This window comes from Macaca thibetana, chromosome 14, assembly GCF_024542745.1.
Source record: "Macaca thibetana thibetana isolate TM-01 chromosome 14, ASM2454274v1, whole genome shotgun sequence".
In the NCBI taxonomy this organism is placed as follows: domain Eukaryota; kingdom Metazoa; phylum Chordata; class Mammalia; order Primates; family Cercopithecidae; genus Macaca; species Macaca thibetana.
Window position 1 is genome coordinate 60,813,556 of NC_065591.1, and position 72,089 is coordinate 60,885,644.

Sequence of the window (72,089 nt, forward strand, 5' to 3'; positions counted from 1 at the left end):
TAAAAAGAAGAATCACAAAAATTCTTATTGTTAAAAGAATTGATTATTTGAGAAAATGAAGAAATTTTGTTCTGTAGTCTCAGTGGAGAAGGAAACAGATTTTAAAATAAATTTCCGGTGCCTTTTAATGAAGTTACATACATGTCTCAGTTCCCATCTCAAAGGAATCAGGGTTTTAATAAATACATAAATACATTCTCCTTAGCAAATTAAATTGTACACACTCGAACAGATGCATGGGGCATTTCAAAATGCTGCTTCTTAGAGATTTAGAGATCAAGGTTCAGGTGCAAAGTACATTAGGAGGGATGGAGAAAGGCTCTATCAAACATGTAAGGAGAGACAGAGGACATAGTACAAAGAGAGAATGCACAATCATACTCATGACGTCCCAAGACTACAGGTATTTGCCTACATACATATGTATGTGACCACACAAAATTTCACACAAAAAACCACCAGACTACAAAGCCAGCAAGGAAGGTGATGTGGTGCTGATATCCTGTATCAGTTTAGCTATTACTGTTTCTGACAACATATGTAGGTACCCACATGTTGTAGGAAGAAGGTAAGAACTCCCTTTCAGTGTTTTTATTGAATAGTATTAGATATAGTAAAGGTGATCAATAAATATATTTTGAAGGAATGCAATCCTGAAGAAATGAATTATAAAGCATTGTCCTGAGGGATAGAGTTTTGTTTTTTTTTTTTTTAAATAAGATCCAGAGTTAAGATGATGAAGAAGCTGATAAAGGAAATGAGGTTTGTTGCTGGAGCGAATGCCATCAGACTGGAAAACTAAGCAGATATAAAATGAGAACACATGCATTATCCCTTCTGCTTGCCCTCATCTGACATCAGGCATGGAATGAGGTGTGTATGTAGGTTGTGGTGGAAGTGATTGGATTATGGCAAAGTAAAATGATTAAAGGTTGAGGAATTGGCTGCTGGATATAATTTTCTGTACGGTCATTGTTTTAGGAGCTTAAAAAAGAGGAGGTTGTCTGGGACCTAGTTTTATTTCTGAACCCAACATGGATTGAGGAGTATACAAATGTTGTTGCAATAATAGGTCAGTACACTGTTGTGGAATGATTAAGTGACTAGATTCCTTGAGAAATGTTGCCAGAGCCAGAAATGATATTTCTCAAAAAGAAGTTCCAGTTTTAAAACATTTTTGGAAAATCCACAGTGTGATAAATTGATTTTCATGATATAAGCCTTATTTAATGTTTATGAGTTTCTATGTACTCCTAAGAGTGACTGAGGTACCAGATATATTTTTGTCAACTTTTGTTTTAGAATCAGGGGGTGCATGAACAGATTGTGTCAACTTTTGTTTTAGAATCAGGGGGTGCATGAATAGGTTGCCACAAATGTATATATTACATGAATCTGAGGTTTGGAGTACAAATGAATCCCTCACCAGGTATTGAGTAGTGAGCATAGTACTCAATAGGTAGTTTCTCAACCTTTTCCCCCTTCTACTTTTCTCCCGTCTACAAGTCTCCAGTGTCTATTGTTCCCAGCTCTGTCTATGTGTACCCAATCTTTAACTCCCACTTATAAGTGAGAACATGTAGCATTTGTTTTTCTGTTTTACATTAGTTTGTTTAGTATAATGGCCTCCAGCTACATATATTTTGATCCAAAGAAAATTATTTAATTCTTTTTGCTTGGCTGTGTAGTATTCTACAGATATTTCCTAAGACTTAAAAGGCCATAGATACTAGAGTTTAGTGGACATTTTAGTGAATCACTGTAAAAGGTAATGCAGAGGACCAAGATTCCAGGATTTTGTCCTGGAGAACAATATGCTATTTTTTCCCCCTACTTTCTCCTAGTTATTTTCTATATAGGGAGTAAAAATTTTTTCTTATTTTTTGGAAGAAATGCTCTGTAAGTCATTCTGGTTTTTGTTGTTGTTGTTGTTGTTGTTGTTTTGTTTTGTTTTGTTTTTTCCAAGATGGAGTCTCGCTGTGTTGCCAGGGTGGAGTGTAGTGGCGTGATCTCGGCTCACTGCAACCTCCGCCTCCTGGGTTCAAGCAATTCTCCTGCTTCAGCCTCCCAAGCAGCTGGGACTACAGACGCGTGCCACGAAGCCCAGCTAATTTTTGTATTTTTAGTAGAGACAGGGTTTCACCACATTGGCCAGGATGGTCTCGATCTCTTGACCTCATGATCCGCCCGCCTTGGTCTCCCAAAGTGCTGGGATTACAGGCATGAGCCATCGCGCCTGGCCAAACTGTAAGTCATTCTTAAAGCCTAACTTTCTCCATGGAATTTCCATTGCCCCATCGTTACACCTACAACACTTGTGTGTTTCTTTCACAGCACTTGCAATGCAGCTTTCAAACTTCTTCTTTGGAATTATATCTCTTTCTACATTGTGGTCTTTTTGAGAGTGTTTAACAGTTATTATTCAAATGAATGCTGGCAAATATAAGACCTCTTAGATATCTGATGTAATAAATTGTGAAGCATACCCTTCCACATCCCTTATGTATTATTCGCTAATTAAAGAAAGAATTGTGTCTTTATCTTTGGCTTTCTCATTAGAGATCTGAGAATTTTAAAAATATTCTACCCAACTTCAATAACGTAGCCTCAAAAATCCAAGTTTACACAATTTGAGAGAATTTCCCTAATTTTCTCCCATTTCTGCTAGCCATCATTAACTTCAAATGGGTAAGTTGTTTTTCAGACACTTGCCTTGTCATGGGTTTAAAGTAAAATGTAGTGACTTTTTTTTTTTTTTTTTTTTTGTCATAGCACAATTCTTTACGAAATGTTTGTGATGATGCCGATGTAAACAAACATACTGCACTGCCAGTCCTATTAAACTATAGCCCCTATAAGGAAGTGTACTACATAATATTTGATAATGATAATAAATATGTCTTGGGTTTATGTATTTACTATACTATACCATGCTTTTTATCTTTACTTTAGATTATATTCCTTCTAGTTACATACAAAGAAAAATTAACCAAAAAACAGCCTCAGGTGCGTCCTTCAAGAGCTATTCCAGAAGAAGGCAGGGTTATAGATGATGACAGCTCCATGTGTGTTATCGCACCTAAAGGCCTTCCAGTGGAACAAGATGTGGAGGTAGAAGACAGGGATATTGGTAGGCCTAGACTAATGTGTATGTCTGTGTCTTAGTTTTTAGCAAAAACTTTTATAAAGTAAAGTTTATAAAGTAAAAATAATAATAATAGGCCAGATGCAGAGGCTCACTCCTGTAATCCCAGCACTTTGGGAGGCTGAGGCGGGTGGATCACGAGATCAGGAGTTTGAGACCAACCTGGCCAATATGGTGACACCTCGTTTCTACTAAAAATACAAACATTAGCCAGGCGTGGTGGTACGTGCCTCTAGTCCCAGCTACTTGGGAGGCTGAGGCAGGAGAATCGCCTGAACCCAGGAGATGGAGGTTGCAGTGAACTGAGATCATGCTACTGCACTCCTCCAGCTTGGGTGACAGAGCAAGACTTCGTCTCAAAATAATAAATAATAAAATAAAATAATAGAAAAAAACTTACAGACTAAGGATCTAAAATAGAAAATATTTTTTACAGTTGTACAATGTTTCTGTTTTAAACTATTATTATAAAAGAGACAAAAAGTTAAAAATATTTAATAGTTTATAAAGTAAAAATGTTACAGTAAGTTAAGCTTAATTTATTATTGAGGTACAAAAATATTTTGTATAAAGTTGGTGTACTCTAAGCATACTGTGTTTAAAAAGCCTACAGCAGTGGACAGTAATGTCCTAGGTGTTCACATTCACTCACCACTCACTCCCTGATTCACTCAGAACAACTTTCACTTCTGCAAGCTCTTTTATAGTAAGCACCCTATACAGGTATGCCTTTTAAAATCTTATATATATTATTTTTATTGTAGTTTTTCTATGTTTAGGTATGTTTTTGTATACTCTGGTGTAGAGCTAATCCAGCAACAGCGGCGGTGGAAGCAATTGCTACAAGTCCTATCACCGTGGTCATGATGATTCCAACCATCCTCCGACTGTGGTGGACAAGATTTTGCACTACTTTGTAAATTTGAGTGACCCCAGCAGATTCACTCTAGGCACGTGTTAAGTTCTCAGGTAGTCAGGTTTCTTTTCTGGCTCTTAGTATATATAAATCGGAATGAGACTCATTCCAATTATTATTCCACCAAGTAGTATTTATACAACTTAAGAATGTACAATTGTCCATACAGTTAACTACCCCAGTATAATTATCCCATTTAAAAATTCCTGTTAACAACAAATAAGGTTTTCTTACACATACAATAACATATCTAGAACTATTTCAATGCAAAGATATGTGGAAAGGGTTAGCAATATTAGTAGTAAGATTTAAGGACAGGGTTTCCAGTGAAAGTGAACATTGGTTTACCAGCAGCTAGCAACTTCCAAATATGACTTTGTATTTGTGAGGTATTAGCCAAATGTGGCATAGGGGGTGATAAACCACCATCATGCCAAATAATAGTTTCATTGCCATCTGCAGCGATGCTGTGATTACCTTTATGCCAATGCAGGTTGACATGGCTGAATTTAGTTTGAAAATCTCCGTGTACACTCCAATCTGTAACAAGGTATTTACGACTCTTCCCTTTTACTTCTAACAACAATCATGGCCCACTACTTCTACATCTAGTCCACTCTAGTTGGGAAACACTTCCGGACACATCAGGGATAGGGCATAAAGATAATGTACTTGGCAGAGTTTCATTACGTACTGTAGTATGATTATACTTAAAACTTTGAACCACAATAATCATAGTAAAGACAGAGATATGACTATGGTTATAGCGAACAGCCCAAGCCTCATGAGAAAGATGCAGACAATGTGGACTACTCCCAAGATATATAGGTAATCCTTCAACCCCAAATTGATATGAACTATTTACTGTGCCAGTGTCTAATTCAGGATCCTGGTTTAAAAAAGGTGATGACATCCAAGCAGTATCATTAGTAAATACTGGGACTTTTCTTTCTCCCCAGACCACACCTTAATATAAGGGTGGAAAAGGAATATAAGCCCAGTATGTAAATTCTCCAGTCATTAGCTGACAATTTACTGTGGCCAGCATAGCCAGGAATAAAGTCAGTGGGGTTTTGGGCTGCACAGCTTGTTGAACAACCCCTTCAGCTTTCTGAGTAAGCTTCTTCAGTTGATTCCATGTTGGGGGCTCCGCACGTCGAGTCCCGAAGGTGAGTGTTCTCTGAGCGCTTAGACTCAGCTCCTGAAATTCCTTGAGGAATTCTTCGGATCGGCTCCTCTTCACCATGGCACTGTTTCAACCATCGAGATGGAAACCACTCATCTCCGGCATCTGTACGGACAAGAGCATAGCCTCGGCCCCATTGTAAAGCTTTTCCTTTTAAATATTTCCCTTGTAAGGAAGGATAATACACCCACAGATTACTGTTTTGTGGCTTTTCTAAAGGCTGTTGAAAATGTTTCACCGCTGCAGACTGCTGTAATTGGCACCAAAGGTTGAGAAAATTTAAAGTAAAAAGGGCTTTGAGAATTTGATGTTTTGGGGAATCTCGCCCATCTGCCCCTTTTTGTTTTAAAAGTTGTAATTTTAAGGTAGCATTGGCTCTTTCAATGATTGCTTGACCTTGACTGTTAAATGGAATACCAGTGGAATGACAAATATGGTATAAAGAAAGAAAGGCAGCCAATTTATGAGAGCAATAAGCAGGGGCATTATCAGTTTTTAGTTCAGCAGGAACTCCCATAACCACAAAGCAAGTAAGTAAATGAGTAATAACAGAGTCAGCCTTTTCAGAAGGCAATGGTGTAGCCCATTGGAAATGTGACCAGGTGTCAATTGTATGATGAACATATTTTAAACTATCAAAAGAAGGAACATAAGTTACATCTATTTGCCAAATGTGATTTTGTTGAGTGCCTCGAGGATTAATACCTGGACTTAAAAAAGGTGCAATAATAGGAGCACAAGATGGGCAGGCTCCGACAATAGCTCGGGCTTGACGGCGTGTTATAGAAAATCGTCGTTGTAGTCCTAAACTATTAGCATGATGTACTTGGTGCTCATCCTGAGCCCGTTGGACACTTCTAATAAGTAAGGAATCAATCTGGTTATTCCCAAAAGTTAAAGGTCCTGGCAACGCCGAATTGGAGCGAATATGAGTGATGACTGATTCAAATGGGTAGTGAGAAATTTTGAGTTATCTGATGTCCAGTATCCAGCTTTTCCAGTACTACCGAAACCTCCTTGACAAGACACATCTCTAGATAAGAAAGGAAAAAAAAGGCAATAAAAGCAATTGTGCAATACGTTCCCCTGCCGCTAGGCACATAAATTATGAGACTTGTACCATAATAAGGTATTGTGGTAGGCCTGCACTGTAATTGTTGGGGCCCCAAGCCTGCAGGCCCCAGTTCCCATTTCCTGGGAGGGGTGACAATAAATTTCCACTCATCAGTTTTTGAACGACATTCATTCGTCCAATGTCAACTTTTTTCACATCGTTTGCACTCCCCAGAAGGTAACTTTTTCTCTTTAGTAGTTGGGAAGCCCGGTTTTTTTTTTTTTTTTTTTTTTTTTTTTTTTTTTTTTTGCATTCTTTCTTAAAATGACAGGGTTTCCAACACTGAAAACATACACCTGTTTAGAATTACTCTTTAAGGCCTTAGAAAGTGCTCCGGTGAACAATTGAGCTTTGTAAATAGCTCCTCCAATGCCTTCACAAGCCCGAATATACTCATCTAAATTAGCTCCACTGGCCTTTAAAGGTCTTAATAATTTTTGTTGCAGCTTTCATTTCTTTCAAAAATTTAAATTGTAGGGCTGTAAAAGTCATATTCTGGCCACCGTTTGGGAACTGAGCATTGGGGCCGAAAGCAGCCCGTGTTATTGGGAATAGATTTAATTCCTCGAAATCATCCTTTTCCTTTGATTCCTTCTTTTCTCCTACAGGAGGAAAAGGCAGAGAGAAAACCTGACCTGACATAGGAAAAGAGGTTGGAGGTGGAGGCAAAGGGAAATCTTTTTCCAAAGGAGCAGAAGGGAAGGTAACAGGGAAGGCTCGTGGTAGAGAGATAGGAGAAACAGGAGCAGCAGCACCTTGCAATTTTAACAACTGTTGTAACATCTCTAAAATACGCTGCGAATCAGAATTTCCTTCAGATGAAGGAGGCATTAGCTCTTTTTCCAATTCCTTGTCCTCAGCAACCAGGGCGTAAATATGTTTCTCTCTAGGATCATTCCTCTCTAAAGCTTTAGATGCCTCACCTCCTGTGGCAGTATTGCCATGCTCTGAGTCAGTTTCAAGTAACTCTAATGCCTGAGTAATGGAACTACACAAAGTCCACAAAGTCAGAGGTATCGTTTGCCCTCGCTGATGAGCTCGACGCAGGACTTTAACCACTTGTAACCATTCCTTTCAATTTAACTGCACCTTGGTTTGATATTGAAACCAATAACAATGTTGTCCAACATGGGCAAACAATCGCTTCAAAGTCTTTTCTTTTACTTCTACTCCTATAGACATCAACCGTCTCTGGAGTAACCACAAATATTCAGAGGCCAGAGAGGTGGAATTCCCCCTAATTTTCCCGTGGGTCCCCCTTTCTTTATTTACCTGCCCGGGGTGTTCCCCCTCCAGTTCCTTGCTCTCATGGAGCCATGGACCCTGCTCGCTGCACCAGATGTTGGGGTCCACGTGTTTCCTAAACAAAGGAATGAACACACAAGACAACACAGGATGAGACAAACATGGCGGCCACTCCGAACGACATGCTCTGCTTTATTTTATACAGTCATTTGTGGAATGTTGCCAAGTCACAAGACACATTGTTGTTTCTCTGACCGTTCCCTGACTTTCTGGATTTTCAAAATGTTTACACATAAATCAGCCCCCAGGGTCTGCTGTTTGCAGCTGGCTCCTTTGTCCTCCCTGTTTGCCGGGAAGGAACACCCTGCTTCATTTGCAAGAGCAGGACTTATCGGGAACATCTCATTTATGAGTACATAGTCCTCTACACCAGGGCCTGTCATGGGGTGGGGGGCTGGGGGAGGGATAGCATTAGGAGAAATACCTAATGTAAATGGCGAGTTGGTGGGTGCAGCAAACCAACATGGCACATGTATACCTACCTATGTAACAAACCTGCACGCTGTGCCCATGTGCCCTAGAACTTAGAGTATAATTTTTAAAAAAGGGGGGCATGTAAGGTAAAAAAGAAAAAAAAGAGAGAATCTGGGGAACAAAAATCAGTGATAAAGACTTTATAAACTTCTCTGGGCTTTTTTTTTTTTTAATTAGTGGAGATATTATCTTTTTAAAAATAGTTAAAATGTAGTTAAAGAATAGAAAACAATGTATTAGCTATCTTTTATTGAATAACAATCACCCCAGAATTAATCCATTTAAAACAAGAGATTTTATCATCTCACACATTTTATGAGAGTCAGGAATCTGGTAAAGGTTTAACTAAGGAGGTGTAGCTCAGGGTTTCTTGAAAAGTTACAACTAGTTGTTGGACCTGCCTGAAGTGTCTGAAGACTTGATCAGGGCTGGAGGGTCTTCCTCAAAGCTCATTCATATGGCTCTTGGGAGGAAGCTTCACTTCATTATCTGGTGAGCCTCTCCTTAGATCTGGACATAACACAGCTTCTCCAAAAGTGAGTGAGCTGTGGGGCTGGAGGAAAGGGGGAAGAAAGAGAGAAAGAGAGGTGAAATATATAGTATCTGCTATAATCTAATCTCAGAAATGACATACCAACAGTTAGTTTAATTTTCTTTTGTTCCAGGGTTATTGAGGTATGATTGACAAATGAAAATTGCATATATTTAATACATACAATGTAATGTTTAATATAGGCATATACTGAAAAATGAATACCACAGTCAAGCTAATTAATATATCCATCACCTCACATATTTACCTTCGAGTGTATATGTGTGTGTTTCTGTTTGAAGGGAACACTTAAGATCTACTCTCAGCAGATTTCAAATATACAATAGATTATTCTTAACTATAGTTACCAAGCTATACATTAGATCTCCAGAATTTATTCATCTATAGATGAAAGTCTGTACACCCTCAACAACATCTCCCTATTTCCCCCACTATCCAAGAGGTCCACCTCTTTCTTATCCCACTCAAAATAATGAGGGGCTTAGCATGGCTGAGTGGCTGGGGAAGGCTAGGAGCAAGGAAGAAAGGCAGCGACACCCAGCAACTAGTGTTCTATACAGGTCAGGAAGCCAGGTGGTCATTCACTACACACTCACTTCCCCCCATGAGAGGAATTGTTTGCCAAAGGAGCTTTCTTGGCATTGAACTATGCTGCCTTAGGAAAAGGGTATCACTGCTAAAGGAAAAATGTTTCATTTTACTCTCTTCAATGCACCTACTTTCAGATTTTTTACTCCAACAATGTGCTAGAAATTTTTCACTGAACTCCCAGACTCACACAAGGGTTCTCTTGCTCATGACTTGTTGTCAAAATCAATGCTGGTAGGCAGATGACAATAGAAAACTCTAATTCCATCATCTTGCTGACATAACTCCCCAACACTTCTGCCATGTTTTGTTGGTCACACAGAGCAGCCCTGGTACGATTGTGGGAGGGAATTATGTGAGGGTGTGAATATTGAGAAGGAGGGTGTCTTTAGGGCCATCTTGAGACCTGTTATCATAAACTTCTAAAATAGTTTGAAATAAAAATAGATTAAAATATTATTTTAAAAGGTGTACAAGGAAACTTCTGAAAGTCATGACTGTGTTCATTAACTTAATTGTGGTGATGCTTTCATGCCTGTAAATGTATCTTAAGCTTATCAATTTACATTTAATATATAAATCTTATTGTGCATCAATTCCTCAAAAAATATGACAAAATAATAACGAGAGTGCTCCATTACTTTTATTTGGGAAGGAGGACATGTGAAGAATATCTAGAGAAAAGTGGTAATACCGGATGCCATGCTGCTTCAAATCACACTTATAATTCCTAATCCAACAGGAATGTATCAAGTGCCAACATTATGTCAGTTGTTATTCTAGACAATAGTGATATAGATATAAGATATAGCCCATATAAATTGACAGTCTGGAACAGGGAAGGAAATATAGAAATAAAACGTCTTTCTAAGTTCCCTTGTTTTACTTTTGGCAAGAGAAAATGTGAATCTTACATTTCCCAAGTGCTTAGCAACACTTAATTTGGCTTCTCATTATCTTCAGTATAGAATCCAAAATCTTAGTCTGGCATGCAGCTCCTATATGATCTGACTCTATCTTACTTCTTTATCATTCACTGAAACACTATCCACATTCTATATCTTAGTAGCAACGAATTGCTTGCATTTTAAAAATGCATTATGTTCAGGCCGGGCGCGGTGGCTCAAGCCTGTAATCCCAGCACTTTGGGAGGCCGAGACGGGCGGATCACAAGGTCAGGAGATCGAGACCATCCTGGCTAACATGGTGAAACCCCGTGTCTACTAAAAATACCAAAAATTAGCCGGGCGAGGTGGCGGGCGCCTGTAGTCCCAGCTACTCGGGAGGCTGAGGCAGGAGAATGGCGTAAACCCGGGAGGCGGAGCTTGCAGTGAGCTGAGATCCGGCCACTGCACTCCAGCCTGGGCGACAGAGCGAGACTCCATCTCAAAAAAAAAAAAAAAAAAAAAAGCATTATGTTCTCTCTCACCACTATAAATTTTCGCATGCTATTCCATCTGGTTCAAATGACATGAACCCTCTATTTTCCTTCATCATATTATATTTTCCTAAATAATTCTTAAAGAGAGATATCATTGAGTCCAGCCTAGGCAACATGGCAAAACCCCATCTTTGCTAAAAATACAAAAAATAAGGCATGGTAGTGCACACTTATAGTCCCAGCTTTCTCCCACTTCCCCGAATAGCATTATGAAATTATGTTGTTGCAGATGACAGAATTCTCTTCTTTTTTAAGGCAGAATAGTATTCTATTGTGTATGCATCCCACATTTTCTTTATTCATTCATCTGTTGATGGACACCTATGTTGATTCTATAAAGTGGCTAATATGAATAGTGCTGCAGGAGACACGGGAATTCACACATATCTTTGACAAACTGATTTCAAACCTTTTGGGTCAATACCTATATGTTGGATCATATGGTAATTCTATTTTTAGTTTTTTGAGGAGCCACTGTAAAATTTTCCATAAGGGCAGTACTAATTTACGTTTCTACCAGCAGCGTACAAAGGTCTACTGCTGCAGGATCTGTGAGACAGCCAAAAAACTCTGAGTGCCAGAAGTGCAAGGGGGAATGTCTGCCCACAAACACACATCCTCACTGGGGAAACTGAAGGTCCAGTTCATGGCAGAAGGATTTGACCTTAACTGGAGCTGAAATACATTTAGAGAGCTGAGTGAAATAGAGGGGTAGAGGAATCAGCCAAAAGAGCCGTGTGGGCACTCTCAGTCCCCGGGAAAGCCATTCCTGACTGTCAGTGGAATTGGGGAAAGACCACAGGGAGAAGGAAACTTTCAGTTTAACTTTGTAACAATTTCAACCAAATGCAAAGTTTCTTGGACAGAATCTGGGGGAGGAGACAAACAGGGAGTGCAGATATGAGGACAGAAACTGCAGCAGAGAGGGAGGCATGAAACCTGAAAGTCATGCTTGCTTTCTCAGAGGGGAGGCTTGTAGCCTGGGACAAGCTCTCAGCCCTGCTCACTCACTGCCTGGAAATAAACTCAGTGCTGTTAGGGGTGAATGGTGGAAGCTGGACTGGCCTTTCAAGCTGTGTGGGAGGTGGGTAAGGCCTGTCTTTGCCAGCTTTCTCCCACTTCCCTGGCAACCTGTAAGACACAGCAGAGGCAGCCATAATCCCCCTGGGAACATAACCCCAGTGGCCTGAGAACCTCCCCTTCCCCCACAGGGGCCACAGCAAGCCCCGCCCAAGGAGAGGCTTATATCCTCCCTATACTGCCACAGCTTGTATCCTCCCTTCCTCCCTATACATCAGCTTGTGTCCTCCCTATACTACCACAGCTGATGTTCTTTTGAAAGTGCCCCCTCCTGGCTGGAGGCCAACTAACAACAACAACAAAAAAAAACAGCACACTAAACCAAACTGTAAACAAGGACCCTCACAGAGTACACTTCACTCCACTACTACCTCCATTGGAGCAGTTGCTAGTATCCACAGCTGAGAGACCTGAAGATGGATCACATCACAGGACTCTTTGCAGACCACTCGGGAGTCCAGTAGCCCTGCTGGGTGGCTGCGCAGAACAGAAATAACAATCTCTGTAGTTCGGCTCTCAAGAAGCCCAATCCCTAGGGAAAGAGGGAAAGTACCACATGAAAGGAGCACCCCATGAGACAAAAGAATTTAAGGAGCAGCCCTTGAGCCGCAGATCTTCCCTCTTACCCCAGATCTTCCCTCATTACCCAAATGAGAAGGAACCAGAGGAACAATTCTGGTAATATGACAAAACACTGTTTCATAACACCCCAAAAGATCACAATAACTCACCAGCAATAAATGTAAACCAAGAAGAAATCTCTGAATTGCCAGAAAAAGAATTCAGAAGGTCAATTATTAAACTACTTAAGGAGGCACCAGAGAAAGGTGAATACCAAGCTGCACAGCAGGTGGTGAATGGTTAGAGAGCATTACCGCCTGGGTTCTGCCTTCTGTAAGATCAGCCGGCCATTAGATTCTCACAGGAGTACGAACCCTATTGTGAATTACACATGTGAGGAGGATCTAGGTTGCGGGCTCCTTATCAGAACCTAACTAGTGCCTTATGTTCTGAGATGGGACAGTTTCATCCCGAAACCAACCGCAGCCTCTGCTCCCCTATCCCTGGAAAAACTGTCCTCCATAAATAAATTCCCTGGTGCCAAAAAGATTGGAGATCATTGCAATAAATAACTACTTTTCAAGTTCATCCTGCTTTCTTTTTGCTGGTTGGGTTGGTAATTGTGTTGGGGATGGGGCATGGCGGGTAGAATCTAAAACATGTTGAATTACTTCTTTTAACAAGACATGCCACTTACCCTCGCTTACCTTAAAAGTGTCCTTCCCAATTACTTCTGTGGATGTAATGCTGAACACTTGCTTAATCACTTATTTGCTACTCTGATACTTGATTTCTCTTTTCAGTCTCTGGGATGCTTTTTCTTAATTTTTGAGGTCTAATTTTTCTCTCCACTTTGAACACCAGTGGGCAGATTATTTGTATTCCCCAACGCACTGCAGGGCACTCTGCTTTATCTGGCTATTCCTCAGAAAAGAACAACAAAACAATTCCTGTCTTTTCCAGGAGAGGTAGCACGTCTTGCTAAGTGCTGTGTTTCTCACAGGACCTGACACTATGTGTCTACATCATGGGAAAGCACCCTACAGCTGCTAAAAATTCTATCATTTGGAATGGCCTTGAATTTCTTTAATAGAACTTCTTTTTGTCTTAATATTGTAGTAGGTCCAAAATATTCCCAGAAAATGATTCTCAAACTTCCTCTGAGAAATGTATGGATTTTAAAATCTATGTTGGTGTCTTACAATCTTTACTCAGAAATTATCTTATTTTTTAATTTTAATTCTTCTTATTTAAATTTTTTTTCTTCTTATGTCTTTAGGATTTTGACAACATACATTTATTGTTCTTCATACAATGTCTTTTTCAGGCTTGAAGTTTATTTTCTAAAACATTCATTACATTCTACAATCAGTGATTACAAATACTTGTATGTTAAGTGTGTCTTTAAAGAATTATCATTTAAAATAAAAATTGTACAATATAGCCCTTAGACTCAAATGTCTTACAATCTACTTCTCTTTCGTATTAGCAAAATCTTCATATTTTATAAATACAGAAGAACTCACATTCAGAATTCATGAAACAGTAAGCAAAACTTGAGTCCAAACAGGTTTTTTCAGTACAACACAGCTCCTAATATTGGTGAGACTATCTAGTAAGGGCTAAGATCACAGTCTTCAACACCATAGGGTCCCTGAACTTGACTTTATTTCTTGGTCTTGTTATCATCTCAAATCTGGAATAGCTGCCCCAAAATTGCAAATGGCTGAATGACCACTAACATCTCTACTGAATTTTTCCTGTACAGAGGTTAATTCCTGAAACTTTTTCCCCTTCTCTAATTTTATCCAATGAATAGCTCCTACAAGGTGTTTGAAAAACTCTAGATTGAGTCAAAATTTGTAAAACAGAAACTGTTTCATCATGAAAATGACATAGTTATTTTCTGAGTACGACATCTCACACAGCAAAATCAGGAACGAAAACTTCTTGACTTCACATTTTTTAAAAGGACAAAGAGAACAAGTGCTGATGAGGCTATGAAGAAACATAAACTCTGGTACATTGCTGATGAAAGTGTAAATTAGTATAGCCATTATGGAAAAAAAAGTATGAAGGTTCCTCAAAATATCAAAAATAGAATACCATAAGATCCAGCAATCCCACTTCTGGGATTATATCAAAAGGAAATGAAATCAGTATGCCAAAAAGATGTCTACACAACCATATTCATAGCTACATTATTCACAATATCCAAGAGGTGGAAACAATACAGGTGTCCATTGACAGATTAATAGATAAAGAAAATGTGGTACATACACACAAATACTACTCAGCCCTAAAAATGAAGGAAATCCTGTTATTTTTGACAATATGAGTGAACTTAGAGGACATTATGCTTAAATGAAAAAAGGCACAGAAAGACAACTACTGTATACTCTCATTTATATGTGAAATCTAAAAAAAAAGTTCATAATATATTATAAAATAAAATGAGTGCTATAAAAATTACTTACAATATAATTGCACTTTTAAAAACATATCATATGAAGATATTTATTCCCTTTGCCTAGTTGGCTCTTCCTCTACTTTCAAGAGGCAATTTGAATGTTCTTTTCTCAGTAATGAATTTTCTACTCACCTTGTCTAAGTTAGCACCCTTGTGATAGGCTTTCATTGCTTCTACCACATAGCAGGCAATCATCCTGGTTTTTGAGACACATCGGTACACAAATCTGGTAAAGATCCCTGACTTTGTGGTGCTAGGTGCTAACAATCTTTTTTTATTTTTTTTCCTTTTTTGGGGGGTGGCAAGGTGTGAGACAGTCTCACAGTCTCACTCTGTTGCCTAAGCTGGAGTGCAGTGGCACAGTCTTGGGTCACTGCAACCTCAGCCTCCCAAGTTCAAGCAATTCTCATGCCTCAGTCTCCCAAGTAGCTGGGTGTATTAGTCCATTTTCATACTGCTGACAAAGATATACTGAAACTGGGTAATTTATGAAAGAAAGAGGTTTAATGGACTTACAGTTCCACGTGACTGGGGAGGCCTCACAGTCATGGCAGAAGGTGAAAGTCATGTCTCATATGGTGGCAGACAAGAGAAGAGAGCTTGTGCAGGGAAACTCCCATTTTAAAAACCGTCTGATCTCCTTAGACTTATTCACTATCATGAGAACTGCATAGGAAAGACCAGCCCCTATGATTCAATAACCTTCCACCAGGTTCTTCCCATGTGGGAATTGTGGACGTTATAATTCATGATGAGATTTGAGTGAGGACACAGCCAAGCCATATCATTCTGCCCCTGACCGCTCCTAAATCTCATGTCCTCACATTTCAAAACCAATCATACCTTCCCAACAGTCCCCCAAAGTCTTAACTCATTTCAGCATTAACTTAGAAGTCCACAGTCCAAAGTATCATCTGAGACAAGGCAAGTCCCTTCCACCTATGAGCCAATAAAATCAAAAGCAAGTTAGTTACTTCCTACATACAATGGGGGTACAGGCATTGAGTAAAGAGAGCCATTCCAAATGGGAGAAACTGGCCAAAACAAAGGGGCTACAGGTTCCATGTAAGTCCAAAAACCAGCAGGGCAGTCAAATCTTAAAGTTCCAAAAAGATCTCCTTTGACTCCTTGTCTCACATTCAGGTCAAACTGATGCAAGAGGTGGATTCCCATGGTCTTGGGCAGCTCTGCCTCTGTGGCTTTGCAGGGTATAGGCACCCTCCTGACTGCTTTCATGGGCCAGCATTGAGTGTCTTCAGCTTTTCCAGGTGCACAGTGCAAGCTGTTGGTGGATCTACCATTCCGGGGTCTGGAGGACTGTGGCTCTCTTCTCACAGCTCCAATAGGTGATGCCTCAGTAGGGACTCTGTGTGGGTCTCCGGCCCCATATTTCCCTTCCACACTGCCTGCCATAGCAGAGCTTCTCCAAGAGGACCCCACCCCTGCAGCAAATTTCTGCCTGGGATTTCAGGCATCCTCTGAAATCTAGGTGGAGGTTCCCAAACCTCAGTTCTTGACTTCTGTACACCCACAGGCTCAACACCATGTGGAAGCTGCCAAGGCTTGGGGATTCCAACCTCTGAAGAAACAGCCCAAGCTGTGCCTTGGTCCCTTTTAGTCTGAGTGGAGCAGCTGGGATAGACGGCACCAAATCCCTTGACTGCACACAGCAAAGAGACCCTGGGCCTGGCCCATGAAACCATTTTGTCTTCCTAAACCTGCCAGCCTGTGATGGCAGGGGCTGCTTCAAAGGTCTCTGACATGCCCTGGAGACATTTTCCCCATTGTCTTGGTGATTAACATTTGGCTCCTCATTACTCAGGTAAATTTCTGCAGCCAGCTTGAATTTCTCCTCAGAAAATGGGTTTTTCTTTTTTACCTCATTATCAGGCTACAAATTTTCTGAACTTTTATGCTCTGCTTCCTTTTTAAAATGGAATGTGTTTAATAGCACCTAAGTCACATCTCGAAACCTTTGCTGCTTAGAAATTTCTTCGGCCAGATACCCTAAATCATCTCTCTCAAGTTCAAAGTTTTACAGATCTCTATCAGGCAAGAGCCAAATGCTGCATCTCTTTGCTAAAACATAACAAGAGTCACTTTTGCTCCACTTTCCAACAAGTTTCTCATCTCCATCTGATAGCCCCTCAACCTGAATTTCACTGTCCATATCATTATCAGCATTTTGGTCAAAGCCATGCAACAAACCTCTGGGGAGTTCCAAATTTCCCACATTTTTCTGTCTTTTTCTGAGCCCTTCAAACTGTTCCAACCTCTGCCCGATACCCAGTTCCAAAGTCGATTCTATATTTTTCAGTATCTTTTCAGCAACACCCCACTGTTCTGGCACCAATTTACTCTATTAGTCTGTTTTCATACTGCTGATAAAGACATACTTGAGACTGGGTAATTTACAAAAGAAAGAGGTTTAATGGACTCACAGTTCCACGTGGCTGGAGAGGCCTCACAAACATGGCGGAAGGTGAAACGCGTGTCTCACATGGTGGCAGACAAGAGAAGAGATCTTGTGTAGGGCAACTCCCATTTTTACAACCATCAAATCTCCTGAGACTTACTGACTATCATAAGAACAGCATACGAAAGATCCACTTCCGTGATTCAAGTACCTCTCACCAGGTTCCTCCCATGACATGTGAGAATTGTGGAAGTTACAATTCAAGATGAGATTTCGTGGGGGACACAGTGAAACCATATCACTGGAATTAGAGGTATGTGCCACCATGCCCAGCTAATTTTTGTATTTTTAGCAAAGACAGGGTTTCGCCATGTTGGCCAGGCTGGTCTTGAACTCTGGCCTCAAGTGATCCACCCACTTCAACCTCCCAAAGTGCTGAGATTGCAGGCAAGAGCCACTGAACCAGGCCTTGTGGTGCTAATAATCTAATAAGAGCATGATTCGAGAGGGCATCCAATAACAGTTAACATAATAAATATGTAAATTTTATTATGACTTAGAAAGGAATGTACTCTATAAAAATATGAGAGTAAGAAAAAGTTGGGAGTACTAGGTGCACTTTTAAATATGATGGTCAAGGTAGAAATCTTTGATGTGGTCACCACTGAGCAAGAAAGTATGCTTCTGTTAGTAGTGGGAAGAAACTCAGAGGTTGGAATATAAAGTATTTATCTCCTCCAATTTATTTTCATGGCTTTTGTAGAAGTCATTTGTTAGGGTGAGTTAGAAAATGCAGAAATGTTGTTTAGTCCTGTGACTATGTACGTGTGTGTAATACCATGCGACACCTTGAAGAATTTGATGTTAACAGTGGAGGGTGGCCACGTTCTTGGCGTCTTGAACAAAGGATTGGACAAAACGCACAAAGAAAGGAAGGAAGGCATGAAGGGATTTATTGAAAATGAAAGTACACTCCACAGTGTGGAAGCAGCCTGAACATAGAGGCTCAAAGGCCCTGTAACAGAGTTTTTATGAGTTTAAATACCTACTACTTGGGGTATGCTGTATGTAAATGAAGAGGATCAAGTAAAGTTACAAAGTTGTTTACTCGGTGTATGCCTTATGGAGAGGGTATTTATTTCCTCTCATAGCTGAAATGTGGATCAGCCTTATGTTCCCTGCCTCCAGACCCTATTTTCCTGCCTCAATGGCAGCCCTTCATATTTTAATAAGCCATTTTCTGAAAAAAATCCCATCACCTTGTCCAGTGCAGGTACATCACTGGAGGACTTTACAGCATCCCAATCAGAAGGAGCATGCTATAAATTCTTTAATTTTTTAAATTCCTTGTAGAAACGGTACAGCGTATTATAGTCATTAAAATTAAAGACACTGGAACCAGACTGCCTGGGTTTAAATTCAAGACCTGCCATTTGCTGGCTATATGACTTTCATTAACTTATTAACCTCTCTGTGGCTCAAAGAGGTTATTTTATCTGTAAGTCTGCTTATCTGTAAACTGGGCATAAAATGGTACCATCCTGACAGCGGTTTTAGGATTAAATGAGAATGCAATACAGTAATACGTTTCTGGAAAATAAATGCTACGTACTTTTTGTTGTTTCTATTATCTTGAAACCATTTGTGTGTGTGTGTGTGTGTGTGTGTGTCTGTGTGTGTACAGTCAACACTCTGAAATTAAGTAACTGTGGAGGAAGACATAAGGGATCTCTACACAGGAATGCCTTGATTTCTGAAAAGAACCTGGGTTGGTGCATGAAAAAGTGCGTAAAAACTGAGAAAATGAGTTTTAGTGGAAGAAAGAAGTTGGAGAGGAAAAAACAGGAGACAGGGCTTAAGAGGCAGTGGTTATGGCGGAGATGTGAGCAGTCCAGAAGGGTAACGAATGGGGAACAGCTGCTTAAAGGTGAAGGGTGATTCTAATATACTTAGTATCTCACAAATGAAGAACAATGTGGGGCATGCCTGAAGTTCTGATAAGACTCATAAAGCACTTCCTGATAGGACCTCTGTCTACCTTTCTAGTCACATTTTTTTACTCCTCACCCTTTCTCTTTTACCTCTGAATATACAAAAACCTTTGTGAACCTAGACTTGCTATTCTTTGTTCAGCCTTAATATTAGAGCTAGGTTGTTTATTTTTTTCCAAATAATTTCCATCTGCTCTTTCTTGTAGAACACTCATACATGTAATTCGAGATTGACTTTATATACTATTTCCCTGTAAAATCTTTACTTGCTACCTCCAATAGATATTGATGATCATGCTCTCAGGTTTCATGAGTTTTGTGAACATCTGTGAGGTACAATGACCTTGTTATCATTTTATAATAATGATTCCATAGCATTTTATATCCTCTACTAGACAAGGAATTAACTAGTGTTTTTGTTTTCATTTACATTTCTCAGCGTATAACATGGAGTCAGGCAAAACTTGACCCAGAAAAACTTGTTGGCTGACACTGACAGTATGTTCATCAGAACTCAATGAAAACTTGCCTATGGCCAGGCATGGCGGCTCACACCAGTAATCCCAGCACTTTGCGGGGCCAAGGCAGGTGGATCTCCTGAGCTCAGGAATTTGAGACCAGCCTGAGCAACAGAGAGAAACCCTGTTTCTACTAAAAATACAAAAAATTAGCTGGCCACGGTGGGGTATGCCTGTGTCACAACTACTCAGGAGGCTGAGGTGGGAGGATTGCTTAAGCCCAGGAGGCAGAGGTTGCAGTGAGCCGAGATGATGCCACTGCAGTCCAACATGAGTGACAGAGTGAGACCCCATCTCAAAAAAAACAAGGGAAAAGAAAAGAAAGCTTGCCCACACAAAATTGATACTGCACTGTGCACTGCCTGTACAACTGGAAAGATTTATCATCAAACTATAATTTTCATAATGAATCAGAGTTGAAACTAATAGCTCATAAAAATAACTAAAATTTATTGAATGGTTAGTATACATCAGAGACTGTGCTACATGCTTTTTTTTTTGCATCAGAGCATTTAATCAGAAGAAACATCTCTATGATACATTTTCTTTTTCACATTTGGAAGAAAATATGGAAGTCAAAATTTAGAGAGATTATGTAGCCTGCTCAACTCTTAATTTCTAGTGGCTAGAAGTTAAAAGACAGAGGACTTAAAACTTGAGATGAATTGAATCCGAAACCGATGTTGTATTTCCCCCAATTCTTTCCTACTAACTTTTTACGCCCTTCACACTGCATTTATTTTTTCTCTCTCCCCTTTCTTTCATATGTATGTCTTCTCACATATCCCTGGCTACAGTCCAGATTCTGAGTATCTTGAATCCAGGAACTGTATCATCTGCCTCCCTCTCAATAAATCTAAGGTATGACTAATAATATTGCTTAAATTAGTGTGTCAAAAAATGAATTAATGAGTGAATGAATAAATACATTACATACTAATAACATAATGTTTTGCCTGCTCAGTTAATAATATAACAATTATATTTTCAGATCAATTTTATAATTTATTTATTTATTTTATTTTTACTTTAGATTCAGAGCGTACATGTGCAGGTTTGCTGCAAAGTTACATTGCATGATGCTGAGGTTTGGGCTTCTGCAGACTTTTTCACCCAGATAGTGAATGTAGTATCCAACAGAAAGCTTTTCAGCATTTATTCTTCTCACTCCTTTTGAAGACCCTGGAGTCTATTGTTCCCATTTAGATCTATTTTAAATGGAGACGCTAAACTGATGACATCAGAAAAATAGAATCCCTGGACATTCTTCTATGAATTATACAGTACTTTAACACTTATTTTGCCAACAATTAAAATTGGGAGATTTCATAGAACATATAAATCTAGCTTGTCTTAAAAAAATACTGAAAAATATTGAACACTGGACCCATGTTTCCCTATGTCTCTATAGCCTCCCCTTCTTACACACAATGCATAGAATGTCACCAGGTCTACTGTCCTCATTTTATTACCTTTCTGGTCTCACAGACATGTGAGTCTATAAATGCTTAGGAAACTCAACTCTTTAAATAATGGGTATATTACTTCTTTATTCTGCATTCTCTGCTTTGGAAGATCCTTGTCTCCACTAGCAACACACACAAATTCATGTGCCTGCAAAGACTTCAGAAAATTGTCATATTATTGTGACTTATGAATTTATGTCTTTATTTTGATTTTTTATTTCTATTTTTATTTTAGGTTTAAGGGGTACACATGCAAGTTTGTTACATGGGTAAATTGCAGGCTGTGATTTTAATACCATTTTATTCACATCTTTTATGAAATTTTTGTCTCCATTATTTTCTCACCACCTCAAACAACATGTCTATTCTATGTTTCATTTGTCACAGGTAAAGTTAACCTTGTCTCCAAGTAAAAATTTAATCATACTTTCCCGAATATGCTTAGTCTTGACTCCATAAACAACTGGGTTCATGGTAGGAGGCAGTAGCAGATAAAAGTTGGCCACGATGATGTGTATGTGGTTTGGGATATTGTGTCCTCCAAAATGATGAGTGAAAAAAGTGACAAAAGCGGAACATAGGTGATCACAATGGCACACATGTGAGATGTGCCGGTACTGAAGGCTTTGCGACGAGCATCTGCTGATGACAGGCTCATAACAGCCTGAAAAATCATAGTGTAAGATACACGAGATACAGCAGATGTCAAACACACCAATCAGGAGAGCAACCATCAGACCATAAATAGCATTGACCTTGAAATTGCCACAGGATACCGTGGCCACAGACATGTGGTCACAGTAGATGTGGGGGATGAAGTTCCCCCAGCAATAGGGCAGGCACTTGGTGAGGAAAGTGAATGGGATGATGAGCATCACACTCCTCAAGAAGGTAACAAGACCAGCCTTGGTGATGACAGGGTTGGTAAGGATGGTGGCATAGCATAAGGGATAGCAGATGGCCACATAGCCGTCCAGGGCCATGAGTATGAGCACCCCAGACTCCATCCCTGTCATCATATCAACAGAAAACATCTGGGACAGGCAAGCATTAAAGTCAATCTCCTTGAGGCTCAACCAGAATATGCACAGAATATTAGGTACCGTGGTGGTGCACCAGGTGACATCAGTGAAGGAGAGCAGGGCCAGGAAATAGTACATGGGCTGATGCAGGGCTTCCTCATGGCTGATGAGGCAGATGAGCCCACAGTTCCCCACGACAGCAATGATGTGCATAAAGCAGAATGGCAGGGAGATCCAGATGTATGTGGCTTCCAGCCCAGGAATGCCATTCAAGATAAAGAATCCTGGGGTCAGGCTGGAGCTATTGACCCCAGACATGATGGCTGACAGGAGAAGAGCATTTTACACTCTTTAGCAGTGGCAGTTTCTTAGACCAGAAATGAAATCAGTGCTGAGTAGAGGGCTTAGAAATAATGCAAGAATACAGTGACTTCTCTAAGATGTCTAAAATGAGAAGAGGTGATTAAATCCCTCCGAATTTAGACTGCCTAACTTCACATTCCACTTCCTGTTCTTCCTGGTGTATGATACTGGTGAGTCATTTTACCATTTTATGCCTCAGTTTCCTCAATCTAAAATGAGATAATAATTCCTAAAATCAGAACATTGTCAAGATTATTCAATAAGATAATTTATGTAATGTGCTAAAACTGTACATAGTATATAGTGAATACTCAACAAATATTATCAGTAATCACTACCATTATTGTTATTTCTTTTCCCAATATAAAGCATTCTATGTGAAAAAACTTACCATAATAAATACTTATGAATTCAGCCCTGATCCAACTCGAATGTCATCTTGTACTTTAGCACGGGAAAGACAGCATGAGATTCTGAAAACTTCAACTGTATTGAGAGATTGTGAGGGAACTTTAGAAGGTAAGTGCTAGCACAGGATAGTTACTATGGACTTCAAGAGATTAAAATATGTTCTCATGTTTTAGATGAAAAAATACATAAATGTCTCTTAAATCAAGAATAAAATCCAGGGGAATTTTATCCAGCTAAATTCTTGCAAGTCTCCTGCTAACTCTAGGTTACTACGCAAGTGGACATTGGAACTTCTGCAAAGAGAACTGATCTGTGTGGAATGATGCCTTGGATATTTTTGCTCCTTCTGAGGTAGCCAGAGGGCACCAGAGCCACAAAACCAGAAGGAAAAAAATAAGGACAGTAGGATATCAGGAGAAGTAGGAATTTCTGGCTCTGCACAGCCATCTTGTAAACTAAAACTGATCACCCATCACAGAAAATTATCATATCCTTCCAAGCATCAACATCATGTAAGTAAACAGTCAATCTCTGCTTATTAAATACCAACTGGCAGACAGACAACTCAGAGCCAGTTCTTTCTTCCCTCACCTTAGAAAAAAACTCCTGCTTCCAGATGATTCTCAGCCATGCACATAAGCATTCCTGAGCCAAGCAACCCAGACACAAAACCCAGACACACTGATGTAAGTGCTGTATTCTAATTGTAAATTAGAATATATTTAAAAGAAGACAACTAAGTGTCCACTGCCTAAAAATATAAGGAGAGCAGAGTTTTATTGCATTTTTACTATAGAGACACGGCCATTCAGAATCAATCAGTTAAATCTTGCTCCCAACACTAACTGGATAGACTTGAGTAAGTCCTAAAACCTTTCTTCATACAATTGTTATAACTTTAAAAAGGGAATGATAATACTATGTTTACAAACCATGGAGGTGTTAAAATGGTTAAATTAGAATTAATCTTCCCATTGGTGCCCGGCATCTAATAAGTAAACAATGCATATTATCTATTATAATAATTGTCATATTATGTACAAAATACAGTTTAACATACATTTATTGATTGTCTTGGCCAGGATCATTTTAGTTTCTAGAAATACATTAGTGAACCAGATAGATAGCATCCTCTCCACTTATGAAGCTAATATTTCAATAGGGGTTGATTACTGTATTTAAACTTACAATAGCAATGTGGGTATATGTTATTACCTTAATTTTATATATGAGCAAATGGAGGTACCAGATTACTCAATAAAATGCCTAATGCCACAAAAATTGAAAACTAGTAGAGCTTTGTTTGTTTGACTTCAAAGTTTGTTTGACTTTGAAGCCATGTGTTTAATCAATCTATAACTATTGTCCTAACTTACTGATTTTAACCCTGAAAACTAGTCCCATAAACTAAGCATAACCAGTTTAAACAAGTCATGGGGACACAGTTAAACAAGTTAAACAAGCACAACCAGTTAAATTGTGGAGACATGGGAAGAAGCTAATTTTCAAGTAGGAGAACAAGAAAGCTTATTTTTAATTGTAATTTAGGGAAGAGAGAACAAAGGTGTAGATTTACAGAAAATTAGTAATAGCTCAGGAAGCTCTCTATATAAGAGAACATATCTGTAGGGTAGCTGGATTCTTATCCCTGGACTTGTTCACACAAATGCTGGATTGCTCCTGGTAGAAGTATTGCATAGGAGAATTTCTGTAGGGAAGTTTCTTCCAGCAATTCCTCTCAACAACTTCTAGGATTCGAGTCTAGTCTTGAGTTATTTTCTATTTGTTCATAAAGACCATTTCCACTGGAAGCAATTCTGTCTATAGGTATCTATTAATTAAGGCAAAAACTTTTGTTTTCCTCTCATTGGAAGTCACTACTAGCTGAACTTCTCTGTCTCCAATGAATTATGAGGTAGTTTTGAATTTACTTCACAATGAAGTTTTCCCTCTTACTCCCCAAATAAATGATACTTCTTTCTTGTACTGAATACTTTGCAGTGTAGAAAAATATGAGTCTTTGGGAATTTCCCGAACTCACCTTAGTAAAGACCAGATTAGTATTCATGACTGAGAGTCCTGAGCATCAAGAGTTCTATAGCAACCACATTCCACCTCTTCACAGCATTTCTGTGCCATTTGAGAATTCTCTAGACTGAAGTGTGTACACTTGATTGAGTCTCCATAGTTTGGTGTCTCGGAGGGCTCTGGTTAGAAGGAAAAGATCCTTTGGGAATGTTGACATTATTTCTATATTTACCAACTCTTTATGCAGGGGTAAAACTATAAAAATAAATAATAACAAACTTAAATGTCTCTCTCAGGTATGGATTCTGATGAATAGTTCTGATAGTAATAAGAATGATTTGTTTTCATTTATGCTGATCACAGTATCCATCTCACAATCTTGTTATCCATGTATAATGTGTGTTTATATCTATGTACATATAGATACACATACACTATGTACATAACTATATGTGTAAAGTTTTATAAAAAATAGAGGAAGCAAGCAGGATGGAGAAAGACACAGAGACAGACAGACAAATAATTCTATATATCACAAAAGAATAATAGAATTGTTCTATGCCTAGTTTGTGATTTGTCTTGAGTTTACTGGATAAATAAATGGATACATAAACACACATATGTGTGTACACACACTTACATTTTCATTGTTTTGGAAGATTATGGCAAAACAGTTTTACATGTATTTTATACATACTTTACCATTTGACTTTTCCTCTATTTTGTTTTGAATCAGTTTTATCATGAATGTACTGTAAAACACATTTAAATGATTTTTATCATTTCAGATGCTGAAAGTATGAAGATTTCTAATGTTGTCATTGAAAATGTGTCAGAACTCCCAGTCCCAAACAGTAATTCTAATACATTAATAGGGGAATTGTAGAATGGTACAACCATTTGGCAGAATGGTTTAGTAGTGTCATTAAATTATATGTGTATCAAATCTATGACCTAGGAATTTCCTGCTTAGGCTTTTTTTTTTTTTTTCTTTTTTTGAGACAGGGTCTCACTCTGTCACTAGACTGGAGTGCAGTGGCACTATCATAGCTCACTGCAGCCCAGAACTCCCAAATCTTCTTCTGCATCTATTGAGGTGACCATACTTTTTTTGCTTTTAATTCTGTTTATGTGTTGGATCACTTTTATTGATTTACATATGTTGAACAAATCTTATATTCCAGATGTAAAGCCTATTCAATTATGTTATGTTTACTTCTTAATATGCTGCTGGATTCGGTTTGCTCTTATTCTCTTGAGAATTTTTGTTTATGTTTATCAGGTAAAATGAACTGACATTTCCTTTTTTCATTGTGTTTCTGCTAGATTTTGGTGTTAGGCTAATGCTGCTTGGTTTCATATAGTGAGTTAAGGAGAAGCCCCTCATCCTCAATTTTTTAAAATAAATTCAATAGGATTGGTATCAGTTCTTTCTTTTCTTTCCTTTTTTTTTTTTTTTTTTTTTTTTTTTTTTTTTTTTTTTTTTTTGAGACAGTGTCTCATTCTGTCATCCAGGCTAAAGTACAGTGGTGTGATCTTGGCTTACTGCAGTGTCTACCTCCCAGGTTCAAGCGATTCTCCTGCCTCAGTCTCATGAGTAGCTGGGACTACAGGCACATGCCACTACACCCAGCTAATTTTTGTACTTTTAGTGGAGATAGGTTTCAGCATGTTGGCCAGGCTGATCTCGAATTCCTGACCTCAAGTCTGCATAAAATCCAACAACCTTTCATGATAAAAACCTTTGAGACATCAAGGGAACATACTTCAAAGTAATGAGAATTGTTGATGACAAATCCACAGCCTACATCATACTGAATGGGCAAAAGCTGGAAGCACTCCCATTGGGAACTGGAACAAGACAAGGATGCTCACTCTCACCACTCCTATTCAACATAGTACTGGAATTCCTAGCTAGAGAAATCAGGCAAGAGAAAGAAATAAATGGCATCTAAATAGGAATAGAAGTCAAACTTTCTCTCTTCGTTGATGATATGATTTTATACCTAGAAAATCCTAAAGAGTCTGCCAAAAGATTCCTAGAACTGATAAGCAACTTTAGTAAGGTTTCAGGATACAAGGTCAATGTACAAAAATCAGTAGCATTTTTATACACCAACAGCATTCAGGTTAAGAGTAAAATCAAGAACACAATTCCATTTGCAATAGCCACAAATAAAATGAAATACCTAGGAATACAACTAAAGAAGGAGGTAAAAGATCTCTACAAAGAGAATTACTAAACATTACTAAAAGAATTCAGAGATGACACAAACAAATGGAAAAACCTTTCATAGACATGGATTGGAACAATCCACAGATTCAACATTATTTCTATCAAACTACCAACAATATCCTTCAAATAATTAGAAAAAACCTGTTCTAAAATTCACATGGAACCAAAAAAGTGCTGAAGAGCCAAAGTAATCCTAAGCAAAAAGAACAAATCTGAAGGCATCACATTATCCAACTGTAAACTACACTATAAAGCTACAGTCACCAAAACAGTATAGTACTGGTACAAAAACAGACATACAAATCAATGGAAGAGACTCGAAAACTCAGAAATAAAACTTCACACTACAACCATCTGATTTTCCACATGGTCAGCAAGAATGAGCAACAGGGAAAGGACTGCCTATTCAACAAACAGTGCTGGGATATCTCACTAGCTATATGCAGAAGATTGAAGCTGGACCCTTACCTTTCACCATACACAAAAATTAACTGAAAATAGAAAAAAATATTTCAGTGTAAAACCTCAAACTATGAAAATTCTAGAAGACAACCTAGGAGATATGCTTCCCAACATCAGACTTGGCAAAGAATTTCTGGCTATGTCCTGAAAAGCAATTGCAACAAAACAAAAATTGACAGGTAGGGCCTAATTAAACTAAAGAGTTTCTGCACAAAAAAAAAAAAAGATATCAACAGAGTAAATGGGAAGCCTACAGAATAGGAGAAGATATTTGCAAACTATGCATCTAACAAAGGCCTAATATCCAGAATCTATAGGGGTCTTAAGCAAATCAACAAGCAAAACACAAATAACTCCATTAAAAATAGGCAAAGGATATAAACAGACATATCTAAAAAGAAGACATATGAGCTGCCAAGAAACATTTGAAAAAATGCTCCACATCACTAATCCTCGTAGAAATGAAAATCAAAACCACAATGAAATACCATCTCAAAATATTCAGAATGGCCATTATTAAAAGTGGTGAGGCTGAGGAGAAAAGTTGTTGGTGGGAATGTAAATCAGTTGAGCCGCTGTGGAAAGCAGTTTGGAGACTTCTCAATAAACTTAAAACACAACTACCATTCGACTCAGCAAGCCCAAAAGAAAATAAGTCATTCTACCAAAAAGATACAAGCATGCATATGTTCTTTTCTGCACTACTCACAGTAGCAAAGATATGGAATCAACCTAGGTGACTTTAATTTGTGGATTGGATAGAGAAAATGGGGTACATATACACACGGAATATTATACAGCCAAAAAATGAAATCAAGTTCTATTCAGTGACATAGATATAGCTGGAGGACATTATCCTAAGTGAATTAATGCAGGAACAGAAAACCAAACAACCACATGGTCTCACTTATAAGTGGGAGCTAAACATTGGGTACACATAGACATAAAGATGAGAACAACAGACACTAGGAACTACTATAGGGAAGAGAGAGGGAGGGATCCAAGCTGAAAAACTGCCTACTGGGTATTTTACTTACCATGGAGGTGATGGGATCATTCATACCCCAAGCCTCAGTAGCACACAATATACCCATGTAATAAATTTGCACATGTAGCCCTGGAATTTAAAATAAAAGTTAAAATTTTAAAAATTAAAAAATTAAAATTTAAGAAAACAATATTTAACATATTGATTAATTACAGAGACGCCAAGTGAATCTACAAATGAGTTATTAGTATCAATTTATTAACTTAAGAATTCCACTGGGGCCGGGCGCAGTGGCTCACGCCTGTAATCCCAGAACTTTGGTAGGCCAAGGCAGAAGGATCATGAGGTCAGGAGATCGAGACCATCCTGGCTAATATGGTGAAACCCCATCTCTACTAAAAATAAAAAAAAAAAAATTAGCTGGGCGTGGTGGCGGGTGCCTGTAGTCCCAGCTACTCAGGAGGCTGAGGCAGGAGAATGGCGTGAACCCAGGAGGGGGAGCTTGCAGTGAGCCGAGATTGAGCCACTGCACTCCAGCCTGGGTGACAGAGTGAGACTCTGTCTCATTAAAAAAAAAAAAAAAAAAGAATGCAACTGGAAACAGGGTAAGTAAAGAAAACCAAATTTTATTAGTAATCTAGTATCACATTAGAAAATAAAAATTAAAAACTGATATCCTTTCTAATAGTTTCAACAATTTGAAAAACTTCACTGAAAACTATGACAAAGCTAGGTTCAGGGATTGGAAAGCTAATATGGTACAGAGATGATTGCATCTGAAAGTAGTTTATAAATTTAATAAAATCTCAAATCCTAGAAAGCTTTATTTATTTATTTTCAGAAATACGAAACTGATACTATAATTTATTCTGAAATGCAGCAGAGCACCAACAGCTTACCTAATACTTTTAGAGCAACAAAAATAAAATCATGGCTGGAGAACACCCAATTGTAGGAAAATAGCACAATTTAGCCATTTTTAAAATTGATAATCATGCAGGCCAGGCGCAGTGGCTCACGCCTGTAATCCCAGCAGTCTGGGAGCCTAGGTGGGCATATCACAAGGTCAGGAATTTGAGAGCAGCCTGGCCAACATGGTGAAACCATGTCTCTACTAAAGATACAAAAAATTAGCTAGGCATGGTAGCAGGCACCTGTAATCCCAGCTACTCAAGAGGCTGAGGAGGGAGAATCGCTTGAACCAGGGAGGCAGAGGTTGAAGTGAGGCGAGATCATGGCATTGCACTACAGTCTGTGTGACAGAGTGAGACTCCTTCTCAAGAAAACATGCAGTGTGTCCTGTTTTTGTAGTTTTGGGGGGGGGGGGGGGGCAAAACGTTGGTGTTGTTTTTTGAAAAGAACAAAACTTGATTACTTTATCTACTGAATATTAAAATATATTGTAATATTACAGTAATAAAGACAGGAAGCCTTGGGACAAAATGTACCCATTGAACAATAAGCTTTGTATAAACATAACACAGAACCTAAGTATGACTAATTTCTATTATTTCTCCTTTGTTTTTATATCAATAACTTGTGAATATTTACAAAACATCTTGTAAAATTGAAGATACACATACCATTTTCCTTCCAATTCTCCTGGCTCCATAGTGTAGAGGAACACTTGTTTAAGTTCACAATTGATATTTACATACATTTTCATCAATGCAGAGTTTTTCTTGCAACATCAAAAAATTAGCAACCATAAAGACAATAATAAAATTAACAGATTTTGTTTATCAAAATAAAACACAATAAAAATAAAATATAATACATAATAAAAATGGAAGCCACAGATTGGAAGAAAATGTATGCTAACATATACAACTGATGAAAGAGACTTATTCATAATATATAAAGAAATTTTATACATCAAAAGTAAAAGAAAAGTAACTAAAGAAAAGGACAAAAGTCTTAAACTGCCAGTCAAGAAAAAATTCAAATGACGCACAATCTATGAAAATGTGTCCCATCTTTCATCATCAGGTAAATTCAAATTAAAAGTGTGGATTTTACAACACTGACAATAGCAAGTGTGAGGGAATATGTGGAGTAACTGGAATTCTTATACACTTGGTGAGAGTTTAAACTGGCACAAACCATCTTGGAATACAGTTCATACTCTATTCCAAAAGTGATCACTCTAAAATTCAGACATTCCACTTGGGTTTAAAACCAATGTGTAAATGTGTGCTCCAAAAAACATATACGAGAATGTTCATAGAAGCATTATTTATAGGAGCCCACTAAAATGTCCCTCAGGAGTATAATGAATAAATAAATTGTAGTATATTCATAAATTGGAATATTTTAAAGCAATAAAAATCACCAAAATAATGTTTCATACAACAATGTAGATCATTTGCAGTATAACCACTGCCTTTTTAAAACCTCAGAACAAATTATCTCACACTCTTCTGAAATTTGACACCATAGGAATCTGCATTTCCTCTCCTTGCCTCTTTTCTTCTCTCCCTCTCTCCCATCCCCTACCCCTTCTCTTCTTCCCTTTATCTTATTTCTCTTTACCAGTTCTTTATTTTCTTTTCCTTACATTTTACCTGTTATTTTTCTTTCATATGTGGACTGAATTTTCTTTTAGTCATAAGTGTAGTTCAAATCTTTTAGACTATATATGGAAATGACTCCCTTGAAATGCTTTTTCTTTGTGGTATGCTCTTTAGACATGCATCACTATTACATTTGGATTTATTCTTTTCTTGACTTTAATACCATTTAATCTTCAGTCACTTTGAGTTCTGCATTATTAAAACAAAGGATATTTATGTTCTGTTTATTCTTTATCCTTTATCTTCTCTAAATATTTTACCTCATGTCTTAACCCATTGCACTAACAATTTTTAATGTATACCTTTATGTCACTAATTTAAAAGCATAACTTTAAAAATTTACTTTCTAACCATAGATTTTAATTTTGTATTATGTTTTTACTTGCCTAAATTTTCCTTTGCTAATTTATCATTGTTTGATCTCATAGTGTTATCTTATCATTTTCTATTCTTGTCATCCACGCATTTCTGTCATTATTTTTTCTCCTTTTTCATATATTATATGAAATTATATTCATTTCATAGTTATTCTTTAAACAGTCTTTCTAATCTTGCAATAAACATATTCTACATCTTGGTAATCTTTTTGTTCTCTTATATGCTATTTCTTTTCTTATTTACCAGGACATTTTATAGGTCAATATAATAATTATTATTTGTCGTGTTCTTGATTTCCTTCTGTATTCATCTTTACCTAGAGCTAGATCTGTCTATTCTGGCTGTTTTTCAACAAACGTGGAGAATAAAACGTCTTTGTTTTCTACCTCGCTCATCTTGTCACATTTAGACACGAAGGACAGAATAATACATGTGTTCTCACACCAATTGCCAGTTTCTAGAAAAGGTTGTTTGGTGTTTCTCCTCTCCTGAAGGAACATTCTTTTATTCTGTAGCTGCTTATTCTCTGACCCACAGATAGTGTACAGTATACAATTCCCAGAAATTCCTTAAATCAAGGTCCATTCTACTGGTACCCCAAATATGTTAATTATTAATGAAGACTTGTGGACTAAATTTATCATCATACACTCGTATTTATTCATCCTTCTTTTTCAATTCCTACTTCCTACATTACTGTTTATTATATTTGCAATTTTCCTCAGTATATTGCAGATGGGCATGTATATTTGTGTGAGTGTGGGAGTTTAAGAGAGATGCACAAAGTATCAGGATGTGTATTGAGTATTTTTACTACACACAGAGAAAATTAAGTAGAGAAAGACAAGTGTCAGAATATTTCTTACATATGTTCCCATCTTTATGGAGTCTTCTCTAATGATATATGTTGCATCACTGTTCCTTAAATTATTATATTGATATTTTTTTCTGTGCCTTTGAGCTGGTTGGCATAAATGTTTTAGTTCCCATTAAAGGCTGTGCAGTGATTCCAGAATTTAGGTTTCATGCACTGTTCAACCTTTACATGTATACATAAACAACATTGAAGGCGTATGATCAAGTAGATTCTCAGTATGGACTATAAGACCTCACCTACTGTTTGCCCTTATAACTTTGCTTACTTGTAGAATCTCAATTTTCTCATGCCTTTAGTTTTATTCTCTATAATTTCAGAAATGTATTTAATCCAGTGTTTCTATGTGTTTGGAGTGTTGGGATGTGCACTTTTCTTTTTATGTTCAAACTGCTACCCTAACTGGAAAACCCTCCAGATGCAAACTTAGCATGATCAAATAATCCCCTAAATTATACTAGCATTTTTATTATGACATAATTTCAGGAAATTCCATATAATATCTCACAGTGTCAAAAATTTCTAGCAGAAGAATAGTACATTCTACTAGTTACTTGCAATTATGTACTTAAATATGTATAAATGTGCATTTTACAAATACCGGTTGCCATCAAAGGTTTGTACTGACAATAAAATTTATAAAACTAAAAAAAAAAAAATTCACCTAGGTTAACTTAGTATTAAGAAAAATGCAGGGCATAGGAGTCAGCATACACAGTATCTACAGGCTTGTTCAGGGCTCCACAGATACCCAAATACAGCTTCCCAGCTGCTCCACATTTTTCTTCATGGGACATGAACTGGCTACAGGAGACAAGACCAACATTTCTGCATGATTTGTTCATAATATAAACTTTGCTTGAGCTACCAAAATCTCTTTCGAGTCAAATTATAGATTTGTAGCTGTGTTGGTTAAGCTTGAAAAAAAATTGCTATTAAAAATACCTTGGCATTGACTTCCTTAGGTTTCATAAACTCAGTTTTAAAAGTATATATGTCTATTCAAATCAATTGATATGTATTTCATCTCTTTTTTAAGATGAGAGGAGAAGAGTGAGTCTTTCATATGGGATATTATAAGATTTTGATTATATTCTGGGTACAAATAGAGTTGATTCTCGCTCAAGAGACAAACAGTAGCACATATTTGGGAAAATATTATTCTCCAAAGTACTATCAAATCCCTATAATGTAACTCAGGAAATTACAATAATTGAGGTCTCCGGCATGAAGCTGGTGCTTGACTGGAGCATAAAAATAAGAAAGATACAATGTGAGGACGTCAACTGAAGGCTAGAATATTGGCATATGGAAGTACACATAGCACTGATGATGCTAAACCAAGAAACAGAAAATTTATTCCTAATAACAGCACTGCAACAGCTGACAACTTCACATGGTGAACTGTACTCCCTTCTCCCCATCATTTCGCTTTTGCTACACATTATTCTCTCTTGTATACATCCATCATCTCTATCACATCTTGCTCCTCTTTCTCTGGTAGTCCATGACACTGAATTCTACTTATTCTCTTTTTCTGAACACATACTTCCCTTGTACCTGTCCAGAGGAGGGTAGCAACTGGTATATTCTGTGAAGTCAGCTAAATCCAAATGTTTACAGGTTTTGCTGGCAACTCTCCTCCATTTTCTACTATCACGTTGCAATAATTTCTAAGGCGTTCTGTGTGTCCTTCAAAAATGTCTCAGAATGACCCTTGAGGGATTGTTTCTTCTAAGTTTGAATGGCTCTATTCCATCCTTATCTCCCTGTCTTTGATTTGATCGTATTGAAACAAATATATAAATATTATTCTCCTTCATAATAGAGAGTTAATGCAAGTTATATAGATATGAGATAATTTTCTTAACTGAGAAAAGCTGTGCAAAATTATACAGTGAAAAGAATAGTGACAGTAAACAACATCACTAAAACAAATTTCTTTCTTTTTTTTGGAGATATAGTTACTTTATTTTTTTTAATTATTATTATACTTTAAGTTCTAGGGTACATGTGCATAACGTGCAGGTTTGTTACATATGTATACTTGTGCCATGTTGGTGTGCTGCACCCATCAACTCGTCAGCACCCATCAACTCGTCATTTACATCAGGTATAACTCGCAATGCAATCCTTCCCCCACCCCTCCCCATAATAGGCACCGGTGTGTGATGTTCCCCTTCCCGAGTCCAAATGATCTCATTGTTCAGTTCCCACGTATGAGTGAGAACATGCAGTGTTTGGTTTTCTCTTCTTGCGATAGTTTGCTAAGAATGATGGTTTCCAGCTGCATCCATGTCCCTACAAAGGACACAAACTCATCCTTTTTTATGGCTGTATAGTATTCCATGGTGTATATATGCCACATTTCCTTAATCCAGTCTGTCACTGATGGACATTTGGGCTGATTCCAAGTCTTTGCTATTGTGAATAGTACCACAATAAACATACATGTGCATGTGTCTTTATAGCACCATGATTTATAATCCTTTGGGTATATACCCAGTAATGGGATGGCTGGGTCATATGGTACATCTAGTTCTAGATCCTTGAGGAATCGCCATACTGTTTTCCATAATGGTTGAACTAGTTTACAATCCCACCAACAGCGTAAAAGTGTTCCTATTTCTCCACATCCTCTCCAGCACTTGTTGTTTCCTGACTTTTTAATGATTGCCATTCTAACTGGTGTGAGATGGTATCTCATTGTGCTTTTGATTTGCATTTCTCTGATGGCCAGTGATGCTGAGCATTTTTTCATATGTCTGTTGGCTGTATGAATGTCTTCTTTTGAGAAATGTCTGTTCATATCCTTTGCCCACTTTTTGATGGGGTTGTTTGTGTTTTTCTTGTAAATTTGTTTGAGTTCTTTGTAGGTTCTGGATATTAGCCCTTTGTCAGATGAGTAGATTGCAAAAATTTTCTCCCATTCTGTAGGTTGCCTGTTCACTCTGATGGTAGTTTCTTTTGCTGTGCAGAAGCTCTTTAGTTTAATTAGATCCCATTTGTCAATTTTGGCTTTTGTTGCCATTGCTTTTGGTGTTTCAGACATGAAGTCCTTCACCATGCCTATGTCCTGAATGATATTACCTAGCTTTTCTTCTAGGGTTTTTATGGTATTAGGTCTAACATTTAAGTCTCTAATCCATCTTGAATTAATTTTCGTATAAGGAGTAAGGAAAGGATCCAGTTTCAGCTTTCTACTTATGGCTAGCCAATTTTCCTAGCACCATTTATTAAATAAAGAATCCTTCCCCCATTTCTTGTTTCTCTCAGTTTTATCAAAGATCAGATGGCTGTAGATGTGTGGTATTATTTCTGAGGACTCTGTTCTGTTCCGTTGGTCTATATCTCTGTTTTGGTACCAGTACCATGCTGTTTTGGTTACTGTAGCCTTGTAGTATAGTTTGAAGTCAGGTAGCATGATGCCTCCAGCTTTGTTCTTTTGACTTAGGATTGTCTTGGCAATGCGGGCTCTTTTTTGGTTCCACATGAACTTTAAAGCAGTTTTTTCCAATTCTGTGAAGAAACTCATTGGTAGCTTGATGGGGATGGCATTGAATCTATAAATTACCTTGGGCAGTATGGCCATTTTCACGATATTGATTCTTCCTATCCATGAGCATGGTATGTTCTTCCATTTGTTTGTGTCCTCTTTTATTTCACTGAGCAGTGGTTTGTAGTTCTCCTTGAAGACATCCTTTACATCCATTGTAAGTTGGATTCCTAGGTATTTGATTCCCTTTGAAGCAATTGTGAATGGAAGTTCATTCATGATTTGGCTCTCTGTTTGTCTGTTACTGGTGTATAAGAATGTTTGTGATTTTTGCACATTAATTTTGTATCCTGAGACTTTGCTGAAGTTGCTTATCAGCTTAAGGAGATTTTGGGCTGAGACAATGGGGTTTTCTAAATATACAATCATGTCATCTGCAAACAGGGACAATTTGAATTCTTCTTTTCCTAACTGAATACCCTTGATTTCTTTCTCTTGCCTGATTGCCCTAGCAAGAACTTCCAACACTATGTTGAATAGGAATGGTGAGAGACGGCATCCTTGTTTTGTGCCAGTTTTCAAAGGGAATTTTTCCAGTTTCTGCCCATTCAGTATGATATTGGCTGTAAGTTTGTCACAAACACCTCTTATTATTTTTAGGTACGTTCCATCAATACCGAATTTATTGAGCGTTTTTAGCATGAAGGGCTGTTGAATTTTGTCAAAAGCCTTTCTGCATCTATTGAGATAATCATGTGGTTTTTGTCTTTGGTTCTGTTTATATGCTGGATTACGTTTATTGATTTGTGTATGTTGAACCAGCCTTGCATCCCAGGGATGAAGCCAAATTGATCATGGTGGATAAGCTTTTTGATGCGCTGCTCGATCCGGTTTGCCAGTATTTTATTGAGGGTTTTTGCATCGATGTTCATCAAGGATATTGGTCTAAAATTCTCTCTTTTTGTTGTGTCTCTGACAGGCTTTGGCATCAGGATGATGTTGGCCTCATAAAATGGCTTAGGGAGGATTCCCTTTTTTTCTATTGATTGGAATAGTTTCAGAAGGAAAGTTACCAGCTCCTCCTTGTACCTCTGGTAGAATACAGCTGTGAATCCATCTGGTCCTGGACTTTTTTGGTTGGTAGGCTATTAATTATTGCCTCATTTTCAGAGCCTGCTATTGATCTATTCAGGGATTCAACTTTTTCCTGGTTTACTCTTGGGAGAGTGTAACTGTCCAGGAAATTATCCATTTCTTCTAGATTTTCCAGTTTATTTGCGTAGAGGTGTTTATAGTATTCTCTGATGGTAGTTTGTATTTCTGTGGGGTTGGTGGTGATATCCCCTTTATCATTTTTAATTGCATCTATTTGATTCTTCTCTCTTTTCTTCTTTATTAATCTTGCTAGAGGTCTATCAATTTTGTTGATCTTTTCAAAAAAACCAACTCCTAGGTTCATTGATTTTTTGGAGGGTTTTTTGTGTCTCTATCTCCTTCAGTTCTGCTTTGATCTTAGTTATTTCTTGCCTTCTGCCAGCTTTTGAATGTGTTTGCTCTTGCTTCTCTAGTTCTTTTCATTGTGATGTTAGAGTGTCAATTTTAGATCTTTCCACCTTTGTCTTGTGTGCATTTAGTGCTATAAATTTCCCTCTACACACTGCTTTAAATGTGTCCCAGAGATTCTGGTATGTTGTATCATTGTTCTCATTGGTTTCAAAGAACATCTTTATTTCTGCCTTCATTTCGTTATGTACCCAGTAGTCATTCTGGAGCAGGTTATTCAGTTTCCATGTAGTTGAGCGGTTTTGATTGAGTTTGTTAGTCCTGAGTTCTAGTTTGATTGCACTGTGGTCTGAGAGACAGTTTGTTATAATTTCTGTTCTTGTACATTTGCTGAGGAGTGCTTTACTTCCAATTATGTGGTCAATTTTGGAATAAGTGTGATGTGCTGTTGAAAAGAATGTATATTCTGTTGATTTGGGGTGGAGAGTTCTGTAGATGTCTATTAGGTCTGCTTGCTGCAGAGATGATTTCAATTCCTGGATATCCTTGTTAACTTTCTGTCTCGTTGATCTGTGTAATGTTGACAGTGGGGTGTTGAAGTCTCCCATTATAATTGTATGGGAGTCTAAGTCACTTTGTAAGTCTCTAAGGACTTGCTTTATGAATCTGGGTGCTCCTGTACTGGGTGCATATATATTTAGGATAGTTAGCTCTTCCTGTTGAATTGATCCCTTTACCATTATATAATGGCCTTCTTTGTCTCTTTTGATCTTTGATGGTATAAAGTATGTTTTATCAGAGACTAGTATTGCAACCCCTGCTTTTTTTTTTTTCTCCATTTGCTTGGTAGTTCTTCCTCTATCCCTTTATTTTGAGCCTATGTATGTCTCTGCATGTGAGATGGGTCTCCTGAATACAGCAAACAGATGGGTCTTGACTCTTTATCCAGTTTTCTAGTCTGTGTCTTTTAATTGGAGCATTTAGTCCATTTACATTTAAGGTTAATATTGTTATGTGTGAACTTGATCCTGCCATTATGATATTCACTGGTTGTTTTGCTCGTTAGTTGATGCAGTTTATTCCTAGCCTCGATGGTCTTTATATTTTGGCATGTTTTTGCAATGACTGGTACCGGTTGTTCCTTTCTATGTTTAGTGCTTACTTCAGGGTCTCTTATAAGGCAGGCCTAGTGGTGACAAAATCTCTAAGCATTTGCTTATCTGTAAAGGATTTTATTTCTCCTTCACTTATGAAACTTAGTTTGGCGGGATATGAAATTCTGGGTTGAAAATTCTTTTCTTTAAGAATGTTGAATATTGGCTCCCACTCTCTTCTGACTTGGAGAGTTTCTGCCGAGAGATGTGCTGTTAGTCTGATGGGCTTCCCTTTGTGGGTAACCCGACCTTTCTCTCTGACTGCCCTTAAGATTTTTTCCTTCATTTCAACTTTGGTGAATCTGGCAATTATATGTCTTGGAGTTTCTCTTCTCGAGGACTATCTTTGTGCCGTTCTCTGTATTTCCTGGATTTGAATGTTGGCCTGCCCTACTAGGTTCAGAAAGTTCTCCTGGATGATATCCTGAAGAGTGTTTTCCAACTTGGTTCCATTTTCCCCCTCACTTTCAGGCACCCCAATCAGACGTAGATTTGGTCTTTTTACATAATCCCATACTTCTTGCCAGCTTTGTTCATTTCTTTTTCTTCTTTTTTCTTTTGGTTTCTCTTCTCGCTTCATTTCATTCATTTGATCCTCAATCGCTGATACTCTTTCTTCCAGTTGATTGAGTTGGTTACTGAAGCTTGTGCATCTGTCATGTATTTCTCGTGTCATGGTTTTCATCTCTGTCAGTTCATTTATGGCCTTCTCTACATTAATTATTCTAGTTATCAATTCTTCCACTCTGTTTTCAAGTTTTTTAGTTTCTTTGCGCCGGGCACATAATTCCTCCTTTAGCTCTGAGAAGTTTGATGGACTGAAGCCTGCTTCTCTCATCTCGTCAAAGTCATTGTCTGTCCAGCTTTGATCCATTGCTGGCGATGACCTGCGTTCTTTTGCAGGGGGAGATGCACTCTTATTTTTTGAAATTCCAGCTTTTCTGCCCTGCTTTTTCCCCCCCTTTGTGGTTTTATCTGCCTCTGGTCTTTGATGATGGTGACGTACTGATGGGGTTTTGTTGTGGGTGTCCTTCTTGTTTTTTAATTTTCCTTCTAACAGTCAGGACCCTCAGCTGTAGGTCTGTTGGAGATTGCTTGAGGTCCACTCCAGATCCTGTTTGCCTGGGTATCAGCAGCAGAGGCTGCAGAAGATAGAATATTGCTGAACAGTGAGTGTACCTGTCTGATTTTTTCATTGGAAGCTTCCTCTCAGCGGTGTACTCCACCGTGTGAGGTGTAGGGTGTCGGTCTGCCCCTAGTGGGCGATGTCTCCCAGTTAGGCTACTCAGGAGTCAGGGACCCACTTGAGCAGGCAGTCTGTCCATTCTCAGTTCTCAACCTCCATGTTGGGAGATCCACTGCTTTCTTCAAAGCTGTCAGACAGGGTCATTTGCATCTGCTGAGGTTTCTGCTGCTGCTGCTGTTGTTGGTGGTGGTGTTTAGCTGTGCCCTGTCCCCAGAGGTAGAGTCTACAGAGACAGGCAGGCCTCCTTGAGCTGCTGTGAGCTCCACCCAGTTGGAGTTTCCCAGAGGCTTTGTTTACCTACTTAAGCCTCAGTAATGGCAGGCGCCCCTCCCGCAGCCTCAGTGCTGCCTTGCAGTTAGATCACACACTGCTGTGCTAGCAATGAGGGAGGCTCCGTGGGCATGGGATCCTCCCGGCCAGGTGTGGGATATAATCTCCTGGTGTTCCCGTTTGCTAAGACCCTTGGTAAAGCACAGTATTGGGGTGGGAGTTACCCGATTTTCCAGGTGTTGTGTGTCTCAGTTCTGCTTGCTAGGAAAAGAGATTCCCTTCCCCCTTGTGCTTCCCTTGTGAGGCAATGCCTCGCCCTGCTTCAGCTCTCGCTGGTTGGGCTGCAGCAGCTGACCAGCACCGATTGTCTGGCACTCCCTAGTGAGATGAACCCAGTAACTGAGTTGAAAATGCAGAAATCACCTGTCTTCTGTGTCGCTCGCGCTGGGAGCTGGAGACTGGAGCTGTTCCTATTTGGCCACCTTGCTCTGCCCCACTAAAACAAATTTCAAAGGCCTTTTTCTATAAATGCTAAGGCATTTTTTGTGGCCTTCTGTCTTTTAATGTTATACAAATGATTCGTGCAACATGAAAAATCTCAGATTTGTGCAACATGGAAGACACATTAGAAATCTGTGTAACGTAATTGTTTCAAACAACCTCAAAATTATAATGATGAGAAATTATATTTATAAAAGAAAACTCAAATTCAGGAAGCTTGTTTATTTAGATCATTAATTTCTATCATTAATGACTTCTGCAGAGAAAAGAACTCTGTTGATATTATAGCCGATAGTCAATGAATATTGCTTTTGTTTTAAAACAATTTTTTTTAGTTTTATATTCAAGTTATTTTATAAAATTTTATTTAGTTTTCCTTATTTTTGAATATGAATGAATCTATTATATACCTAGGATACCTTTCTCTGAAAATTTCTCCTGAAAATTACCTTGATAACCCCTTCCCAGATCTGCTTGGTCTTCACTCCATAAACAACAGGATTCAGAATGGTTGGAAACATCAGATAGAGATTGGCAATAATTATGTGGATGTGGTGGGGAATGTTTTTCCCCCAAAATGGTGAGTAAAAATGGTGAATAAAGCTGGAACATATGTGATAATAATAGCACATATATGGGAGGTACAGGTACTGAAGGCCTTATGACGAGCGTCTGCTGATGACAAACTCACCATGGCCTGCAAGATCATGGTTTAAGACATAGCAATGCAAACCATGTCAAAGCCCCCAATCAGAAGGGCTGCAAAAAGGCCATAGACAGCGTTGACCTTGAAATTGCTGCAGGATACCTTGGCCACAGATGTGTGGTCACAGTAGGTGTGGGGGATGAAGTTCCCCCAGCAATAGGGCAGGCACTTGGCGAGGAAAGTGAATGGGATGATGAGCATCACACTCCTCAAGAAGGTAGCAAGACCAGCCTTCGTGATGACAGGGTTGGTAAGGATAGTGGCATAGCGTAAGGGATAGCAGATGACCACATAGTGGTCCAGGTCCATGAGCATGGTTACTCCAGATTCCATCCTTGTCAGAATATGGACAAAAAACATCTGGGACAGGTAGGCATTAAAGTCAATCTCCTTGAGGCTCAACCAGAATATGCACAGAATATTAGGTACCATGGTGGTGCACCAGGTGGCATCAGTAAAGGAGAGCAGGGCCAGGAAGTAGTACATGGGCCAGTGCAGGACCTCCTCATGGCTGATGAGGCAGATGAGCCCACAGTTCCCCACGACAGCAATGATGTGCATAAAGCAGAATGGTAGGGAGATCCAGATGTGTGTGACTTCCAGCCCAGGAATGCCATTCAAGATAAAGAATCCTGGGATCAGACTGCAGCTGTTGACCCCAGACATGATGGCTGACAGGAGGAGAGCATTTTATACTCTTTAGCAGTCATTGTTTTCTGCCTAGGAGAGGTAGAGGTAGAGTTAGATATGAGATTAGAGGTACTGGTTTGGACAAAGTGAACATCAAGTACCATGTACATTCACCTTACATTGATAACCAGAAATTCTTTCTTCCAACTATAGCAAGATAGACTTTGAACTACAGTGTCCAAAGTCACTAAGCAGTACAGTCTTACCACTACTCAATGTGCCATTGAAAACTTTGATAAACTATCCTCACTTACCACACTTCTCCCCAGCACAACTCTTATACTCTACTACATTCTAATAACAAAATGTGAGCTAGGCTGTAACTGTCTTCCTCCTTCAATAAGTCCATTTCTATTCTGTGCTCTCAGAATCTTCCCATGCAAATTGTACCTGAGTCTTGTCACTGAAAACACGTAGGTATAATTACAGATTCACCCTAATCTGACAAGTTCTTATCAACAGCTTAACTTTCCATTTTTAACAATATCTCAAATATTAGCACTTTTTCCCTACCTTGATAACAAAAAATGCTTATATCCTATATATAAGATGTCAATAATGTCCCACATAACTTACTCAAGATAATACATAGTAGATAATAAAATATATGTGAATGAGTGAATATATGAGTTAAGAATTTGGTATGTCTGATACTCAGACTATCTGATGTCAAAATCATGTTTTTCTATACCGTGGAATTTGAAAGGAAGTTCTTGACAAGAAACAGGAAGATATTTACACTTCTAAATCATTAACAAGTTTTATATAACTTTAGTAATGATTTTACTAAAGATCTAAATTCAATTAGCTATAAAATTTGGCTTCTCTATCTTTTCACAAGTTCCCTATCCATTCTTAATACTAAATTTACACTCAAAAAGCCCTTGAAGTTCTGGTATTACTGACTGTTTGTACTGCTTTAATTTAGTATTTTTTTTAATAACTGAAAGGAAGTCAACTAAAAAATAGCACCACATCTTTGGATTGCGATTGTTGTTTCTTGATGGGGCACTAGAAAGAAATGAATAGTATTTGAAGGAACTTATAGCTTTAGGGGAATTTGAAGAAAGTTGAAGGGTCCTAACGATTAATTTTTTTTTTTTTTTTTTTTTTTACTCAGAATAAAACCTCAATCCTTAAGTTCTGTAGTAGATCCCATGGAGCAAAGCCAATGCCAAATATTCATCACTATCTAGCAGAAATAGATATATATTTGCAGTGTGGTGGCATGGATTACATGGCTGTGAATCCACAAGGCTTAGAGTTCTGTGACCTAAAACATTCTATAAATCACTGCAGTTGTCATGTCCACTGGCTAGAGTTCATGGAAATTTCCAATCATGGAGGAAAATATAAAGCAACCGCATGTTTCAGAGGCTCATGATCTCTGAATACTACCTGATTGGATCTCATATAAACAATCCCTTCTTATAAGGAAGTTCTCACAGTACCTCTCCAGAAATGTCACTGTATCAAGAAACCATCATTTTATGTTCTTAGACAAGACAAACTAAAATTTCTAGTGTCTACCTCTTTTATGTGTACACCACATTGAAATGAATGGGATGAAAAGAAAATAAGACTAAGTCCAGTGGAAGCCACACAGAAAGAAAAAGAGCCATTACCTCTTAGGAAGTAAAAGGGAAAGTAAAATACATTGCCCTTACTGCTATATTACTGTTTTAAAACTCTTTCAATATATCAGGCTGTTGCATTCTTTGCCAACAATGTCTTTACACTTTCCTAAAATAGGGATTTATGAAAATTGACCAATCTCACCTCAGTGCCAGGCACAATCAAATCTCTATGCATGGCTGATAATCTTTAGGAGTTGTTTAAAATCTAGAATGACGTCTTCTTACATAAATTTTTTAGTTTCCCTGGGGAATTTCTAATAAGATGTCCCAGGCTGATTCAGTCTCCACAATTAGGTGTCTCCATGGGTTCTGTTTAGAAGACAGTGAACTTTGGGCCTGCTGGTAATAGATGCATATTTAGCAGCTTTTGAGTAGAAAAAGAAACAAAACCAAAAAGACACTAATGTTTTTTCCCAAGTGGGAAATACGGTCACCAAGTCTGGTCATGAAAAACATCATTTTTTAAAACTTTTTTTCCTTTTACAATAAGAGAAGTATATCTTTAATATAGAAAATTTGGAAACTATAGAAAATATAATAAGGAGATGAAAATCACTTGTAATTCTAAAACAGAGGAATAAGCACTCTAAGAAGTTTTCTGTACTTAATTCAGTCATTTTATAATTATTATGTGTAATATTCTGAGATTTCATAAAAGTAAATTGCAGATGATATGGAGTTGTATACATTGTTTCTATCTCCAACTAGTATTATTTTGTGCACATTTCATCATGACATTGTATATGCTTTGAATTTAAAAGTTTAATAGCTAGACCTTCTTTCCATTCAATAGCTTCTTTCCACCAAATTTAATCATGTGTTTTATTACTCTTGAATATTTGTTTCCAAATTTTTCTATCAAAAACAATTCCTCAATGAATATCTTAATCCACTGTGTATGCATTTCTGATTTTTCTTCTCTACAGATAGATAGAAATGGTGTTGAAGTTTATGGGCTCAAAAGGCATGCACAATTTTGATTATGTTGATAAATGTTAGAAAAAATCATTTCAAAAATTTTTGGTGATGTTCGTTTCCATGCAAAGTGACTGAATCATCCCTCCATGAATACTATTATATACCCTCTTTTCCAAGCTGCACTAGTGCAAATACTGTCTCACTTGTATTTTAAATTGAATTAAAAGTAACTTTACTAGTAGTCATTTTGACATTTTTTTCAAGTGTTCTTGGTCAACTTTTTTTTGTATATTTATTAGTCATCCACCTCCTTGTCCATCTTCATTGGAGGTGTTAGTGTTTACTTATTGAATGATAAGCACTTTCAAAATGAAAATTATCAACCCATTCTCTGTTGTATTTGCAAATATTTTTTCAAGGTAGTATTGGTTTTAAATTTTATGTGATAGTGGCAAGTAATTGTATATTTTGACCTTTCTTCCTTTTTACTAAAAAACCCCACAAAACACAATTTTTCTGTACTTAAACTCTTTTGTGTGAAATGATATGAGGTAGAAAATAGTCATACCATTCCCATAAACTCACATTTCACCTTAATCCACTTCTGAAGTAAATGCTATTAAAACCTAAAGTCTGATGTATGTATTTCCAGAAGTTTCTTTTATAAGTATTTAAAAAATTAATGTATTATTTTTGTTGTTTTGTTTAGCTTTCAGCGTTAACAATATTACATACAGATGTATAAAGATACCTGAGACTCCTTGGAAAAAGAAACTTTCATTTAAATAAAAAATTTAGCTGTGTTTAAAAAACAGAATACACACACAATTATTTTGAAAAAATATAAATTAATGCAGCTATTACAAAAATACATATATGAGTTTCAGTGTAAACTCTTCCCTGTTAGATCTAAACATGTAGAAAAATGAGAATTGGTATGAAACATTGGTTAGACTTAGATCAGGAGGTCAGGCGCAATGGCTCCCACCTGTAATCCCAGAACTCTGGGGCCCCAGGAGTTTGAGACCTGCCTTGGCAATATGGGGAAACCCGTCTCCACTAAAAATATAAAGATTAGCTGTGCATGGTAGTGCAAGCCTGTAGTCCCTGCTACTCGGGAGGCTGAGATGGGAGGGTCACTTGAGCCTGGGAGGCAGAAGTTGCAGTGAGCTGAGATGGCTCTACTGCACTGCAACCTAAGTGACAGAGTGAGACCGTGTCTCTCAAAAAAAAAAAAAAAAAAAATTCGATCAGGCTTCCTAAATTGGAGACCATACATGGCCTCCAGACTGTTTATCTGCATCAAGACCTCCTATGCAGTTCTTTAAAAAGAAAGTCCATAGGTGCCCTATAATTTATCACTTTGCTCATAAATATTTGTATTATGTTTGGTTTAGTTATTGACATGGCTGATTCATTCTCTTTCCAATTTTTGTAATGTAGTAAAATATACATAACAAAGCTTGCCATCTTAATCATGTTCAGGTATATACAGTTCAGTGGCATTAAATACATTCATCATGTTTTGCAGCCATCACCACTATCCATCTCCAGAACTCTTTTCATCCTGTCAGACTGAAACTCTACACCCATTAAACAGTAACTCCCCATTTCCCCTTCCACTAGTCTCTGGCAACCACCATTCTTTCTACTGTCTAATGATTTTGACCTCTCTAGGTACTTTATATAAATGGAATCATATGATATTTGCCTTTTTGTGACAGGCGTATTTTATTTAGCATAATGTCCTCAAGTTTCATCTATATGGTAGCAGATGTCAGAATACTCTTCCTTTTTAAGTCTGAGTAACATTCTATTATATATACAGGTATATACACACATACATATATACACATATATAATGTATATATACACACACATATATACACATATATATACACACACATACACATACATACTACATTTTGCTTATCCATTATTCATTCATCCATTGATGGGCAATTAGATTGTTCTTATACCTTGGTTATTGTGAATAATGCTGCAACGAATGCGTGACTGCAGACATTTCTTCAACATACTGATTTCAGTTCTCTTGGAGATCTCACGCAATAGTGAGATTGCTGAATAAAATGCTATTTCTAGTTTTAATTTTTTGAGGAACTACCATACTGTTTTCCATAGCAGCTGTAGCATTTTACATTTTCACCAAAAGTGCACAAGGGTCCAATTTCTCCACATTCTCACTGATACATATTATTTTCTGTTTATTTTTATAGCAGCCATCTTAATTGGTGTAAGGTGGTATTTTATTGTAGTTTTAATTTGCAGTTCCCTAATGATTACTTATGTCCAGTATTTTTTATGTGTTTATTATCCATTTGTATATCTTCTTTGGAGAAATGTCTATGCTAATCCTTTGCCCATTTCTGAATTAAGCTGTTTGTTGTTGTTGTTGTTGAGGTTTAGGAGCTCTATATAATATCAAATAATTTACAAATATTTTCTTCTAGTCTGTGGGTTGCCTTTTTACTTTGTTTATAGAACCCTTTGATGAACAATTTAAAAACAAATTTCATAAAGTCTAATTTATCTGTTTTTTTTTCTTTTGTTTCCTGTTCCTGTGCCTTTAGTGTCATTTTCAAGAAATCATTACCAAATCCAATGTCATAAAATTTTTCCTGTTTTCTTCCAAGAGTTTCATAATTTTAGGTTTTATTTTTAGGTCTATGATCCATTTTGAGTTAACATTTGGACATGCTGTTATGTAAGAGTCCAACTTCATTCCTGTACATGTAGATACCAGTTTTCTCAGCACTATTTATTGCAAAGAATGTCCTTTCAGCATTGAATGATATTGACACTCTTGTCAAAGTCACTTTACCACATATGTGAGGGTTCATCTCTAGGCTCTCTATTCTACTTCATTGGTCTGCAGATCTGACTTTGTGCTAGTGACACACTGTTTTGGTTGACTGTCACTTTGTCATAAGTTTTGAAATCAGAAATGTGAGTCCTGCAGCTTTTTTCTTTGTTGTCAAGATTGCTTTGGCTATGTAGGGTCCCTTGAGGTTTTATATGAATTGTAGAACGGATTTTTATATTTCTGCAAAATTAATTATTGGGATTTTGATTGGGATTTTACTAAATCTGTAGATTACTTTGGGTTGCACTGAAATCCTAACAATACTGTTGTCCACCCCTTGAACATAGCATGTATTTCCATTTATTTATGTCTTCTTTAATTTCTTTCTGCAATATTTTACAGTTTTAATTATATAAGTCTCTTACTTTTTTGGTACATTAATAAACAATCTGAAAGGAAATTAGAAAAACAATTTAATTTACAATGGAATTAAAAATAATAAAATATAATTTTTATATTTTATTATTAAAATATATTATTTTTATTATTAATATTATTATTATTTTTAAAAATAATAATATTTTTAAAATATTTAAAATAATTTTTAAAAATATTATTATTATTATTATTTTTATTATTAAAAATAAAATAATTTTACTTCTTCTTTTCCAGTCAAGAGGCCTTTTATTTCTAGTCCTTGCCTAATTGCTCTGACTAGGACTTTCAGTGCTATGTTGAATAGAAGTGGTGAAAGAGGATACCCATGTCTTGTCTGATCTCAGAGGAAAAGCTTTCAACTTTTCACCACTGAGTATGATTTTAGCTGTGGGCTTCTGATATATGGCCTTTGTGTTGAGGTACACTTCTTTAATTTCTAACTTGATGAAAGTTTTCATCATGAAAGGAGGTTGAATTTTGTCAAATACTTTTTCCACATTTATTGAAATGATCACATATTTTTGTCATTCATTCTGTTAATGAGGTGTGTTGCATTTATTGATTTGTGTACATTGAAACATCCTTGTTGTCTAGTGATAAACCCCAAGTGATCATAGTGAATCATCTTTTTACTGAGTTGTTGATTCGGTTCACTAGAATTTGTTGATGATTTTTGCATCTGTTTAGCAGGATATTGGCCTACAGTTTTCTGTTTTGGTGTCCTTGTCTGGCGTTGATGTCAGTGTAATGCTGGCTTAGTAAAATGAGTTTGGATGTATTCCTGTCTCTTTCACTTTTTGGAAGAATTTGAAAATAATTGGTATTAATTCCCCTTTAAATGTTCGGTATAATTCAGCAGTCAAGCCTCCACATCTTGGATTTTTTTTTTTTGATGACAGATTTTTTATTACTGATTTGTTTTACTTATCTGTGGTCTGTTTAGATATTCTATTTCTTTATGATTTAGTATTTGTAAGTTGTAAGTGTAGTTCAGGTCCAATGTTTCCTTACTGACTTTCTGTAAGATGTAAGTGCCAAGGAATTTTTTTTTTTTTTTTTTTTTTTGAGACGAAGTCTTGCTCTGTCGCCCAGGCTGGGGTGCAGTGGCCGGATCTCAGCTCACTGCAAGCTCTGCCTCCCAGGTTTACGCCATTCTCCTACCTCAGCCTCCCGAGTAGCTGGGACTACAGGCGCCCGCCAACCCGCCCGGCTAGTTTTTTTGCATTTTTTAGTAGAGACGGGGTTTCACCGTGTTAGCGAGGATGGTCTCGATCTCCTGACCTTGTGATCCACCCGTCTCAGCCTCCCAAAGTGCTGGGATTACAGGCTTGAGCCACCGCGCCCGGCCAAGTGCCAAGGAATTTATCCATTTCTTGTAAGTTATCCAATTTGTGGGCATATAATTGTTTATAGTAGTCATCTCTTGTGACCCTTTGGATTTCTTGGATTCAGTGGTAATGCCTCTTTTTTCATTTCGAATTTTATTTCATTTGAATCTTACTTGTTTTTTATAGTTTCTATTTCATTTATTTCTGATCTGATCTTTATCATTACCTACCTTGTAATTACATGGGTTCAGCTTTTTCTTCTATTTCTAGTTCCTTGAAACATAAAATTAGATTATTTATTTGAGATCTTTATTATTTTTTGATGTAGGTGTTTCTTGCTATGAACTTCTCTTGTAGAACTGCTTTCATAGCATCTCATAAGATTTGCTTTGTTGTGCTTCCATCTCCATTAGTATCGGGATATTATTTAGTTTCCCCTTTTCTTTATTTTTTGATCCATTGGTTTTGCAGGAATGTAATTTTCACATATTTGTAAATTTTTCTTTTATTTATTTATTTATTATTATTATACTTTAAGTTGTAGGGTACATGTGCATAACGTGCAGGTTTGTTACATATGTATACTTGTGCCATGTTCCTGTGCTGCACCCATCAACTCGTCATTTACATCAGGTATAACTCCCAATGCAATCCCTCCCCCCTCCCCCCTCCCCATGATAGGCCCCGGTGTGTGATGTTCCCCTTCCTGAGTCCAGGTGATCTCATTGTTCAGTTCCCACCTATGAGTGAGAACATGCGGTGTTTGGTTTTCTGTTCTTGTGATAGTTTGCTAAGAATGATGGTTTCCAGCTGCATCCATGTCCCTACAAAGGACACAAACTCATCCTTTTTTATGGCTGCATAGTATTCCATGGTGTATATGTGCCACATTTTCTTAATCCAATCTGTCACTGATGGACATTTGGGTTGATTCCAAGTCTTTACTATTGTGAATAGTGCTGCAATAAACATACGTGTGCATGTGTCTTTATAGCAGCATAATTTATAATCCTTTGGGTATATACCCAGTAATGGGATGGCTGGGTCATATGGTACATCTAGTTCTAGATCCTTGAGGAATCACCATACTGTTTTCCATAATGGTTGAACTAGTTTACAATGCCACCAACAGTGTAAAAGTGTTCCCATTTCTCCACATCCTCTCCAGCACCTGTTGTTTCCTGACTTTTTAATGATCGCCATTCTAACTGGTGTGAGATGGTATCTCATTGTGGTTTTGATTTGCGTTTCTCTGATGGCCAGTGATGATGAGCATTTTTTCAAACTTCCTCTTATTACTGGTTCCTAGTTTTATATCATTGTGATAGAAAAATATATTTGATATGATTTCAGTCTTTAAATTTTTATTTAAAATTTAAATTTGTTAAGACTTGTTTTCCAGCCTAAAACATAATTGATTTCGTCTGAAGTATAGTTCAAGCCCAATGTTTCCTTATTGATTATCTATATGGGTGATCTGTTCTTTGTTGAAAATGCGGTGTTGACATCCATTTTATTGCAGTCTATCTATCCCTTCAGCCCTATTAATATTTCTTTATATTTTTAGGTGCTGTGGTATTACAGACATATATATTTACAGTGGTTAATGTGCTTGATTAATTGGCCTCTGTATCAATATATAATTACCTTTACACTATTTTAAATTTTTGTTTTTCCTCTTTTTTTTTTTCTTTTTCTTTTTTTTTTTTTTTTTTTTTTTTTTTTTTTTTTTTTTTTTTTTTTTTGAGATGGAGTCTCACTCTGTCACCCAGGCTGGAAGGCTGGAGTGCAGTGGCACGATCTCGACTCACTTGCAAGCTTCACCTCCTGGGTTCACGCCATTCTCCTGCCTCAGCCTCTCGAGTAGCTGGGACTATAGGCGCCTGCCACCATGCCCGGCTAATTTTTTGTATTTTTTAGTAGAGACGGGGTTTCACCATGTTAGCTAGGATGGTCTAGATCTCCTGACCTCGTGATCCGCCCACCTTGGCCTCCCAAAGTGCTGGGATTACAGGCATGAGCCACCATGCCCAGCCCTCCTCATTTCTTCTAAAAGAAAAAAACAGGATATATGTGCAGAATGTACAGGTTTGTCATATAGATATACGTGTGCCATGGTGGTTTGCTGCAACTATTGACCCATCCTTTAAGTTCCCTCCCCTCAACCCCCAACTCCCAACAGGCCTTGGTGTGTGATGTTTGCCTCTCTGTGCCCATGTGTTCTCATTGTTCAATTCCCACTTATGAGTGAGAACATGCAGTGTTTGGTTTTCTGTTCCTGCCTTTACAGTTTTTGATTTAAATGCTATTTTAGCAGCTATACTTATAGCTACTTCTGAACTCTTTTGCCTTATATTTGCCCAAAATATCTTTTTCCATTCCTTTGCTTTCAACCTGTGTGTGTGTCTTTAGAGGTAAAGTGATGCCCTCACAGGCAGCAAATAGTTGGGTCTTGTATTTTTAATTCATTCAGCAAATCTAAGTCTTGTGATTGAAGAATTTAATCATTTTGCTTTCAAGGTAATTGTTGAAAAGTAAGGACTTACTACAGTCATTTTGTTGTTTTCTTGTTGTTTTTTACATTCTTTCTTCCCTTCTCTTGCTGTCTTATTTTGTGATAGATAATTTTCTCTAATGGTATGCTTTGGTTCTTTACTCTTTTATTTTGTGTAACTACTACTTGCTTTGTGGTTACCTCAAGTTTTACATAAAACATTCTATATTTATAAAAGGCTATTTTAGGCTGATAACAACTTCAATTGCATAAAGTAGTTCCATACTTCTACTCAACTCCTCCTGATATTTTATGTTTCTGATGTCACATTTACATCTTTTTATATTGTATATCCCTTAACAAACTATTGTAGCTGTTTATTATTTAAATTAATTTTGTCTTTTAACATTCATATTAGTGATATAAGTGATTTACATACCACCATTACAGTATGAGATATTCAGAGTTTCACTATGTACTCACTTTTGCCAGTGACTTTTATACTTTCATATGTTTCCATGTTACTAATCAGGATCCTTTTTTTTCAGCTCTAGCATTTCTTGAAAAGCAGGTCCAGTGGTAATACACTCTCTTAGCTTTTGAATTCCATTTTTATATTAAGTCTTACATATCAGAAGAATAAGACAGGTGGCCAAAGCTTAAATTATATTTATAGGGGGGCGGAGCAAGATGGCCGAATAGGAACAGCTCCAGTCTCCAACTCCCAGCGCGAGCGACACAGAAGACCGGTGATTTCTGCATTTTCAACTGAGGTACTGGGTTCATCTCACTGGGGAGTGCCGGACGATCGTGCTGGTCAGCTGCTGCAGCCCGACCAGCGAGAGCTGGAGCAGGGCGAGGCATTGCCTCACATGGGAAGCGCAAGGGGGAAGGGAATCCCTTTTCCTAGCCAGGGGAACTGAGACACACAACACCTGGAAAATTGGGTAACTCCCACCCCAATACTGCGCTTTAAGCAAACAGGCACACCAGGAGATCATATCCCACACCTGGCCGGGAAGGTCCCACACCCACGGAGCCTCCCTCATTGCTAGCACAGCAGTCTGCGATCTCGCGCCAAGGCAGCAGCGAGGCTGGGGGAGGGGCGCCTGCCATTGCTGAGGCTTAAGTAGGTAAACAAAGCTGCTGGGAAGCTCGAACTGGGTGGAGCCCACAGCAGCTCAAGGAAACCTGCCTGTCTCTGTAGACTCCACCTCTGGGGACAGGGCACAGTAAACAATAACAAATGCAACTGAAACCTCTGCAGACACAAGCGACTCTGTCTGACAGCTTTGAAGAGAGCAGTGGATCTCCCAACATGGAGGTTGAGATCTGAGAAGGGACAGACTCCCTGCTCAAGTGGGTCCCTGACCCCTGAGTAGCCTAACTGGGAGACATCCCCCACTAGGGGCAGTCTGACACCCCACACCTCACAGGGTGGAGTAAACCCCTGAGTGGGAGCTTCCAAAGCAAGAATCAGACAGGTACACTCGCTGTTCAGAAATATTCTATCTTCTGCAGCCTCTGCTGCTGATACCCAGGCAAACAGGGTCTGGAGTGGACCTCAAGCAATCTCCAACAGACCTACAGCTGAGGGTCCTGACTGTTAGAAGGAAAACTATCAAACAGGAAGAACACCTACACCAAAACCCCATCAGTACATCACCATCATCAAAGACCAGAGGCAGATAAAACCACAAAGATGGGGAAAAAGCAGGGCAGAAAAGCTGGAAATTCAAAAAATAAGAGCACATCTCCCCCGGCAAAGGAGCGCAGCTCATCGCCAGCAACGGATCAAAGCTGGACGGAGAATGACTTTGACGAGATGAGAGAAGAAGGCTTCAGTCCATCAAACTTCTCAGAGCCAAAAGGAGGAATTATGTGCCCGGCACAAAGAAACTAAAAATCTTGAAAAAAAAGTGGAAGAATTGATGGCTAGAGTAATTAATGCAGAGAAGGTCATAAACGAAATGAAAGAGATGAAAACCATGACACGAGAAATATGTGACAAAGGCACAAGCTTCAGTAACTGACTCGATCAACTGGAAGAAAGAGTATCAGTGATTGAGGATCAAATGAATGAAATGAAGCGAGAAGAGAAACCAAAAGAAAAAAGAAGAAAAAGAAATGAACAAAGCCTGCAAGAAGTATGGGATTATGTAAAAAGACCAAATCTACGTCTGATTGGGGTGCCTGAAAGTGAGGGGGAAAATGGAACCAAGTTGGAAAACACTCTTCAGGATATCATCCAGGAGAACTTCCCCAATCTAGTAGGGCAGGCCAACATTCAAATCCAGGAAATACAGAGAACGCCACAAAGATACTCCTCGAGAAGAGCAACTCCAAGACACATAATTGCCAGATTCACCAAAGTTGAAAGGAAGGAAAAAATCTTAAGGGCAGCCAGAGAGAAAGGTCGGGTTACCCACAAAGGGAAGCCCATCAGACTAACAGCACATCTCTCGGCAGAAACTCTCCAAGCCAGAAGAGAGTGGGGGCCAATATTCAGCATTCTTAAAGAAAAGAATTTTAAACCCAGAATTTCATATCCAGCCAAACTAAGTTTCATAAGTGAAGGAGAAATAAAATCCTTCACAGATAAGCAAATGCTTAGAGATTTTGTTACCACTAGGCCTGCCTTACAAGAGACCCTGAAGGAAGCACTCAACATGGAAAGGAACAACCGGTACCAGCCATTGCAAAAACATGCCAAAATGTAAAGACCATCGAGGCTAGGAAGAAACTGCATCAACTAACAAGCAAAATAACCAGTTAATATCATAATGGAAGGATCAAGTTCACACATAACAATCTTAACCTTAAATGTAAATGGACTAAATGCTCCAATTAAAAGACACAGACTGGCAAACTGGATAAAGAGTCAAGACCCATCAGTCTGCTGTATTCAGGAGACCCATCTCACACGCAGAGACATACATAGGCTCAAAATAAAGGGATGGAGGAAGATTTACCAAGCAAATGGAGAACAAAAAAAAGTGGGGGTTGCAATACTAGTCTCTGATAAAACAGACTTTAAACCATCAAAGATCAAAAGAGACAAAGAAGGCCATTACATAATGGTAAAGGGATCAATTCAACAGGAAGAGCTTACTATCCTAAATATATATGCACCCAATACAGGAGCACCCAGATTCATCAAGCAAGTCCTTAGAGACTTACAAAGAGACTTAGACTCCCATACAATAATAATGGGAGACTTCAACACTCCACTGTCAACATTAGACAGATCAATGAGACAGAAAGTTAACACAAGGATATCCAGGAATTGAACTCATCTCTGCAGCAAGCAGACCTAATAGACATCTATAGAACTCTCCACCCCAAATCAACAGAATATACATTCTTCTCAGCACCACATCGTACTTACTCCAAAATTGACCACATAATTGGAAGTAAAGCACTCCTCAGCAAATGTACAAGAACAGAAATTATAACAAACTGTCTCTCAGACCACAGTGCAATCAAACTAGAATTCAGGACTAACAAACTCAATCAAAACCGCTCAACTACATGGAAACTGAACAACCTGCTCCTGAATGACTACTGGGTACATAACGAAATGAAGGCAGAAATAAAGATGTTCTTTGAAACCAATGAGAACAAAGATACAACATACCAGAATCTCTGGGACACATTTAAAGCAGTGTGTAGAGGGAAATTTATAGCACTAAATGCCCACAAGAGAAAGCTGGAAAGATCTAAAATTGACACTCTAACATCGCAATTAAAAGAACTAGAGAAGCAAGAGCAAACACATTCAAAAGCTAGCAGAGGGCAAGAAATAACTAAGATCAGAGCAGAACTGAAGGAGATAGAGGCACAAAAAACCCTCCAAAAAATCAATGAATCCAGGAGTTGGTTTTTTGAAAAGATCAACAAAATTGATAGACCACTAGCAAGACTAATAAAGAAGACAAGAGAGAAGAATCAAATCGACGCAATTAAAAATGATAAAGGGGATATCAACACCGACCCCACAGAAATACAAACTACCATCAGAGAATACTATAAACACCTCTACGCAAATAAACTAGAAAATCTAGAAGAAATGGATAATTTCCTGGACACTTACACTCTTCCAAGACTAAACCAGGAAGAAGTTGAATCCCTGAATAGACCAATAGCAGGCTCTGAAATTGAGGCAATAATTAATAGCCTGCCAACCAAAAAAAGTCCAGGACCAGATGGATTCACAGCTGAATTCTACCAGAGGTACAAGGAGGAGTTGGTACCATTCCTTCTGAAACTATTCCAATCAATAGAAAAAGAGGGAATCCTCCCTAACTCATTTTATGAGGCCAACATCATCCTGATACCAAAGCCTGGCAGAGACACAACAAAAAAAGAGAATTTTAGACCAATATCCCTGATGAACATCGATGCAAAAATCCTCAATAAAATACTGGCAAACCGGATTCAGCAACACATCAAAAAGCTTATCCACCAGGATCAAGTGGGCTTCATCCCTGGGATGCAAGGCTGGTTCAACATTCGCAAATCAATAAACATAATCCAGCATATAAACAGAACCAAAGACAAGAACCACAGGATTATCTCAATAGATGCAGAAAAGGCTTTTGACAAAATTCAACAGCCCTTCATGCTAAAAACGCTCAATAAATTCGGTATTGATGGAACGTACCTCAAAATCATAAGAGCTATTTATGACAAACCCACAGCCAATAGCATACAGAATGGGCAAAAACTGGAAAAATTCCCTTTGAAAACTGGCACAAGACAGGGATGCCCTCTCTCACCACTCCTATTCAACATAGTGTTGGAAGTTCTGGCTAGGGCAATTAGGCAAGAGAAAGAAATCAAGGGTATTCAGTTAGGAAAAGAAGAAGTCAAATTTTCCCTGTTTGCAGATGACATGATTGTATATTTAGAAAACCCCATTGTCTCAGCCCAAAGTCTCCTTAAGCTGATAAGCAACTTCAGCAAAGTCTCAGGATACAAAATTAATGTGCAAAAATCACAAGCATTCTTATACACCAGTAACAGACAAACAGAGAGCCAAATCAGGAATGAACTTCCATTCACAATTGCTTCAAAGAGAATCAAATACCTAGGAATCCAACTTACAAGGGATGTAAAGGACCTCTTCAAGGAGAACTACAAACCACTGCTCAGTGAAATAAAAGAGGACACATACAAATGGAAGAACATACCATGCTCATGGATAGGAAGAATCAATATCGTGAAAATGGCCATACTGCCCAAGGTAATTTATAGATTCAATGCCATCCCCATCAAGCTACCAATGAGTTTCTTCACAGATTTGGAAAAAACTGCTTTAAAGTTCATATGGAACCAAAGAAGAGCCCGCATCTCCAAGACAATCCTGAGTCAAAAGAACAAAGCTGGAGGCATCAGGCTACCTGACTTCAAACTATACTACAAGGCTACAGTAACCAAAACAGCATGGTACTGGTACCAAAACAGAGATATAGACCAATGGAACACAACAGAGTCCTCAGAAATAATACCACACATCTACAGCCATCTGATCTTTGACAAACCTGAGAGAAACAAGAAATGGGGAAAGGTTTCCCTATTTAATAAATGGTGCTGGGAAAATTGGCTAGCCATAAGTAGAAAGCTGAAACTGGATCCTTTCCTTACTCCTTATACGAAAATTCATTCAAGATGGATTAGAGACTTAAATGTTAGACTTAATACCATAAAAGTCCTAGAGGAAAACCTAGGTAGTACCATTCAGGACATAGGCATGGGCAAAGACTTCATGTCTAAAACACCAAAAGCAACGGCAGCAAAAGCCAAAATTGACAAATGGGATCTAATTAAACTAAAGAGCTTCTGCACAGCAAAAGAAACTACCATCAGAGTGAACAGGCAACCTACAGAATGGGAGATAATTTTTGCAATCTACTCATCTGACAAAGGGCTAATATCCAGAACCTACAAAGAACTCAAACAAATTTACAAGAAAAAAACAAACAACCCCATCAAAAAGTGGGCAAAGGATATGAACAGACATTTCTCAAAAGAAGACATTCATACAGCCAACAGGCACATGAAAAAATGCTCATCATCACTGGCCATCAGAGAAATGCAAATCAAAACCACAATGAGATACCATCTCACACCAGTTAGAATGACGATCATTAAAAAGTCGGGAAACAACAGGTGCTGGAGAGGATGTGGAGAAATAGGAACACTTTTACACTGTTGGTGGGATTGTAAACTAGTTCAACCATTATGGAAAACAGTATGGCGATTCCTCAAGGATCTAGAACTAGATGTACCATATGACCCAGCCATCCCATTACTGGGTATATACCCAAAGGATTATAAATTATGCTGCTATAAAGACACATGCACACGTATGTTTATTGCGGCACTATTCACAATAGCAAAGACTTGGAATCAACCCAAATGTCCATCAGTGACAGACTGGATTAAGAAAATGTGGCACATATACACCATGGAATACTATGCAGCCATAAAAAAGGATGAGTTTGTGTCCTTTGTAGGGACATGGATGCAGCTGGAAACCATCATTCTTAGCAAACTATCACAAGAACAGAAAACCAAACACCACATGTTCTCATTCATAGGTGGGAACTGAACAATGAGATCACTTGGACTCAGGAAGGGGAACATCACACACCAGGGCCTATCATGGGGAGGGGGGAGGGGGGAGGGATTGCATTGGGAGTTATACCTGATGTAAATGACGAGTTGATGGGTGCAGCACAGGAACATGGCACAAGTATACATATGTAACAAACCTGCACGTTATGCACATGTACCCTACAACTTAAAGTATAATAATAATAAATTAATTAAAAAATAAAAAAATAAAAAAATAATAATGTGAAGTCCCATCAACTGTGAAAAAAAATAAATAAAATAAATTATATTTATATATCATATATTATAAATATTTTAATATATTCTATGTGGTTAGCCACTTTTGCCAATAGTTATTACAAAAATTATTTTCTCAACTTTCTGTATCACATTAAAAAAATCGTTATCTCCAGTTGGAAAGTTTTTATCATTCATCTTCTTAAACCTTTTCATTATCTCTCTTGTTCATACCATAAACCCAAAAATGACTCTATGAAGTTACCTGACATCATAGGCATAGGACTCTAGGTTTAGTATGAAGCATAACAACAACAACAAAACAACAAAAAGGTAATGCATTAGGTTTAAAAAAAAAATTGTGTACTATAAACTTGGACAGAACTGGCCCCTGATTTGAGCCCACTTAATCTTGTTTTCAGTCCCTTCATGTGTGGCACATTCATTTCTCAAGACCTCCATGCTGGCCATTTCCTCTTCCTTAAACAGTACCTCCCATTCCCCTTCCACATTGTTAACACCAGTTTATATTTCAGTATCACCTTGAGCATTTGTTTCTTCTGGAAGTCTTTTCTGATATTTGTCATTTGTGACATTACATCTCATTATACTTATAATACATTCCTTTGTGCTTTTGCTTCATTTGACTTTTCCCCTACCTTATTTGTTTATCTTTCCATCATAATTCCATTTTAAAATGTTTCGGGAATTTTTAGGGCCTGTTAATACAACCTTATACTTTCCTCCTCAGTTCAGAGCTGAGACACACAGGATCAAGGAAGTTGACACAGAATGTCAACAATTTTATGATATACAATCTGGGAAAATGAGGCTTTAGATTTTTCAGTCAAAATGGCCTTGCCTCTGATTTAGACTGGCTTGCTCATCCAATACCTAGCACAGACACATACAAATCTCTTTTGGAAAGGTCGGCCACTGAGTTTGCTAATGTGGACAGACCAGAATGCAGCCTATTCAGACAGGGAGATTGACTTCTGTGAAGCATCAAGGCTCAGCATGTAACTCACCCATAACTCACTGATAGCTGATGCTTCTCCTACTCAGAGGAATGAGTTACACAAGAAGAATGTTAGTCTAAATGAAGTCCCTATAGTTGAAGTAATAGGAAATGTAGAATAATTAATTATACCCTTTTCCCAAATCTCTCTTCCTTTCCTTAAACTTACTGCTATTTGTTCTTTCTCATAATACAATATCTTCTTGTACTAAATTCAGATTGTGGTAGCCTCTCCAGAATGGGTAAATAACGAAATGAAGGCAGAAATAAAGATGTTCTTTGAAACCAATGAGAACAAAGACACGATGTACCAGAATCTCTGGGGCACGTTTAAATTTCTAATCTTTAATTAGCCCAGCGAATAGTTAAACTATCCTTGGGCAATGGTATTCATTTTTCAGCTTTTTTATAGGACTGCTTTGAAAATAGCTTTAATTTTTTTTTTTTTTTTTTTTTTGAAAGACGATGTAAGATACAATAATTTTGTCTGAGTTTCTCTTCAAAGATTTAGCCTGCTAACTTCCTGGTCTTTTGCTCTCAAACTCAACTTTCCTGTTCCTCCTTTCCCCTAGTTACTGTAAAATAGCCTACCTGCTTCCTGTCAGTTCTAATCAATAACTCACATCCATTCCCTTAGTTACTGCATTCATTGTTCCCCTGAAACTGCATGTCTCACATGCCTCACCACTGTACCTCACGTCCCCCTTCCCTTCCATATTTAGAAAGATATTTGCAAGTAGGCAATCAGGTCAGCTCAGATTGTACGGTCTGACCCCAGTCCATGGGGGAGTGACACAGAAGCAGAAACTACTGTCAGAGATAAAAGCTCACTACTCTCCTTTGTTTGCTGTGCTCTTGCAGTCTTGATTGACTTGAGTGGTACCCTTCTGCAGAAATAAATTGGCTTGCTAAGATAACTTTTGCCTGAGTGCTGGTTTCACTTTGAGGCACTGAGCATGTATTCCTAGAGCATTTCTACATCCAATAATTCTGGGGGCTCGTCCAGGATCCCCATTCTCCTTCAGAAAGGGGTCTTCCATCCACCCTACCCAGGGGAGATGCATTCTATTGCCCCGTTGCAGTGGTCTCAAGGAGGGGAGATGGAGACCCACTCATTGGGATGAATAAACCCAGGCTCTCAGCAACGTGGGGAGGAGAGGCTTGCAATACCACGGTGACCAGGTAAACTCTGTGCACAGACTGAGGTAGGAAATGTCACAGGGGCAACAAAGTACTTCCTTGGTGGTCAGGGACCAGGGGTCCGGGCATTCTGGAGTTTGAAAGTGAGTGAAAGGTAACAAATACTACTGCTGTGCAGAATGAATGAGTCCAATCTGCAGTTCCGTGGTCACCTAACATGGGCGGCCCTTCAGGGGTCCCGTCAGGGGTTTATACTGACTAGCCATCAATGCTAAGAGGAACCTGAAACACTCCTGCGAGGAAAGCGGCCAGAGTGGACAAAGTGAAAAAAGAGTGCAAAGAGCCTCCAGCAGGTGGAGCTAAAGAATAGGTGAATTGAGCCTCAGTAAAGCTTCCAGTGAAGAATAGGCAAGAGGTCTCCTAATATAAGGGGTTGAGCCGCAAGGAATACCCTGCTAGGCAATAAATTCCTAATATGAGAGATTTTTGCACCTAGCGAAGACCCAATATGGGAAATATTACAAGCAAAAATGATAAGAATACTAACAAAAATATACCACACAAATATACCACACAAGGGGGGTCTTACACACACAAATAGGCAAGAAATCTCTAGTATGATGGGGTTGAGCCACAGCAATCCCCTGCTAGGCAAGAAATTCCTAATATGAGAGATTTTTGCACCTAGCGAAGACCCAATATGGAAAATATTACAAGCAAAAATGATAAGAATACTAACAAAAATATACCACCTGATAGTCTCCTAAGTCTCATCAAAAAAGATATGAATAGTAACAAAGATATACCACCGGATAGACCCCTAGGTCTCATGCTAAAATGTTGGGAAAATAATGAAAGAACTAAACATAACAAAAAGCAACAAATTATCAAATATTGCTTTTCTATTGGGACTCAAAGACCTATCCGCAGTCCCTCAATCTTCTGGCCAAAGTTTGGGTCAACTAAGGATATACTATCTCAACTTTTAATTTAACATGTAAATAATAAAAACCCAGTTTCTCAAGAACTGGACTATGCTTGTTGTTGGAGGCAAAGACCTGTCCTCCCTTTTCTCTTATGCACCTGCCCCTACTGTGGAGACAGTGAAGGAGGGTGCTCAGGGGATCCTAGCAAAGAGAACAGCACAGGGGATCCCCTGGATCATCCTCCACCTAAGACCCCTAGTCCCCCACCTAATACCCCGAACTCTTCCCCTCAGGCCCAGCCTGTCTTAAGTCCCACTCTCTGAAAGGACTCCAAGCTCCTAATTCGCCAGGTGGCTTTTGCCAGGCTAGCAACATCAAGAATCTGCCGCAACATGCTGTTGGCATCATCTGGCCTATAGTGCACCCCCATGGCAGAAAAAGCCAATGCTCCTGACCCCTGGCTGGTCTAGGGTCCCTGCACCATACTGACGGCAACTCTGTGGGACACGCGGACCAGGCCGCAGCCTATGCCCTGAGCAGACTACATTATGGGACATACGCCTTACTTTTGCCGGAGCCAAGTAAATATGGGGCTTCACATACAGCTCCAAGCAGCTAGTCATCCCTGCAGCTAAGTTTCCTGAGCAAGTAGTAGATAATCTATTAGCACTTATTATGGTCAGGCCAGTGTGAAAAGTGAAAATATCCACCAGAAAAGAACTTTGATTCTTTAAAGTCACTTATATTAAAATGTACCACCAGAAAACTATTATATTTGTGTAAGTATGAGTTAAAAAGGATAGTTTAACATTAACTACTGATAATTCACTTAACCTTGCAAGTTTCTTAACAAGAGATCCAAATCTAAAAAGAAAGCACACATGTTTAGATTTAACTGATTACAAACGTCTGACCAAACTTAGAAGAAACCCTCTTCAGGAATGATGAAGGGAAAAAGAATGCAACAGGTGTTCAGCAGTTAATAAAGAAGTTCCTAGAGAAATTTATAAGCTGTATGCACTTAGTCAAGCTTTAAAGTACCTGTAGGACCAGGAAAGAACCATCTATACTAATTCTAAATACGCTTTTACAGTGGTTCATACATTTAGCAAATTTCAGACTGGATTAATAGTAAAAGTCAAAGCCTTGTTCATGAGGAGTTAATCACCCAAGTATCTATTGTCCATGTCCCCAAGCACCAGAAAAGCCTGTCTTTAAAAAAAAAAAAAACCTAGCAAATTAGATAAACTGAACAGGCTGCCATTTCTCCTGTAGGCACTAAAGGGAACTCAAAAAAATATTACTAATTAAAGACCCCAAGCGATGTATAACACAGTCAAAGTTTATACATGTATAGGAATGTATACCCTTAGCCAAACAAGTCTAGAGACTTGGTTGTTATAGATCAAATGTCTTCTGTCTTCCTATTACCCTAGTAAGTCCAAACCACCTCCCAAAACAATCTACTGCCAACATTCCTACATACTTGGTTTATCTTCCACTTTCTCTTCCCTCAGAACTCAAAATTTTCCAGTACAGGCGCCACCCCTAAAGTTCCCAGTACATCGACACCAGCCTAAGGAGCTGGCATAGTGCTTCTAACCACTGAAACTGTAATCCAAATAGCAAAAGATGGACCCATCATACCCGAGTCAAGAAAGCATCACCATCCCCAAAGTCATGGACCATTCTCCAAGGGAAAACCCCCCTCAAACTAAAGTTAAGAAAAGCTTAGCTCTCTTTTATCTATTCTGTTACCCTTTCTTCTTTCTTCATTCTATTGCTGACCTTGTTATCAATGTAACTAAGTCAGACACACCCCAAATCATTACCTTTGGTGCTTGCCTTGTTATGCCTTGTGAAGAGGATGAACAATGGCAAAGGTATGTCTCTCCTTTAGAAAAATACCTCTGCCCCAGAGAAACCACTGACTCCCGCGCCTTGCTCATAGTGGGGATACCAAGGCACCTCAAGTTAGGAGATATGTTCTCAATGAGCAGATGTTCTCAATGAGCAGATGTCTTGACTACCAATGAACACAGCAGGACCTCCCCAGAAGCCTGTACCAACCTAAAATCTTACCTCCTCCTTACCAAAGGAACTACCCCCTCTAGTTACCAACTTTACCATTGTAACCCAGTAACTATCTCTATTAATGTCCCTACCTCTACCAACCATACACTTCCTTTAGAACACTTTTATGACTTAGGAGCAGAGGCCAATGGATACGACACTGTAGGCCCCTTTAAAATATGCTTTATTGACCCTCCCTTCTCCTTCTTAACTTTCTACCCTGCTCAACAACAGTGTCAAAGTAAATATTATAGAAGTGAAGGTTCTAAGACAAACTCTAGCAATTGAAACAAGATATCAAGATATAGATGCCTAGTTGGGATGGATTCAATATTCCGTCTGCACTTTGAACAAAAGTAATTGTTATTCTTGGGTGCACAGCAGACCAGAGACCCAGATTGTCTCCTTTCCACTAGGATAGTCCTTCAGTCAACCAGGCATGGGCTGTATAGCAGCTCTTTTCCAAGATTCCACAGCCTAAGGCAACAAATCATGCCAAACTCTCTCTCTGCTATATCCTGAAGTCCAACGCCCTGCAGGTCAGGCCCCAACATCAGTTTCACCTCATGTCTCTCACCACAGGAGGAGAACTTGGCGTTCCTTGGAACCTTAACAGGTTGCAGCAAGCTTAGCCCCTTGCAAAAGCTTACCCATCAGTCTGCCTTTAGTCATCCTTGAGCGGATGTATGGTAGTATTGCAGTATACCCTTACTGGACGCTCTGCCAAGTAACAGGAGCGGCACTTGTGCTCTTGTCCAATTGGCTATCCCTTTCACTCTAGCATTTCATCAACCAGGTAAAGAAAAACCACAACACTGAAAAATAAGAGAAGCCCTTTATAAGTCTTTTGACTCTCAAGTGTACATAGATGCCATTAGTGTTCCACGAGGAGTGCCTGACAGGTTCAAAGCCTGAGACCAAATAACTTCAGGATTTGAATTTGTATTTCCACAAGTAACTATTAATAAAAATGTACTATTAAAGTAACTATTAATAAAAATGTACAAAATAAATTACATCTATTGTAATCAGCAACAGTTTGTTAATTACACCAAGGATGCTATCAAAGGAATAGCTGACCAGTTAAAGCCTACTAGCCCAATAGCTTAAGAAAACAGAATAGCTCTAGACATGTTATTAGCCAAAAAGGTGGGGTTTGTGTTATGATTAAAACCCAATGTTGTACCTTCATCCCAAACAACACTGCCCTCATAGGAGCATAAAGAAGGCCTTACAAAGACTTATCACTTTATCGAATAAATTAGCTAAAAATCTAGAGTCAGTGACCCTATTTCAGGATGGCTAAGAAAGTAGTTCAGTAAATGGAAAAGAATCATAGCCTCAATTCATATTTCTCTTGCAATCGTAATAGGTGTACTCATTCTTGTTGGGTGTTGTGTCATACCATGCATCTGTAGGCTAATACAAAGGATTGTACAAACAGCACTTACTAAAGCCTCCCTTAGTTCTCCACCACCTTATTCAAGTAAGCTTTTCCTTTTAGAAGATCAAATCAAATGGCAAAGCCAAGACATGTTAAAAACATTTGAAGAGAAAGAATCGTAAGAAAATTAAAATGGAAGAATTGTAAGATACAATGAATTTCTCTGAGTTTCTCTTCAAAGATTTAGCCTGCTAACTTCCTTGTCTTTTGTTCTCAAACTCAACTTACCTGTTCCTCCTTGCCCCTAATTACTGTAAAACAGCCTACCTGCTTCCCGTCAGCTCTAATCAATAACTCACATCTGTTCCCTTAGTTACCTGCACCCATTGTTCCTCCGAAACTGCACATCTCACAGGCCTCACCACTGTTCTACACGTCTCCCTTCCCTTCCGTATTTAGAAAGATATCTGCAAGTAACAAACCAGGTTAGCTGAGATTGTGCAGTCTGACCCCAGCCCATGGGGGAGTGACACTGAAGTAGAAACTACCATTAGACATTAAAGCTCACTGTTCTCCTTTGTTCCCTGTGCTCTTGCGATCTTGATTGATGTGAGTGGCACCCTTCTGCAGAAGTAAATTGCCTTGCTAAGAGAACTTTTGCCTGAGTGTGGGTTTCACTTTGTGACACCGAGCATTTATTCCTAGAGCATTTTTATATCCAACAACAAGCTATATCTATAGTTTTTTTTAATTTAAGGGAAAGTACATTTGTTATTAATTTATAAGGGACATAACTCAGGGAAAGAGTGAGATAAGATACTAGTTAATTTTGCCAGTTCAGCAAAACACAAAACACAACTATTAGTAGAGACTTGTGAGAGGAAGCAGTTCCTATGGAATGTTTGCTGTATTTTGTGTCCTCCCACCTGTGTTATTATTTTGTTCCATTTTCTTTATCTCTGAACATGTGGCCCATCTGAAATGATTGACTTAGTGGTTCTGGAGATTCTGTAGAAACAAGATAATCTTCCCCATACTTTGTATCACTTTGTCATTTTATTTTTCTTCCTTTCCCTTGGGAGTATTAATATATCTCTTATAGTTTGAAAAAGAAACATGGTTTAACAAATTGAACCCTCAATGTGAGTTCTTTGATACCTTGGTTCTAGATCTAATCTAACTGTGTGAAGTTGATGTAGGAATATTGGGTCTGTTTCAGAAAGCCTGCTGATCTCTGCCACCCATCTCTAGGGCACAAGATGCAACCTGAAATAAAATGCATCTCTAGGGCACAAGATGCAGCTTGAAATAAAATGTTTATCACTATCTTTCTCAGTCCTCTTGGTTTCCCTCTGCTTCCCTTTTATTTCCTTCCCTTCTCTCTCTCTCTCTCTCTCTCTCTCTCTGTCTCTCTGTCTCCCATCTCTATCTCTCTCTATCATCTCTATCTCTATCTCTATCATCTCTATCTCTATCTCTAACTTTATCTATATCTCCATCTCTATCTCTGTCTCTACCTCTATCTCTCTCTCCTCTCTCTCTCTCCCCTCTCCCATGAATACTGAGTAGAATTTTGTTCTATGGCCATCCAACTTATACTTCTTTTTGAAATTTCTCAAAGATATTGGCCTGCTGGCTGTAATTCAATTTTGAGTCTTAGTTTTCAGAGTCTTTTTTTTTCATGAAACCTACTTTTGAATTTGTAATGATGAAGATAACAAAATTAATTTGCGATTGTTACTCGTGTGCCTCAAATACATCTTATTTATTGCATTTTACTTATCCAAATTTTAAGGATATGTTCCTGTTTTACTTTGTTGCTGTTGCTGTTGTTTCTTCCCCCACCCCTGGCATAGGTCTATTGACAGTATTGCTTTCAAATTTTAATTGTAATATTCTAAGATTCTTCTAGTCTTTCTGCTTGTGTACCTCATATTCTTCATTTATGTAATGCAGACAATTTTACCTATCTCATAGTTTTGAAGTAAAAGGTTGGTGAAATAATAAATATGAAACATTATTATAACATTAGACCTTGTATATGCTTTAAAATGACAATTTAGGAAAAGTAATTTATTGATCTGTTTGATAGGTTTTGAATGGCTTAAATGAAGTTACCTGATAAACAAACTTTACCAAGTGAAAAAACCTAATTCTAAGATATAACAAGTTTACTATTGATAAGCTTATGATTTACATCACACAGAGGCACTTTATAATTTTAGCTTTTTTAAAAAAATAAAACTCAGGATTTACTCCCAAGTATGAAAATCTTATTGCAAAAATACATGGTATGATTAATCTATTTTTCTATTTGACTCTATATAATGTGATATTAAAATACATCATTTATGTTAGCAAATAAGAATATAATTTTCATCAATATAACATCTTTACCTGCTTATCCAGGTATGGTGTGTTCCCCAAAGTGGTGAGTGAAGAATTTGAAAAAGGCTGGGACATAGGTGATGAAAATAGCACATATATGTGATGTACAGGTACTGAAGGCTTTGTGGTGAGCATCTGCAGATGACAAATTCTCTACAGCACAGATAACCATGGTGTAAGATATGGAGATACAGAATATGTGAAACCCCCCCAATCAATATGGCAGCTATGAGACCATAGATGGCATTAATCTGGACATTAGCACAGGATAATTTGGTCACAGACATATGGTCACAATAGGTGTGGTGGATGAGGTTACCCTTGCAATAGGGAAGACGCTTGATCAGGAAAGCAAATGGAATCATAAGCAACACACTTCAAATGAAGGTGACAAGCCCAACTTTGGTAATTACAGTGTTGGTGAGGATGGTGGAATAGTGTAGAGGGTAGCAAATGGCCACATAGTAGTCTAGAGCTATAACCATGAGCACCCCACACTCCATGCCCATCAGCATGTGGATGAAAAACATCTGTACAAGGCAGGCAATAGAGTCAATTTCCTTGAGGCCAAACCAAAAAATACATAACATATTGGGAACAAATGACATGCATCCAGTAACATCTGTAAGAGACAGCAAGGTTAGGAAGTAGTGCATGGGTTGGTGCAGTGCCTCCTCATGGCTAATGAGCTATATAAGTCCACAATTCCCCACAACAGTAGTGATGTACATGAAGCAGAAAGGCAGGGAGATCCAGATGTGTGCAGCTTCCAGCCCGGGAATCCCATTGAGAATGAAATATCTTGGTGTCAGGCTGGAGCTGTTGGCTCCATGCATGATGCTCATCAATTAGGAAACATGCTAGTTTTTGTGCCAATAAAGTTGTCCTGTATAAGGAAAGAGTAGTGAGATTATTCTCATCCAGAGAAAAAGATACAAAAAGCATTTTTCACAATCTAAACTGAACCAACAGAATAAAAACATATTGTAAACATAGTGCTGAAGCCCTGGCCTGGCTTGGTTTTCTACTGGAAACTCTGTTTATATGTAGCTACTTATATTCCTGGGCCATTCAATAATGCTTGATTTTGCAACCTCAACCAATTTCCAAATTATGAACTCTATTTAAATTATATTGATATTCTTGTTTTTAAATTCTTTTGTCCTTTTTATTCATTTACAATTATATCAAGATCATTTTATGTCATTACAATTCTTTGAAAATACAATTCTTGATGATCACAAAATATACAATTGAAAGATAAATTACAAGGTATTCAACAACTTTCCTAATAAATATTAAGTTTTTCCATGCTACTTTTGACTCCTATAACAATCATACTGTAGTACATATGGACTTACTGGGTCAAAAAGCAAGAATAATTTAAGATTCTTGTCTAGATACTCAAATTGCTTTCAAGAAAATTGTACCAAATTACATTCCACTAGATTGAGTTGACAGTGTTGGTTTATCCCTCCCTCATTAGCATTGAATATTTTGTCTTTTTCCTCTCTTGTGAACTTTGTTTATTTCTTTTATCCCATTTATATTGAGTGTTAATGTTCTCTAAGCTGCCCAGAAGTGGAAGTCCCTGGCATAGCTGCTTTATTCTTAATAGCCAAAAAGCTGGAAACAACTCAATGCCTAACAACGGGTGAATGGATAAACAAATTGTATTATAGCCATGTAATGGAATACTACTCAGCAATAAAAAGGAATGAACTACTGTTACACACAAAAATACATATTTGTGAGATAGAAAGATAGAAAGATGGCTTAAATACAATGTTGACACCTTTAGTTATTGATAATTTACTATAACACGGCAGTGTGCCTAGTAACTGGAACTATGTGGCAAAAACTAATAAATCTGCTTCATGAGATCCTTAGCAATTACTGTTCCATCTGCCTAGAACTGTGTATCCCAACATGTTTTTGGTTGCTCCCTTTTAGAATTCCTGTCTTAACTCAAATGTCCCCTCCTCAATAAAAGGTTCTCTAACATTTGATCTATGTTAACCCTCTTTCTCAGTTTCTTCACTGCAAACAACATTTATGATTAATTATAAAGGTCTAGAATTTACTCATTGTTATTGTCTGTCTCCCCTACAAGAATTTAAGCTCTATAAAATCAGGGAATTTTTCTGCCCATCACCTCTATATTCCCAGTGCCAAGAAGGATTCCTGGAACACAATAGGTACAAAATAAGAAATTTCCAATCATTGAATTAAAGGAAATATGAATAAATACATAACTTGTTTCTTCCTCCCATTCATTTATTTCTATCTCTCAGGGTCCCCAGTGGAGTCTCTTACATAGTAGTAGGTGCTCAGACTATAATAAATTTCAAATGAAATTATTTTTACTGATGTAGAAACTCATCATATTGACTGTTTATTTTTTATATCAAAACCATTTCTATAAATAACTTTGTTTCTGAATCTCATGGCTATTATGGATTTATTTTATTGTGTCATAAGAATTGATGTACACTTAGGTATCCTTAGGTGCCTCAGAATGTAGTATGGTCAGAGACCGGTATTCTATTTATGTTTGCCTATCTAGTGTCTAGGAAAATGTTAACCAAAAAAAGGTGCTTATTGAATATATGCATGCTAGACAATACAAATTTATTTTACTGGTCTTTAGGTTCTTATAATTATAGAAAAAATAGTCCTTTCTATGTTGCGTATCTTTATAAATCCTCAAAGACATGATTATGCCTTTTGCTATGTGTCAATTATGAACTCTGCTTGAACAAAATACTCTCAATTTCACATAAGATATACAGGCTTTCTTCAGAGCCTATAATACTTTTTGTAAAAATAAAATTGAAGTTATCCCTAAAAAAAAAAAAATACATATTTGTGATTAAAATAAAGTATGCTTACTGAAAGAAGTCAAACACACAAAAAAACTATTTAATGTAAAATTTCATCTGTATGAAATTCTAGAAAAGACTAAATTAAAGTGACAGAAAGTAGAGCAGTGGTTGTCAGGCACCGGGGTAAAGAGAATAGACTTAGTACAAAATGGCATAAGGAAACTTTTGGGATAATGAAAATGTCCTATATCTTGAGTGCAGTGGTGGTTGCATGACTCAATAAATTTGTCAAAACTCATTAAATTGCATGCTTAAAATTGATGAACATTATTTTAGGTGAATTTTGCTTCAATAAAGCTAGTCTTTTTTAAAAAAAGTTTTAAAGGCCAACGAAAAATGATGGCAAGGCAGAAGAAAATGTTTTCATGAACATGACAAAAATAAAAAATATTTGGTATATAACAGATTGTACATTGATATTCTTAACTCACTACATACTTTCCCTTCTTTCAAGAAATACTTTGAGATGTGTCCACTGGGTTATAGTTAATCAAATTATGTCAGCACCTGCCAATTTTGCACTGCTTTTATGATTCGGCTTGATCTATATACAAGTGTAAACCTGGCAAGTCTAGATTTTCCAAGTCAGAATAATCAGGGACAGAGATGTGAAGGGCCAAAAAGGTACATAATAAGTTACAATTTACAAAGCATGGCCATGTGTATTTTGTATTCATCTCTTTTTGTATTATTTCAGGTTTCTTGATGGTAAACATGAAATATTTTTGTAATGTTTGCATTTAGCTAACAACATTATTAAGCTCTACATAATTTTCATGCTTTTTGTTAACTCTCCTAAAATCTCTGTGTTGATAAGCATGATATATGCATGACATATATATAAGCATGATATATAGATGCATGATACATGTGGTATACCTATGATATATATCGTGCTTTTATATAAGCATGCTTACATACACTATTAATATATAGTACATGTATTATATATGATCATAATTTTATACTTTTTTTGATGTATTATTTTTAGCCCCCAAATAACCATAGACAATTGTATTGGGTAGGATAAAATCTTTACTAATTTTTAGTCCATTTTTTTTAGAATGGTTGGCTTTCCGTCTTTCTTCTGTAGTCTGAAATATGAATCTAACCTTGAAAGCTTTTCTGATTAAAGTTGTAAGACTCCACAGTCTTTTCTTTCTTTCCTTCCTTCTTTCTTCTCTGTTTCTTTCTTCTTCTTTCTTTCTTTCTTTCTTTCTTTCTTTCTTTCTTTCTTTCTTTCTTTCTTTCTTTCTTTCTTTCTTTCTTTCTTTCTTTCTTTTTCTTTCTATTTTTAAAAATATTTCCCCAGTTATTGGTTGCTTTAGATTACCAAATCGAATTATTCATTTTTCAATATCATTGCAATTTAACAAATTATTTTATATTATTTTCTATTATATTTTAATCTCCCCTACCTAATAGATTTCTTCAAAGTTCTAATTTTGATTGCTTCTCTGTGTGTGTGTGTGTGTGTGTGTGTGTGTGTGTGTCTGTCTGTCTGTCTGTCTGTCTATCTGTCTCTATCTCTATCACTGTGATGGGATTTAACCTAGAGTTTTCTTTTTTTTTAATGTTAACATCTTTACTCATAAATGAACTCTTCAGAAATCAGTACAAAGAGACTAACATTACAAGGGAAGTGAAAATGAAAGG

The 72,089-nt window shown here is 37.8% G+C and overlaps 2 protein-coding genes and 1 pseudogene across 2 annotated transcripts; all 3 read right to left on the reverse strand.

Annotated features, from left to right (window-relative positions):
- Positions 1 to 21,598: 21,598 nt before the first annotated feature.
- Positions 21,599 to 22,564, reverse strand: LOC126935122 (olfactory receptor 52N2-like). Its single transcript, XM_050756330.1, is given in 3 exon segments — positions 21,599 to 21,798; positions 21,801 to 21,912; positions 21,914 to 22,564. Coding segments are annotated over 3 exon segments (963 nt in total).
- An 18,877-nt stretch (positions 22,565 to 41,441) lies between these two features.
- On the reverse strand, positions 41,442 to 42,101 carry LOC126935226 (olfactory receptor 52N2-like). The gene has a single exon (XM_050756453.1). It carries the CDS (start codon positions 42,099 to 42,101, stop codon positions 41,442 to 41,444), a length of 660 nt encoding a protein of 219 aa, XP_050612410.1.
- A 25,460-nt stretch (positions 42,102 to 67,561) lies between these two features.
- Positions 67,562 to 68,384, reverse strand: LOC126936470 (olfactory receptor 52N2-like; annotated as a pseudogene).
- Positions 68,385 to 72,089: the final 3,705 nt, after the last annotated feature.

Coding starts and splice junctions, on each gene's coding strand:
- LOC126935226 (XM_050756453.1), bottom strand. CDS start 42,101: ATGTCTGGGGTCAACAGCTGCAGTCTGATCCCAGGATTCTTTATCTTG.